Source organism: Podarcis vaucheri (genome assembly GCF_965113315.1).
Source record: "Podarcis vaucheri genome assembly, chromosome: 8".
Taxonomy (NCBI): domain Eukaryota; kingdom Metazoa; phylum Chordata; class Lepidosauria; order Squamata; family Lacertidae; genus Podarcis; species Podarcis vaucheri.
Genome location: NC_138766.1, coordinates 28,654,505 through 28,725,763, shown reverse-complemented (window position 1 = coordinate 28,725,763; position 71,259 = coordinate 28,654,505). Strand labels below are relative to the sequence as shown.

The window sequence follows — 71,259 nt, the reverse complement described above, 5'->3', positions numbered from 1 at the left end:
AAACAAACGCGAAGGGCGGCGACGCCGAGATGCCCGAAATGCAAAAGGGGCCGGTGCAGAGAGGGAGGGGCAGGAGAAGATAATTCGGGGGGCTGAAGGAGACCCCCCCCCAAAAAAATACAATGCTGGATATGAGGCGGCATAAGGTTGGCCGCTGCCCGGAATAGGGCCAGCAAGGCGCCGGCTCGCGCCTGAGGAGGAAGGACCCCCCCCCGGCCCGTTCCCATGGCGACTGCTTTCCTGTAACGCGCGCCGGGGCCCGAAGGAGGAGCGCGAAGGCCTTGCCTGGCTTCGAGGCCATGCACCACCCTATGGAGGCTGGTGGGGGAGAGCCCGCTTCTCCTTCTCCTGCTGCTGCTGCCTCGGAGACGAGCGGGAGTTTCGGGGGCTTGCCTGGGTATGGGGGGACCAAAAGGATAGTGGGGACGGGGAGGCCCCGGCGCCAAGGAAGCGGCGCGCCACTTGCCTCCCCAAGGGGAGATGCTGCGGCCTCAAGTTCGCGCTTAAAACAATCGCCTTGCTTGCTCTCCTCTCCTTCTCCCTCAGCCAGTAGGTCCTGCAGGAGGGCAAGGGAGCCTGTTTTTCTCAGCTCCATTTTTATACCCTCCAATATTTTCCCCATGAAAATAGAAATGTCCCATCCAGCATTTCTCCAATGAAAATAGGGACGTCCTATTCCATACCCTCTAATATTTCTTCAATGAAAATAGGGACATCCTATTCCATACCCTCCAACATTTCTTCAATGAAAATAGAGACATTCCCTTCAACATTTCTCCAATGAAAATAGGGACATCCAAAGGAAAAGTGGGACATTCCCAGCTCAAATCAGAAATGGGGATGGCTTCTGTAAATCTGGGACTGGCCCTGGAAAACAGGGACACTTGGAAAAGGTCTGCATTCCCCCTCCATATTGGAACGGGGTTCAAAAAACCCCATCTCTGGACGTTTCTCCCCCCAAGTGAGGGTTAAAACCAGCTTGGCATTCCCCAGCTCGCTTGGTTTTCATTTTGTTCTCGCCCATGGTGGGAACTGTGGCTAATCCCGTCTCCCTTCCATGTGTATAAATGTGACAGGAGACGTGGGGAACATGCATTGGTTGCAAAGGGATCAAGTGATGGAAAGAAAGGAAAGAAAAGTGCATTGATTAGGGTGCATGTCTGATGCAAAATTGCCTTCCTCCCACTTTCCACCTTGTTATAAACACGGCTGCATGGGTAACAAATAGCAAGGTGCAGCCAAAGCATTACGAATGGCAATGTGCATTGCTGTTTAGCACTTCTTTGCTTCTCATTTCCCCTTTCATTCTTTTCCCAGCCTAAGTAATACCTGCAAATTAATGAGCCCCTGTTGTTTCCCCTGCACTCTAGGGCTTCACACTTCTTCTTTTCCTGATTAAGGCAATGTATACACCCCAGTTTATTCTGCAACCAGTGTGCTCCCAATGCAGTTTTGAGAAGTGGTGTACGCACAAGTGTTAGCCAACATACATATCCTATTGTTTCCTGTGAAGTACAGCATTTTGATACATTCCCTCTCAAACCAGCTTTAATCTGAATTGAAGAAAAAACAATTTAGCTGCACTTTAAGCCAGTAATGAGTACACAGCCTCAGTCCCTTTTCCCACCGCTCATATACAGCATCTCTTTTCCTGATTTTGCCTAACATATCTGCTTCTTCTGATTTTTCTTCCTATTGTACACTTCATGTCTATTTTCTTCTGCTCTTCTTATCAAATCACTCCGGATCTAGGTCCTTCTAGACAACCTTATTTGCGTTGATGTCATAAGATTAAAGCACCTCTTTCCAAATAAAAGAATATTGTTTTTTCTACTCCCTCAGACAATGGGAAAGTCATTGTGCATGTGTCACCTATTGGATAGTGCCTATGAAACTGCTAGGAGTCACAGCAAAAGTCATCCTGCTCTGTCAATATGCTTTGGCTTTGTTAAATAAATGCTAATTTTTATTTTATTTTATTGCTTTATTAATTTCAGTTCCTTAATGTGTGCATTCACGGTGCCCCATGAGAGTCACTGCTCACCCATGTTTTACTTTTTTATTAGGAAACACTGTGAGCCTGACCTTGCCCTCTCCCCAAAGGAATGCTCCTATTTTTCAAACTTTTTAAAAAACAACAACAACACAATGTAATCTTATGGAGAAGGACTCTCTCCTCTGCTGTCCTGAATCACAGCACTTTGATTTGTTAAAAAAGAAAAGCAGTAATGACTTTCACCTGTTAACTGTGTTAGCTGGAGTTGGAACAAACCTTACTCTAAGAGCGGGGGGGGGGGCAGGATCCTATATGACCTTTCACCCCTCCTTACTCTGTCATCTGCTGTCACCGACTGCTCCTTTGTAGTATATCCTTCTGCCATTCCCAGTTTTCTTATACAGTACCCATAAGCCTACCCAGATGAATATTAGCTTGTTTCCTGGTTGACAGTTCACAACTATACCACAAGCATGGATGTTTCTTCTTTCCATGACACTGTAACACCATGGTGATCTTTTTTTATTTTGACTTTGGCAGTCCTAACCCTAGCACAGAATATGACTTGGTTGTGCCTTTTGTCACCATGCTTTGTCATTAGGGAGATCCTCTTTCCTGCCTAGCCCATCTTGATTTCTTTATCTTTTTGTTTCATTCCTAATCTGCATCTAGGTTGGTCAGGGGAAGCAAGAACAACAAGTCTGCTAGCTTAGTGGGAAAAGAAGACTTTATACCTGGCATTTATGGGAACAGCACCTTCTCTCGCCAGGTACACTAAACTTTTAGTCACAGAGACAGCTTTAAAACTATGTTTCTTCTGCACATCCAGTCTTGTGACCAAGTAGGTATGAATTTGTCACATTAATAATAAAATACATTCTTATCCCTATATTTAAGGTGAGTAGTTCAGTTCAGTTACAAGGAAAAGCCATACAAAAGTGGAATAAAAACAACAAAAGCCTGTCTTTGGATAGGTTCCAAGGATATGCACAAGTTTTTTAAAAAATGGGAAGTAACTAACAAAATGCTGTCCTGTAAGTATTTTTGTGCTTGCTCAAAAACTCAGAATGGCAGCGTGAGACTTAACTTAAAAAATAAATAAATCTTGCACTGATGGTAAAAAGGGTTCTAGTCAAACCAAACCAAGAGCCAAATAAACGAGGCTCAAATTACAAGTCTCAGGTGTCTCAAAGATGCAGAACTGATAATTAGAAAGGCTGACTAACCTTTTTTTTTTCATTTGTAAGAATAATTAGAATTTTCATGAACTGTATTTGCTTATTGGTTCAAAGTGGCTGCAGACATGTGGGAAGCTCTCAGAGCTCCCCATTCTCACCTCTTGGAGTGGAATATATGCTGGCTTTGACATCATATTTGTTCTTTTGTAAAGAATTATTAGATGGTGTGGGGAAGGAGGGGGTGGGGTGAATATTCCAACATTCTTACTTCGAGTCTTCTAAATGTGGAAAAGGTGCGTGGTGCTGTGCAGCTACGCTTCCTAGTGGCAACATGCAAGATATCTCATTCCATACCAGTCCTTCGTGGAACACCCAACTTACAGAGATAAGCACAGATGCAAAGCTAGACATGTGTATTATAAGGCTAGCCTCTGGAGCATATGTAAGGCTAGCCTCTTGAGCATGAGAGTAGGTATTTTCCTTTCCCTGTAACATTTCCTGCGTAGACAGTTTTATGCAGTGGACAAATTATAGTGGTGGTGGAATGAAATCCACAAGCCCCCGCAATACCAATTTTATCCAAATGATGTCACCCAGAAAAGAAGTTCTAGAAGCCTGCACCCCCCCCCTTATAATTCTCTGAATCCCACGAGTGGAAACCTTGCGGTCAGTCTTGACCTCCATTCTGATCTCAGTGGGGGAGTGACAAAATCAGCTTTCCTTTTCCAGCTTGGTGTTTGGGCTGTAAGAATTGGGTTTCGAGGGCATAAAAATTGAAAATCCCAGTGCGCTTACAGAACCTCACATATGTGTGAAAACATATGATATACAGGCATAGGCGCCGACTCCATGGGGCTTGAGGGGGCCCGAGCCCCCTCAAAAATTCGTTTGGGGGGCTCGGCCCCCCCAATAATCTCCTGCGCCCCTCCAGCAGAGCGCCATCACCGCCCCTCCCCCAGCCCAAAATGCACAGGGTCAGGCTGCATGCCTCCTGCCCTCCCTCCCGAGCAAAAGCTCCACCCAATTTCCTTCGGAGCTGATTAATAGGAACAGCACACTCTCCCCTATTCGCTCACGAGGAGGTGGCGCCACTTTATTTGCATATTCATGAGCTTATTTATTATTCATGAGCTTTCCCGGAAAACCCCCCCCCCCAATATTTTTTATAAGTCCGCGTCCCTGTATACAGGCAGCCCCTCGTATATGTGCGTTCAAAATGTGCTTGACCGTGTATATGTGCATTGCACCAAACCCGGAAGTGACCCGGAAATGTCATAAAGACACCACTGAAACGCCACTAAAAGGGCGGAATGGGGTGTTTGCAGGCTTTTTCAATGGGCTTCATTTATACACAATTTCACCAACGCGTGTGGTGCCTCGGAACGTAATGCCCACATAAAACAGGGGGCTGCCTGTACAGTGTATTGTTGTAACACTCCTCCCAATGTTTATGGTTGCATTGTTCTGAACGGCTTTTGGATCGCTTTGCCATTTCCTTCCTCCTTGCAGATAAATATTTGAGGTCAATTTGGGAGAGTCAAAGTGGTTTCAGGACTGCTCTCCTGTACTATTTCAGACACTTGGCTTATAGGCTTATGTATGTGTTTGCCTTGTACATTTATGAATGTTTATTTTATATTTGGGACCTTAGAATTCTTATAGCATTGTGTTTCTTTGTTGGAGTTTACTGGGTAATAAAACCCAGTTAGGTTCATCCATGCATATCTTAAGAAGAAGGAGCAGGATTTTGTTTGCCTGTTCTGCTAGCCTGCATAAAAATAAGCTTTATTGGGGCTTCCATCAGTGTAAACCTGTATACGATTTCACTTTAACAACAGATACAGTAACAAATGTTTATTACTGTTGTTTGGATGTAAGGATTTATATGTTTTAACCTAACTACAATTCTCGACCAGTTCCCACTCTGTTTAAAACATAAGCTTAAAATGTGATAGAGTTACAGATCACCTTAATCTCCATGAGCGGTGCAAGATTCCAGGCATGCTTTACTCACCAGGGTCTGTGTTTCCTTGGGAAAATGAGGTGTAGCGGAGACTGTAGTGTCTTTATGATACATGGTTTATTTACACATATATGCAACTTAAGTCTACCATGGAGAGATCTCCAGCATTATAATCCAATAACTTCTGCCATAGTCATTGAGCAAGATGGCGGCGCAAGCACTTGCAGCGGCTCGGCACTCCGAAGACCGGTATTCAGTGATTTGTGTTTTATTTTTATTTTTGAACTTATTGCTGCTATGTACTGTGAATACTCAGGCACAAGTAATTTATAGTCGTCAAGAGCTCTTAAGTATCGGCAGAGGGGAAGGTTGCAACCAGGAGGTCTCAACCTATAACATTCCAGCTGAGCTTATCAGAGAGCCTCCATATCTTGCACATTCTTGGGATACTCCCCTTGCTCTCCTTGCCAGAAAGAAAAGGAAACGGAGAGGGCGCAAGCAGAAGAGGGGCTGCAGGGCTGGACTACGAGTGAGGCTAGGTAAAAATCCCCACAAGCCTGCATTGCCAAGTCTCCTTGTATCAAATGTGAGATCCTTGCCTAACAAGGTAGAGGAGTTGGAACTCATTACCTCTCGGCAGAAAAGTATCCGGGACTGTTGTGTTATGGTCCTTTTAGAGACGTGGTTGGATCCCTCCTTTCCACAGGGACTCCTGCAGCTAGAGGGACGCTCAGTAATTAGAGCGGATAGAACCGCCAAATCCGGGAAGAGCAGAGGAGGAGGAATTTGCGTTTATATAAACAACAACTGGAGCTCGGACATTAAACAAATGGACACGCATTGCTCTCCTGATTTGGAGTATCTAGTGGTGAAGTGCCGCCCTTTTTACTTGCCACGTGAGTTTAATGTTGTTATAATAACAGCGGTGTATATACCTCCTGATGCAAACACTACTACAGCTATGGGCCACCTGCTAACTGCTATTAGCAGACAGCAGCGGGCCCACCCGGATGGAGCACTTGTGGTTGCTGGTGATTTCAACCGAGCCGATCTAAGGACTGTGCTCCCTAAGTTCCACCAGTATGTTGATTGTCCCACCAGGGGGGGAAATACTTTGGACCGAGTATATAGTAACATCATGCATGGATACAAGACTAAGCCCTTGCCCAATTTGGGGCAGTCAGACCACATATCTTTACTTATGATACCATCATATAGACCTCTCGTACGCAGAATTAGACCATCAACTAGAGAGATACGAGTGTGGCCAGTAGGTGCATCTGAGCAACTCCAAGACTGCTTTCGGAGCACGGAGTGGTCGCTTTTCGAGGAGGATAATGTGGACACATATGCTTCAACAGTACTGTTCTACGTTAAAAGCTGCATTGATGTTGTCACTACCACCAAACAAATACGGGTGTTCCCTAACAACAAGCCCTGGCTAAACAGGGATGTGTATCTTCTGTTAAAGGCAAGAAATGCTGCTTTTCACTCTGGTGATGCGCAGCAGTATAGAGAAGCTAGAGCCAAATTGAAAAAGGGCATTAGGAACGCCAAAGCTGTGTACTGCCGGAGGATCGAAAAACATTTTGAGAGCTCCGACCCTCGTCGAGTATGGCAAGGGTTGAGACAAATTACAGGGCAAAATACTAAAAACGAATTGGCTAGTAGCAGTGCGCACCTGGCTGATCGACTGAATCAATTTTTTAGCTGCTTTGAGGAGGGAACTGGAACTACCGTCACTACAGCATTGGCCACCAGCATATCATCAGAAACTACTATTGATAGACAACCACTTGTATTACAGACCTGTGATGTACAACGTGCCTTTCGGAGCATTAACATCAGGAACGCAGCTGGACCGGATGGAATCATGGGACGGGCTATTAGGGACTGCGCTGCAGAATTAGCCGGCGTATTTACGGACATTTTCAACCTATCCCTGTTGCAGGGTTCTGTCCCTACCTGCCTGAAGACATCGATTATAGTGCCAGTCCCTAAGCAGTCAGTGGTGGTCTCTCTCAATGATTATAGACCAATAGCCTTAACATCTGTTGTTATGAAATGTTTTGAGAGATTGGTGCTAGATTATATTAAGGCTAGTCTTCCATCCACTTTGGACCCGTTCCAGTTTGCATACAGAAGAAACAGATCTACTGATGATGCTATTTCCATCGCCGTCCATACTGTATTGAGTCATCTAGAATGACAGGGAACCTACGCAAGGCTGTTGTTTGTGGACTACAGTTCTGCCTTTAATACAATTCTGCCAGACAGGTTATTTCTTAAAATGACCAACTTGGGTATACATCAGAAGATCTGTCTGTGGGTAAGGAATTTCCTGACTGATAGGCCGCAGACAGTGAGAATGGGACCTTACTATTCTTCTACTCTAGTATTAAGCACAGGAGCCCCTCAGGGATGCGTGCTAAGTCCCTTTCTCTATTCTCTGTACACATTTGATTGCACCCCACTGTATAAGTCCAACACAATCATCAAATTTGCGGATGATACAACAGTGGTGGGGCTCATCAGTGGAAACGATGAGACTGCTTATAGGAAAGAAGTACAGGGGTTAATTCAATGGTGTAAAGAAAATAATCTTATGCTTAACACCAAAAAAACCAAAGAACTCATAATTGACTTTAGGAGAAAGAAAAGTGTATTGTTACCATTGCACATAAATGGCGAGGAAGTGGAGAGGGTTGGTAGTTTTAAATACCTGGGCATTTATATCTCGGAGGACCTCTCATGGACTGCAAATATTAATATGGTTGTGAGGAAGGTGCAGGGGAGGTTGTATTTCCTGAGAATGCTCAGGGGACTGAATCTATCCCAGCACCTACTCCTGTCCTATTATCATAGTACCGTCGAGAGTGTCTTAACCTATAGTATATTATCGTGGTATGGGAGCAGCTCTGAAACGGATAAAAAAGCTTTACAGCGAACAATTAAAATTGCCCAGAACGTTATTGGGCTCCGACTACCAACCCTGGATGAGATCTTCACGTCTCGCATCTTAAAGAAGTCACATAACATTCTGAGAGATCCCACCCACCCTGCTCACAACTTCTTTGAACTATTGCCTTCGGGCAGAAGATATAGGACAGTGAAAACACGAACCACACGCCTTCTGAATAGTTTCTATCCAAGAGCTCTGATTGCACTAAATAATGATCTCAGGGCCAGTTGCAAGGTTTAGTAAGTAGGGAGAGGAAGGAATGAGATAGGTTTTAGGTTATGTTATGCCTTTAATAGGTCATGCTATATTCTGGACTATGTATGTTTTATAGATTTATAGATTATGTCCAAATAGGATGAGAGCTCGGAGATACGTGCAAATGTATATGTGTATCCGGTCTTTGGGTGGGTGTTTGATTTTCGTTGCTGTGCATACTGTGTATATACGGACAATGACAATAAATTATCTATCTATAGCATTAGATTCAAAACAGACATCAATATCCTCCTTTTTATTTTTTACTCTCAGTCCAGCCCACTGCTTAACTCCTAACCGCCATTCTAAACTCTAACCCACTGCTCTAAACCCTTGGCTTTTATCTCCTGAGGTAGGGAGGAAGCCAATATGTGCTTTTCATACTTAGCCCCTTTGATACTTCATAATTGTTTGTTCCCCCCACTCCCGGGCTATCATCTCAAGGAAGCTTGACTGACTTAATTAGCACCTAACTCATGTCAATTTCCTAGGATTCAGGTGGGGTCTCAATTTAAGACATCTGTCTGACGTATGCTAATTACAGGCTTATCAGTGGGTCCACCCCACCTCTTAAACTACACCCTAATACACACTTGGGTCTACCTTAAATACACATGAGTCTGGCTATTTCCCTGGTTCTAACATCCCAACCTTAATTAAATTCTAGCACTATCTAGAATTCCGGATGCCTTGCACCCACAGATTCATATGCAACATATATTTCACTTTCTTCATATATGCAGTTAGTGAAACATAAGATAAATGTCATTACAGAAACCACACTTCTGTAATTTGGAATCTGATTTTTCTGCTGAAAAGAAATTTCATTCATCAGAAGAGAAGATTGCTAGAGAAGGTGAGCAAGTGCAAATATTCTAGAAGCTGAGAAATTATAAAACAACTTTTGTAAGCAAAACTCAACTCTTGGTCTTTTACAGTGTTCTTACAGGTGCGTTTTATAAGGTAAGAACAAAATAAACATCAATCCTTTAAGAATAATTTTTAAAGAAGTCTATGCTTTCTTGTCATGATTCTTATTTCAAAGGAAGTTTCGTATGCATTATTCAGGTGTGAGTCCTTGAAGGATTTTTCCAATTCCTTCACAAACAGAATTGAGGTTTTAGCTGTCTGCCATACAGCTCAATCAATGCATATTTATTGTGGGACTTTCTACTTGACATTGTAAATAGGATTGCCTCGTTAGTGAAGTTGTGTGAATACCTTGGCAGTAATACAGTAATACTGCACTTCACGTGTTTATCTAAGGCTGCTTCCATTTGGAGAACATGGCAGGGATGTTGATCATCATCATCATCATCATTTTTTTAATGCTGCCATTAAAAAAAAATCATGCTTGAAGCAGCTTTCAGCAAACAAAACAGGTAAACATCTCAGAAATCAACAATCACAGAGAATAATTTCATAATAAAATAATTTTAAAAGGCAAGCAGATATAACAGCAAAAAAACCCAACATTTTCATGCAGTAGCACTCCATTAACAACATTTCACTTCCTGACCATAGCAAAAATAACAAGGGAGCTTGACAGTTTCACCTTTGTACCAGACATTCCACCATAACATTTCTCACAGTCCATCTCTTGCAGCATGTTCTTCCAAGGCTTCCAAAGGCAGGAGATGTGGAAGCTGGAGACACCTCTCCCATGATGTTGTTTCAGCACACTCAGCAACGCAGCCACAACGGACTTCTAGCCCATTCTTCTGCTTCACACTGCAAATGCGGAATTGGAGCTGTTCACACAGGCAACAAAAGCCAACTAGCGATTTCAGCAATGGCGGTTGTGCCAAACCCCACACGACTTTGTCCCTTGTTTTTCCCAGTTTTGCATGCTGCACTTTTAATATAGCAAGAACCACAATACATACGGCAGCTTTTTGAATGCAGTGCAGTTACGATCTCAGGATTTTTCACTGGTAGATTGCGCTGTTGCAGTGACTGTCTCATGATGTTCATAAGAAATACAATCGTATAGTGCACCCTTCTTCAAGCTTGGGTCCACAGATGTTGGATTACAATTCCCATTATCCCTGACTATTAGCTAAATTGCTTACGTTTGATGGGAGCTGTAGTCCAACAACGTGTAGGAACCCAAGATTGAAGAATTCTGCTGTAGTGTATAAAGATGAAATAACTGCATCCACTGGTTGCTAAGGATGATTCAGCAAGTCAACCATGACTGCATTTCTATCATATTTTTATTGCTAGTTTTGATTATTTTATATTCATCTGAGCCTTTTAATTGTGCTTTAAATCTAAACTGTTTCATACCTTCTCTCGTGCAATTATTTCCCCATCTTTTATTGATCCTTGTTGATTTTAATAATGGTATATTGTATTATTACCATTATTTTGCTTGTTTCTTTGGAAGCTACCCAGAAAATATTTATTGATGGGCAGCTGTATAAATTCACTATGCACAGATAATCAATTAAAGCAAACATTCAAACATATATGCTGCTAACAGTCATTTAAAAACAAAACAAACCTCTGTTGGTGCAAGTGTTGATAGTTATTAGCTCTGCTTCTTTGAGACACCTGGACAACTAAATGCTGTCATCTTTGCACTCCCTATTAAGCTTTATTTTGCTTCTATTTTAGAAGTGATCATTTGGCTCAGACTCTAGCAGGGTCTATCCAAGGCCTCAGGTGGTTGAAAATATTTCAGATTAACTGAATTTGTAGCATAAATAGTGGTAAAAGACTAGATGGACATCGCAATATACAGTAGCAACATAGCTTGAAACCCGTGCTTCCTCTTTGCTGCTCGTACATGGATCCTTTCTCAAGTCTACCAAGCCAGCTTGTCTTATTCAGTTCTAGAATCACACACAAATCCTTCAGTAAACCTCTTTAGGATTTCTACAGTCCAATAGGTGGGTCTGAGGTTAGGTAAAGGTAAAGGGATCCCTGACCATTAGGTCCAGTCTTGACCGACTCTGGGGTTGCAGCGCTCATCTCGCTGTATTGGCCAAGGGAGTCGGCATACAGCTTCCGGGTCATGTGGCGAGCATGACTAAGCCACTTCTGGCAAAGCAGAGCAGCGCACGGAAACGCCGTTTACCTTCCTGCTGGAGCGGTACCTATTTATCTACTTACACTTTGACGTGCTTTCGAACTGCTAGGTTGGCAGGAATAGGGAAAGAGCAACGGGAGCTCACCCTGTTGTGGGGATTCGAACCGCCGATCTTCTGATCGGCAAGTCCTAGGTTCTGTGGTTTAACCCACAGCGCCACCCGTGTCCCGGGTCTGAGGTTAGTTTTAGGATTAAAACCCGAAGCATGATTCTTTAGAAATGATGTTCTGCCTTACAAATATTGAAGTGGATCTGCTCTTTTACAGGACCATTATAATGCTGCAATGGAACAGCTGGCAGCTCTTAGCTTGTCCAAAAATACTAGGACGTGCCAGGTAGTATTCGTTTGCCAAAAAATTTTAACAATCCAGTTTACTTACTTTTGAATTTCCGGTGTTTGTTCTGAATTGCATACCAACAGCATTTTGTTTTTAAATGTTCTGCTTATTTCAGCTCAGCCCAAATAGCTGCAGACAAGCACCATATCATTCCTGGAGCTATATACACAATCAAGGCAACAAGGCAGTGAGCAGGTACAGAAACGTATTCTTAGCTTTTTAAACAAAACAGAACAGGCCAACGTAAGCAGATAGCCACTTCTTCATTTATCAGAAGGAATTGTCAACAGCTTTAGGGTGTTTGTGCGCCAGCACTCCTGTGTTGCAATTCTTCGTTACTTTGATTTGTCTCCTGTTGTATGGTGTCTTGATGCTGCTGTTCTGTGCATGAAGAAAATGTTTTTCCTGCTTTCCTTTCCTGGAATGTGTGACTTGTTTCTTTAAAAAACCTTAAATAATTGCATAAAAAGCAGAACCAATGTCTCTGATTTGCATAATAATAATAATAATAATACCCTGCCCATCTGGCTGTGTTTCCCATATATAAAGGACTTGAGTTACTATCTGTAGGATAGTAAAGTATTTGTTGGTTCAAGGAAAAAATAGGTATAAAAGGAGAATTACCTGGATGCCAGAATCTAGTTTTGGGGCAAGAACTCTGGGGTGAGAGAACACCAAGAAGAGATTTAAAATCACAAAACATGCAGCAAAGCGGAGCATGGAAATACAGGCTGTCAGACCTTTAAAATGCCATTGTGAGTTCCAAAACTTCCCTCTTCCTTTAGCATAGAAAAAGACCACACGTTCAGTAAGTTTAAAAATAGGTATCAGCTGCAATACCATATGCTTATTATGGGGGGCCTTCCTGCAGAATGGAGGCAGAGGGTTGGACACTCCCTCTACCCCACAGAGTCCTGATCCAAATTGAACACCTCCACCACTGTCTTTTGAAAAAGACAATGGGAGCATATTGCTTGTGTACTGTGTACTGCATATGAAATATTAATGTTCCACTGGACAAGCTACTTTGGTTATATGTTATGCTTGTATTTACATGGAAACCAATAAAAATTATTTGGGGGAAAAACAATGGGAGCACTAAAACCTAATTTGTTCCCAAATGGTGCTTAAAAGTTAAAATTTGGCTTCATTTCCCCTGTGGTAATCCTCTGTGGATTTATCTCATCTCTTTTTAAAGTATCCTATGCTAGTAGCTTCTATGGCTTCCATTTGCAATGAACTCCATAGAACAGTTATGGGCTGCTTGAAGTACCTTATTGTTTGTCTAGAGCCTTCTTTTGGTCTGTCTGCTTTTGAGTGTTAATTTGCTGAAAACATTAAAGGCCTGCTTCAGGGTGCATATCAAGACACTTTGGCTTCAAATATATTTATTTCTCTATCCAGGATGAGTGATGCTATTGGCTCTATAAATTGTCCACTAGAGGGGTAATGTGATACCATTCCATATTCTCTCTTTTCCCCCTCAGAGACTTCCATAGACGTTTGGGGGAAATGCCGTCTAGCTCCAGTGATGTTCCTATAAACTTCATCCACACTAATAATCCTCTGGTACAGTCTTTTATAAAGAGATGCCACACAGTTTCTTATCTTGAAACCCAGAAAGCAGCTTTGGAGAACTGCAACAGAAATGGAGATGGGGATTTTTTTAAAAACGAAGCCATTGCTTCTGCTGCTTATCCTGCTACAGATGGTAGTAGTGATGACATGCTTTCTGTAATCAGATCGAGTTTGAAAAGAGGAAATGGCAGTGTAGAGGACAAGCCTTCAATAGAAAAAGAGATGTCTGAAAATGAGAAAAGAAATAAAGAGTTGCTGAAATATTTAAAAAACGTGAATGTTAACCTAAAACCGGATCCTATAGAAGTCAAGGAAGACGTTTCCTCTTCATCTGAGAGTGATACATTTTCATACCCTGAGTTTCTTCCCCCGCCTTACAATACCTGGGATTTACAAAAAATGTCCGCATCAAAATTTGATGAATGGAAATCATCCTTTAATCCACCTCTCGAAGAATCACTTTGCAAGCTAATTTCTCGTCTGGTGGAAATGGAGAAGTTACAACACTTGACGATATTAAAAGAAAGGACAAGAGAGACTGTTTCTCCCACTATGGCGGTTAACAACCGCATCAGTTTTTCAAAAGATGCACACCAGTTTAAGCAACTGAAGCAATCCGATAGTTCATGTCCTCAGGCAGGTTTTGATGGAGATCTTCACCATTTCGGCTGCTGCATGCAAGAAGTGGACATGCCAAAATGCACTTGCCAGCGCTGTCATAGTAAGTGGAATTCTGGAGCATCGTCCCCTGCACGTCCGTCCACAAAGCCCTGCCGAGCATCGTGCAGCAGGTGCAACAAGTGCGCCAAAGCTCCAGTAATCTTAGACTCAAGAAATGTACCCGCACGGAGAGCTCTGTCCTGCTCTGCAAGCTCACCAAAAATTCGATCCGCTGTCAAAACAACTTCAGCAAAGTTGCTTTTACCCAGTGCAGCTGTAGCTTACTCCTTACCTGACAGCGAAAGTTCAAAATGGAAGCAGCCAAGGACAAAACGAAAACCTTGTAGAAAAAATGGAGCGTTAACGAGTAAACTAAAATCCATACCTGTTATTTCAAAAGAAAAATGCTCGCCTGCTGACCAGCAATGATCTGTTGAACTAAGTCATCAGGCATTCATTAGTATTCAAGCAAAAGGAATGAGTAGTGGTGATTTGGAAAGCTGTATCCAGTTTTTAATCTGTGTTATATGAAAATATCAGATTTTATTTTTTCCGGGAGAACATTTTCATGTAAGATTTTAAAAGAAACCAATAGCAAAAAAGGATTCCTACCTTTCTATCATATAGTAATAATTGTAATCATAGTATTCTTTATCTTTTAAAAAAATTAATGTTAAGATGGTTTTTTTATATAAAAAAGTTTAAATTGAATAGGCAAATAAAGTGCAGTCCTTGTGCTATTGGTGTGATTCTAAAGTGTAAAAGATAAATGAGGAATTAAACATGCATTGATAATTGGCTTCAGAGGATTACTCTAGTTTTATATTGATAAGCTAAAACCATAACTTCCATGCTCAGAGGCAATTATACTTCTGATCAGATACTAAGGGGAAATCAACATAATTTGGTTATAGCCATCTGAAGTCATCCTAACACCATCTGGTTTACTGGTTGGAGACATAATATCATACTAGATTAAAAGACCTAGATATCTGGTCTGGATTTTTTGTGTGTACTTGTAATAAATTCGTATTTGGAAATTTGCCAGAATGGAAAGGAAACCACTGCAGATTATTTTTTTGCAACAGTATAATTTAGCCATTTAACAGGTAGTCCTGTAGGCTCCTAGTTGATGATAGATCAGAGCAGCTCTTCCCCTTTGCCTGCAGAGGGAGATCCAGAGTGGGAGATCCATCACTGGAGACCCATTGATTTTGACCACAGAACCCCCCTCTGCTGTCTACAACACAAGGGAGAACAAAAGGGGTGTGCTGGTGCAGATTGAGGGAGGCCTTGGATCTGCAGGCTCCCAAGTTACCTTGAAATACTTCCAAACTAGGAGGAAAATTCCAGTGAGAGGGAAATTGAAGGGGTGGGGTGGGGAGAGGAGCACTGTTTAGGATAGGGGGAAACGTCCTTCCTCAGCTTTTGCCTTGACTGGTGTTAAGTCAACAGGCTTTGGACACGGCAGTTCCTCTGCCAGAGATGCTTCTCCACTGTGGTAGGCATGCTCTGCGTATAGATTATTCTAGGTAAATCCACTGCGTTATAAATTGTTTAAACTGCTTTTTAAATTCCGACTTTCAAAAGGTGGTTGTGGTGACAGAAATATAGGCCGAAACACAGTATGGAATTATTGTTGACTAGGTTGTGACTTTTTGGGTGGAAAATAGATTTAGAGTTCAAAAGAAGGTAAAAGTGGAACTCTGCTCATGCAATGGTGTTTCCTAGATTTCTCCCCCACCCCCACTACAGCCCCCCTTCCCTCAAAAGCTGCTCTTGAGGGTTGATTTCTGGTGCAAACCACACATGGCAGGCACTTCCATTGACCACCACCAGGTGATTGCTCAAATATTTGGCTGTGGATATCCTTTCATGCAATAGCCTATGCTGTCTCCCAACAAGGGTCTCAGTACCAAGGGCTCAGTTTAGAATGCAGGATGGATGAGGCTTATAGTCTTGATATAAGATTCTTAAGTGCAGAACTATACCAGTGTTGAGCAACAAACATCTATGGTCAATTTGCATTACTGAAAGTACATTTTGGAGAAATCAAAGTTGCTCAGTACTGAAGGCCACAAAAAGACCCTTGGCACCTTTTATCACTTGCTTTGAATTACAGAACAGTGCTTTAAAAAAAAAGCTTCAAAATGAAAGCTGTTAAAATCTAATCTACCTGAAGATTTCCTGGGGCATGTTTCATTACCGTAATTGAAATGAGTGGAGTATATGATGTGCTCCTACTTACATGGAACTTTCTGCTGAGCACAGACTCCCAATGTCCTTGATATAAGGAGTGGCGGTGGGATCTCATTTTAGGCTCCCATGTCCCACTATGATGAAAAAGGCATAGGTTCATTTCTTCAGTGGCCAGTGAGATGTAAATTTGTCCCTCAGTTGTACCACTTCAGGCTGCAGCTTGGGCTTATAGTGACTGAAAGCTCTTTCGTACAAAAATAATTTCCTGGACCAAGCAAGCCAGATTCAGAGAGGCTAGACTAAAACCAGTCTCCTGTCCTCTACCAACTACCCCCATGCGACCTGAAAGGTTGCTAATACTTTCATTAGTAAAAGTATACATACTGCAACCTACAGCCAGGGAAACCTGTAGCTCTCCCACGGTTGTTGGATTACAACTTCCCATTGTTCCTGACCATTGAGTGTGCTGGCAGGAGCTGATTTTGGACTTCAGGCAGCTGAAGTCCAAAATATAAAAAGCCACAGGCTCCACCACTCCTGGTGTAAAAGAAAGTGATGCTATATTTGAATTGAAGTTATTCAACCACATTTTTATCAAGTATAAAATAATGAAATATTTAACTTTCAGTCTGATTACTTGCAGTTGCATTTAAAACCGAGACATTCTCTGGTTTTGTATTTGGGCATGGGGAAGCATGTTAAAATGGAACATGCAAATCCACTCTTTTCCAAGCAAATGAATTCAAACCAGATGAGTAAGATTAAAGAAAGGGAACCCTTACTTTAGCTTAAAAATGAGAAGGAACAGCATAGTATGCTTCAAGTAGTGGATGATATTTATTTAGCAAAGCATAATCACATGTTAGAGAAATATAAATACTGAATACAAAGCATGTTCGTTTCATTCATCTTTTAGGAGAGTCAATCACAAGCAAGCAGAAAACAAAAGCAATCATATGCTGCTGTTGCTCTAAAAATAAGATAATACTGACTACACGAGTTTGAAAAAAACTTGAAAGCAGTTATTATTTCACACTCTACATAGTATGTTTCGATTGAAGAATACCAGAAGTGTGATGTTCACTCAAATACAAGAGAGACTTTTAGCACTTTAAAAACTTAACAGATTTATTGTGATACAGGCTGCCGAGGACTAGAGAGACCATTATCAGATGCATTAAGTGTTATCAATTGGCACATACACAAGTAGGTCTAGGGAGAAAATGTGGGAGTTCTGAACCATTTTCTATTAATTCAGTCTGTGAAGAGGTCTATATTTTTTTGTATATTTAGATAAACTTGCAATACTGTTGTGTTCTCAAGACAGCATTTTCTCTAAACACTTCTAAACAGTAACGTGTGCTCTCCTTCTATGTAAACTGACTGGGTTGTATCTATTGTGCGACCATGAGGCATGATCACCCAATGGATATTTCTCTTCCACCCCCCCCCGCCTGTCTGTCTGTCTGTCTGCCTATCTATCTATCTATTTTCCTGTACCCGCCACAAAGCTTGCCATAATGTCAGGTAGCATCTACTGAACATTGTGGACTGTTGAATGAAGGTGCAATAGAAAGGGGGGAGGAAATAAAATAGCATACTGGCACAAGATTCCTCTTCCTGATTTTGAACCCCCACCCCACCCCTGACCTCCTGGAAAGCCTTTTGGGGGGTATAGGGGAGAAATGGGAAGGAAAATATGCATCTGTGTGTACTTACACAATACTGGATAAAAGCCCGTAAATTTTAACACTGCTTGATTGTAAAGAAAACAACCCTCAGAGCTGTAGCTTATATAGTTTTCATTTTATTAGTAATTTCAAATTAATGTGTCAAATGCATTCACAAGAAGGAATTACTTAATGGCAGCAAAATATTGACAGTTACAATAAAGAAAAGCAGAAGTGAAAGAATAACTTCTAGGTTAACCATTTTCATCAATGTTAGTTTGTGATAAAACACATTATCACAGAGATCAAGCTGTGCTTATCCACAGTCTGAACTAAAATGAATGCATCTAAAAATCTGACAATGCCCAGGCATCATGGAGTTTTCTTAGATTGGGCTTGGGGAACCTGTGGCCCTTCAGATGTTGCTGGCACTATAACTCCCATCATCCTGACCACTCAACATGCTGGTTGGCGCTTATGGGAGTTGAGAGTCCAAATCTGGAAGACCACAGGTTCCCCACCTGTCTTAGATAAACTTGCAGAGTCTTCCTGTTAACTCAGTGTTGTGGCTAGTGACAAAGCTTACTCCTTGCTTGTGTTAACAACTCACTCCAGTTGTATGGTGAATGTAGTGTGGTTTTGGGCAAATCAATCATCTGGTGTTCATTCTTTGAACCACCAGACTAATACAATAGGTAGATCATACTGACTACATGGTTAGAAGCACATCTTAGGAATGTGTCATTGCATTGTTATTTAATATTCCATAGAACTCGGCATAAGCAAACACACAAAAACTTTAATAAGCTCGTTATTCATCAAACGTCAAAAATGAATGGTAAAAAGTGTTATCTTAAACCACTGCTTCACTTTTTGATGCACAAGTTCATTACTGTTTGTCAATCTCACAAAGATATCAGCCTTCTGTATTTTCATAGTCTGATCTGCCTCCTGAGCAAACTTCATTCCATGCAAATTTTTCTCAGAAATTTTCTGCCACTTACCCTACACAGGAAGGGAAACACACGATTAGCAAAGGCAGAAATCAGTATCAGATATATCAAAGTCATTTCAAAATAACCTTGTGTGTCATAGCAACCTACACTGCAGCACAAGGATAAATAGAACTAGAAGATATTCTTAAAATACATTTCCAAACTGATGCAACGGATACAGTAAATATACTGTAAAAAGCAGTATATTTAATTCTTACTTGACTGACCTGTGGCTTAAGTATATCCTCATTTTTCAGTCTGTTTGTTTTTTAAGCTTGGTCTAGTATCCGTCAGAAAGCCACGCCACTTAAAAGTCTAAATTGAATTGCTGAGAGAAGCAAAGCTAAGTCCTATGATCTCCCACTACAATGTGAATTGAGTTATAAAAAAACTGGTCTACACCTCCAGAATCTCTGCTGGCTCTTCAGGTATACACCCACACAGCCATCCTCTGCAAAAGGTCTAACCTCTTCTTAACACTTTGAGACATCCAAAGTAAGATTGATATTTTGCAGCCAAAGAATATATAATGCATGCCCTGGGATAAATGAATGTTGCAGTATGCTGATACCTGCTTGCAAAAATTTAAAAAGTATGTCCGTCAGCTTATCACTAGGGCTCCTTTGGCAGGAAGGGTGGAATAAAAATGTAATAAATAAAATTTACCATCAAATGTGCTTGACTCTTGCCTACAGTATTATAATAAAATGTTTATTTAACCATGCCTATCTCAAGTTTATCACAACAAAATCACATCACCCAAAAGATGAAACAGACACGTTTTACATAAAAACACCACAACGGTACTATGCTAAGAACTGCCAGAATGGCAAAAGTGTAAATGAAGTCTATATATATCTCAGTGCTGTGAACAGGGGGAAAAAAACTAGACATAACTAAATGAATGTTTTTCATATCTTTTATAGAACAGAAACCTTTGTTCATGTCTTCTGGTTTCCATCATCTTCATTTGAGCGGCACCTATAACACAAAGAACAAGTAAACAAGCAACTTTGTTTTTCTTAGGAACTGTTTACAAATCCTGTTGCCATAAGGTTGGTGGTAGCTGCTACAGGAGTTGACATGACCAACTCTTTTCATTACTTGTAAACGGGGGGCAAGGAACAATGGTGGAGGCAATAGAATTTTACGGCAATCTGCGTCAGAATGCCACCTGGCGTGCAAGATAGCCTGGCGGTGTCTCCAAAGCAGTGTGCGCCACACTGCTCCGTGCAAATAACTATCAAGTAATCTACTTCTTCATTTCAGTGAGAGTGAAAGCTGCATTCTGTCTCCTGCACAAACAAGAAGTATTTTAAGTAAGCTGACAGAGAAACAGATTTGCTACTTTGAAAGTAACTTTAACAGGATAAGAAAAAGGGTAGAGGGTCAAGACAGGCAGGTTAACATCATTTGCCTCCTTTGCAGTGTGCTATTCTAAAATGGGGAGGGGGGGGATAGATCACCCCTTAGGCAAGCAGCGTGACTGATTGTACTAAATGTGCACAACTGGATGCAATTATCTGCCTAAATGGATTTTCAAAAATCCTATTTACCGAATTTCATGATTTGGGGTGTTTTTGTACACCTGTGCAACATACATGAAATACATACAAATAAGATAATACGTGGATCGGTTTTTTAATGCAAGAATCGGATTGGTAAACGTTAATCCACTGAGTTTGGTACCTTCATGTTGAACAAGGAGCTATTGTTTAAGTTGTTGCTAAATGTTTATCTACACATGCTGTCAGAAATAACCTTGTTAGGAAGGTGAAGTTGGTGTCTCAGCAAACCAGACCCCCTGGAGTTGGCGTTGAGTGGCCTGTGACTTGCTTTCCTTGTCTCTCTCAGCACCATCAAAAAGGAAAAGTAAGAAAAACAGCACAAACATTAGTTAAAACCTGATTCGAATCCAACAACCTACAGGAATAAATTTACAATGAAAGTAGATAGTATCTGTACGGTGCAGGGGGTAGTATCTAAACTGAAATGTGGATAATTAAGAATCTAATCTCTCTTTCAATGGGCCACATCTTTTATTAACTGCTTTAATTAACGGACTATCAAAAACGAAAGATTCCTCTGATGCGATTACCTGAGTCGGCAACACTGGAGACAAAATCTTTTAAAAATGGCTACCAATGCCTTGTTCACAAAAGACTTTATTATCTAATGATGCATACTGAAAACATACAGAAATCTGCATGGTCCACTTTACATGCAGCAGAACAATCTTCACTTTACAATAAGTGAATGTCAACTGTTTTATGCAAGAGACAACACTTTAAAGTCACATTTCTTAAAGAAAGCTTCATTTACAAAAGAAATAAAAGGTAAAGAAGCAATTACCGCTTTTAAAAAGCAGCTGCTTTGTTCAAGAGTGGAAGGTTTATGCCTGTATTGAAAGACAACATGATCACAAATAATGAAAACAATGAACAAATGAAAAACACCTTTAGCATTAAAGCAGTACACTTTCAAATGACATACAAGTAGCTAAAAAATCTTTATTATGGTGTTCTCTATCTGGCCATGAAATAAGGACTTTTGGAATTGGAGCTCCGCATTTGTCGTTAGGAAATGAAAACTTCTCTAAGTATTGGCTCTGTGCCATAGTGAACTGCATTTAACAAAATGTATAAAGTCTATATATATATAGCAAGTTGATTTTTTAAAAGTGAAAGTAATAAACAGTACACTGAAGGCGCTCTCTCCATCAAGTGCACACTCCCCAATTTTTTTTCCTCTGAATGTGATGATCAAACAGAAGTTGGAATTATGCCACAGTTGTAATGCCAGAAAACAAAAAAACAAGATCATTTATATAAAAACATGCAGGGAATTCCGCTACAAAGCTATTGACCCTCATTTGCCAGTTGCTCCAGTACAATTAACATCTTAAACGTCAGTGATGTTGATGGTTTAGCTTACCTTCAGTGTACTGAAAGTTGTACGCAACCTGCTTTAAAAGAGGAGACCATCCCTGCGGGCAGGCTCCAGAAGGAATAGACCCCCTTCGGCACTGACTACACCAAGGGCATGCTGCTGTGGCCTGCACGCACACACCTAGGAAAATGCAATATAAACAGCATTTATGCTGGCCATTTTTCAGAGACCAAAATGAAGCCAAATCTGCTAAAAACCAAAATCAACCACCCAGTCTTACTGATATTTTAAGAGATGCTTTGTTCCATTTAGTTAGGGTGTGAGAGAGGGAGCATATGTGTGTGTGTTTTTATATATATATATTATATATATATACGTGTTTGGGAACTGCAGCCATATACGCTAGCATTGTATTTCTGTGCAGTCTTGGCAATAAAACAGTTCTACAGTGAAAAAATCTTCACGTGAGAGACAAACAGAGTTACTCTAACATTTCTAAAAGAAATATCCGCCTTGGTGTTAATTCAAATATATCATTCTTCCTCAACTTTGCAGGGTAATTATTTATATGCTATATGTACATTTATAAATTGCTGTGAAATTGCATCAGTCTTTGTATATTAACTAGTCAAACCCTTTGAACATCTTCGCTGGATTTAAATTTTCTCCTGGATGAAGGCATGCTGTAGAGCCTGGTTGATACTAATCCGTTTAGCTGGGTCTAACATGAGGATCTGGTCCAACAAGTCCTTCAGCTGGTGAACCTTTTTGCGCTGATCTTCAGGGAGGCGTTGGCACCCAATTAAATCTGCCAGCAGGTCCTTTGTTGGATTAATGGTGCTCATGACAGTTACTTTTTCCTACAAAGATAAGGGCATCCAGCACTTAATATCTGAGGCAACAATAAAGCCATAGAAATAGTATATGGACATTCCAATTTATGGCGGTACTTTGTTATTTTAAATGGGGCATATTACATTCAACAGCTAAATGGAGTTCCTTATTTTATGGACTGCAGAAGGCTGGATCATGCTAGGTGAAAAGTGCTAGCATTTTCATGGAAATGGAGAAAAGACTAGTAACTTTAATCGCATTCTAAGTAAACATCTTTGCATGTGCCCTAGTTTAGCCGCCCTCCCAACCAGCTAAAAGCTGATTATTGCTGTGCTGTGAAAATCTCTTCTCTGAAGTCCTTCACAGCACCCAATCACTGTTCCGTGTGATCACAGCCAAGGTGAGGAGAGCCACACCTCTTAGCTATGCCTGTGAACAGCACTGTAAATGGGTGAGCACCCATCATTTGCTGCACTTACTTGAGCTTCTCTTTCCCTACTCCCCACCTTCCTCAACCACCACTAACTTAAGCCCCTCTCGTGCCAAATCAACGCTGCAGAACTGAGGCTGAAAGCAGAGCTACTCAGTGCACAGACTCAACAGTTCACCATTTAACATTAATGTACACTGCAATCATGCCATTGTCCCCTATCTTACCTTAACAAGGTAGATCTTTTAGACTAGAAAATTGGGGTTCACCTTGGGGAAATAAAGAGAATGTACCCTCCAAATAGGAGCTTTCTGTGTATTCTTTACTGCGTGGACTGTTTTCTCAAAACTAAAGAAGGATGAAAGTATTTCAACCTTCACTGCAAATCTGCAATTAGTGAATAGTTTGGGTATTCCACTGAACCAATTCAGCTGCTATTGTATAAAATCTTCATGTATTTGTTCATGTGGGATTCTCTATGCTAATAAGTTTGCTGCCAGTTTGAAGAATATGCTGTATATGGTTACTGATCTGTCCCAAGCTTGGTGTATGTCAATGAATTTTAAACCAAGCCCTTCATACAAAAAGTTGCAAAATTTATATAAGAACCATATTCACCAAATTCTAATTTAAACCTATAAAAAAGGCATGAGAAATTTCCAAACAGAACATCGCATTTTACTTAGTGTAGTTCAGACTTACCCTTTCTGTTACTTTATCTACCTCTATGTACATAAAGTTGAGATTTTGATCGAAGTGTTGATCTTTGAAGACTCCTTTTCGGATCATCTGAAAATAGATAGCAAATTGAAAGTCTTAAAAAGTCCACAAGTATAAATCAGGAAAGCAATAATCTCAAAGAGAAAGGCTTATTTCAACTATGTAGGCAAACTGAAAAATAAAGTGCACTTTATTTTACGCAGATCTCAGAAGTTTAGGGCATATGAAATCTTCAACTGATAAAAAGGTAGCATCTTAAATTAGGCCTCTACACATTTAACTCCAGAAAACTAAGACAAGCCTACATCAAAAGCCTCACGTTACTTCCAGAAAACATCAAGGGTCATTACGTTCTATTTCTTCAGATCACTGCAGAAAGAGAGAAAAATCTACAATAAAAAATGAGATGTCTTTTTCATTTGCATCAATGATAGACTGTTGTATCCCATACTATCAGCGTGTGAGTGGAATGCATTTGTGCTCACACAAGAAGACTACATCGTCCTCTCTTCCCACCTGCAGCCCTCTGCATATCCTCAAAGTCTTCTCTAGAGGGTGGCATAAAGGGAGCTGCAGCAGGGAGGAAAGAAAGGTGAAAAGCTGTTCTGCAAGCAGGAGTCCTCTCATGCAATGGTGAGTTCCAACCCACAGACTCTAGTTACTGGGAAGTTCCACTAGAATTAAGTTTTAATAGCATATTGGCCCCTTTCAGAAAGAATATCCGCAGGCTGTAAACCATAGTTTAGGGACAGGGTGAACAAGTTTGGATGTTACAAGATTCCTACAAGATCAGGGGGAAATTCTACAGTGTTATTCATCTTTACAAGCAATTTATTTCTTTACCTTGTTTGGCATCTTTCCTTTCAGGTCCATAGCAAGTTTCAACATATGATTGTTGGTTTTCCCAGGAAACAATATTTTTCCTGTGTAAAGTTCATATAATGTACAGCCTACAGACCACATATCTATACCGTAGTCATAGATTTTGCCTATAACTGAAGGAGAACAGTTGTAAAATTAAAACCATTAATCGTACAAAATGGCACACTCAAGTAAAGGTCACTCACTTTTCTAGGATCAGCCAGCCACAAAAAGAACAGAATAAATGAGTTGCAGTATCTATGATATTTCTCCCGTGCCACTCGGCTCGTAAAAATGGGTATACTATTAAAACATCATTGCCATCATATCCTTTTCTAAACTTCAAAACTTATCCATCCATCAGTGATGCTCCACACCAGCCTTAATTTCTTTCAGATCAAGAGTGTCAGATGGGAGGTGAAAAGAGATTGGGTGAAAAGGTGGGTGAAAAAGTTTGTAGAACAGATATTTTATGGTGTAGCAGTAGATAATACAGTACAATATACTACAGAAGCTTCCGTTCCCAATCTGGTCATCTGTTATGCAGAGGGAAAAGAATGTCAGAGGCAAGAGTGTGGAAGGAACAAAGAACAAAGTGTCTTAGGCAAGGAGATGGGGAGATAATATCAACCAAGTGAAAGGAAAATGGAGAAGCAGCAACTAGGGAACCTTGAAAAAGGAGGAGTGGCAAAAGACATTGGTGAAGGAGGGAGGAGGGGACCAAGTAAGGGAGAACTTGATAAACCAAAAGCCAAGCAAACTTTAGATGGAGTTTGTTCTCCTTTTCACACTAGCCTGCCACACCCATGCTAGTTGGTTGATTGATAACTATTAAAATGTAAGACCGCATCAAGAAATTTTGCCATGTATAAAATTCAATTTTTGCAGTCCTTCTTCATAAATGTGCAAGTTAAAATCAACATTAACTGCAGAATTCGAATGTAAGCAAGAATATCTCAAGAGTAGATTAACTTACTAATTTCAGGAGCACGATAAAATCGACTGACAAGATACGGTGTGATGTCATTATCTGCAACATGTGAAGCCGACCCGAAATCGCAAAGTTTTAGAATAGTTTTAGATTCGTTCACCTTAAAAAAAGCAACAAGAATTGTACTTAATGAAGAAAGTAGCAAATGACACTGATTGTGCAAACTAACTGCCAACCTTAAAGAAGTTCAGCATATGTATTTAGCACATATTAATACTGATTTTGTTTAAAAGCAGGATAGAGTTCAAAAGCAAGGTGAATCTGAACGCTGTGTGTTGGGAACCAATGGAAAGTGCTGTGATTTCATGCTCTGCTATGGGCTTCCTGGAAGCATCTGATGGGGCCGCACTAAGCAATAGGATGCCATGACTAAACAGCCCCATGGTCTGATCCAGAAACTTTATTTTGTTCTTGGCATCTTTTAAAAAACATATATGTAAAAAAAAACTGTCTGAAAGAATGTGTAACTTCTAGAGATGCCATATTTTAATAGGAATTTACTCGGCAGTTAATACTGACATCTGTTGAGAAAAATTGGAATTTTTTCACCTGATCGTCATGAAGAAGAAACATGTGAAATGAATTTGTACTTCACCTCACAGACAAAGTTTGCACTTGAATTATTTTGCCCAGCATCCAATCTATGTTTTGTGGTTGTCAACAGCAACCCATTCCAATAAAGATTCTATATAGCTAACTTCCCAGCAGCCCATACCCAAATGTTTTCAAAAACTGTTTGGTACAATGTTTGCACAGAGTGGGTTACTGTCCTTATTCCATGCATCCTTGTAACTGTATACATGACTAAACTGTTCCTTTTTATGCAAAAAAACACACCTGCTGGAACTGTCAGGGGGTTGGAGTTAAGTGTGCCTACTGATAAAAAGGCAGTTATGCCAGTGATGCATTTTCTGTGGAATGCTAATTTATCATGTAGGTGCACAAGTAGGTTATGAGAATAATTCCAAATTATACATTAAAATGCTAGCTAGCATATTACAATTAGTAATGACCGAATATTAGAATTCAAACGTTGCCAGTAAACTACTGAAACCTAAAATGACAAGTAGACTGCTCCTACAATAATAATAACAATAATATTATTATTTATATCCCGCCCATTTGGCCGGGTTTCCCCAGCCACTCTACAAGTAATGTGAAGGCTGCTTGAGAGAGTGGTTGCGGCACCAGCAAGGAATCTCTCTGTATAATAGGAGCAATCCATACGGTGAGAGAGCTCTATATGTTACAGTTGACCTAGGGAGGGTCACTCCACAGGGGTGGTTCGCCATAAAGACCAGTCCTAAGCTACGGCACATCTTTAGTTTGGAATGCAAGCTTGATTAAATTTGCTCTTATTTGTTATATTACTATACTAAATTGGGTTGGATCTTATTCATAGAAATTGCTTCTTCCCTTTGGGGGAAGACTTGTGGGACACCAGGGGAGGTAGCCATGATCAGGCAGTTGGGGAGAAATTAACCAGTCACTGATATTTTTCAGCATAAAATCCATGAGAGAGAGAGAGAATATGAATTAAATCTCATAGAAATTGACACAATGTAAACAGGGTATTGTATTTTCTTTTCCCAAAACTATCTGCAGGGTTGTAACAAAATATTACTTACTAAAATATTGTCTGGTTTGATATCAGCATGCAAGATGTTGCATCTTTTAAGAAGTTTTAATGCTAGGAACAGCTGCTGACTATATGATCGCACTGCCTTTATATGGAGGCCAACATCTTTTCCATACTTCTTCAGCACCTCTCGTAAGTTCATACTAAATTGAAAAGAGACACACAACAGATGGGGATAGTAGTAGGTGGAAGAAACATAATGTCAAACACATTAAAAATAGAAATACATAGTAATTCAATGTACAGGAAGTTTACAGAAGTCAATCTGTAATAACATTGTTTAAACAACATTAACTTTATTTATTATTTGTAAAACTATTTTTATAACACTGTATCATATAAATGTATCACAGATAACAATATAAATCTTTTTTATACCCCACCATTTCAGCCCATAAATTACTTGCAATGGACCACCGAAAAGGGTGTACTGTACTTAGCAACAGCATTTGTCTGAAAATCTATTAGCTGAACATCAGGTGGCAGATGGCGAGTTGCATCTATATAAATCATTGTGCACATGGAACAACTGAAACGTGTGCAGTGGAACTTCTCACTTCTCCTTCCTCTCCCTTGCACACCCCCAGATCTGCTCTGGAGGGATCCCCAACTCTTCAGAGCTGATTTGGGGGTTGTGAGGAAGGGAAGGAGAGAGGGGGGATGCGCCATTGCACTCGTGGAAGTTGTTCCAGGCATGCAATGATTTAGTTGCAAATAACTCTGAGAAAACTTACTTTTATTTATAAGAAGAAGAAGAGAAGAGTTTGGATTTGATATCCCGCCTTTCACTCCCCTTCAGGAGTCTCAAAGCGGCTAACATTCTCCTTTCCCTTCCTCCCCCACAACAAACACTCTGTGAGGTGAGTGGGGCTGAGAGACTTCACAGAAGTGTGACTGGCCCAAGGTCACCCAGCAGCTGCATGTGGAGGAGCGGAGACGCGAACCCGGTTTCCCAGATTACGTGACTACCGCTCTTAACCACTACACCACACTGGTGTATATAACTGAATTATAACTGAATAGAGCTATTTCTTAGTACCTTCAGAGATTGATTTTCTAACACACACACGAACAGGACAGACCCTTGATTTCCAGGACAGAAATGACCCACCCTACATGGAAAGAATGCTTCTGTTTTGGCTACAGAATTAAAATATTGTTAACGTCTTCTATCAGAAAACACTACCCCTACTTTTAAATCTCCCAATTCCATGTACACATGGAATTAAAAATAACCCATGTGTGTATAAACAATTTTTTAGCTTATGTTTCAATGACTAAATTGTCAGTTTGCATTTCTTAGTACAGGAAGTATTGATCTGATGTGTAGAGATCTTTCCTGTTCTGCTTCTTATTTCAAGAAGGTTCTCTGTGTGAAAGGTTTCTGTTGTTTGGGTTATACCTTCTGGGAAGCTGAATACAGTAAGTTTAAACTGGTTCTCATGCTGACTATTACAGTCAGGCCAGGAGGAGCCTGGGTTACTCACTTTCTCTTTCTGTCTCTTTGTTCTGTTTCTGTATGCTATAGTGTTAAGATTTAGTCTTATTATAAATACTTGTAAATTTTCTTGTAAGCGCTGCAGCTGGATTTTTATGGACTGTGCCAATCCTGAATGAATTGGATTTGTGACCATTATGCTCATTTGCCTTCAATAGCAAGTCAAGCTCTGCTGGATAAAGTACAATTGCCTCTGGTCTATTTTTGGGAACTCTGCTACGTGTTTAAGTTTTTTTCTCCCCAGAAGAAGCTGGGGTGACATAAATATTGTTCTGTGGCTTTCTAATTTTAATGCCAGGATAATTCTATAGTTTTGGAACCTCCTCTTGACACTATTCTGCTTTAATAGTCACCGTCTCTGATGGGACGAATTGCAACTTGACGTGTCAGGTCATTCTGCTTATTTTTTTTTCAAATATCCTATTCCAGAATATCCTGTTATATGCTGAGGAAGAACTACTTCTGAAATTTTCATGTAAGGTTTAGTTTAAGGAGATGAACAGGGCAATAAGATAAACAGTCTAAACGGCATTATTTTAAACCTTACCTGAGTGGTTCAAATACTAAACAAAGGTGCTGCTTGTGATAAAAATGCCGGAACAATCGCAGGCAATGGAACTTGTCATCAGGATCTGCATCATTGAGTTTTTTCAAGAATTCCAATTCTTTTAAACCAGTTTTTTGCCTGAAAATAAATCCATTTATTATAATATACATCACACAGACACCATTTAAAATGCAGAGGTTTAAATGATATAAAGAAATATATAAAGAAGCAACAGTAACAATATTACAAGGATCAATGTAATCTGAACTTAGGGGTTGCCACTACCAGAAGACATATGATGCTCTCTGGAGACTAGGCAGACAAGGCAGCCATAAGGATAAGAGCAGAAGGACCTTATCTGATATGAGAAACTTCTGGTTTGCAACTGTGACTGAATGCATGCAAGACTGAAGCTTGCAAAGATTAGGCAAGAAGATAGAGAACATCCTGTTATGGGAACTTTGGGGAAGGAGGAGGTAATATGGGCTATTATAATCCCTAGAACAGGCAGAAGCAAACTCGGCCCTTCAGATGTTTTGGGATTACAGTTCCCATCATTCCTGACAAGTGGTCCTGTTAGCTAGGGATTATGGGAGTTGTAGGCCAAAAAACATCTGGAGGGCCAAGTTTGCCTGTGCCTGCCCTAGAATATTGTTCTTCAATCTAGGTCCCCAGATGCTGTCAGACTACAACACCCACCCCCCAAGCCACCTTAGGCAATGGCCAAGGATGATGGGAGTTCTAGTCCAAGATCTGGGGACCCAATGTTGAAGAACACAGACCTAGAAAGGGATAGGGTGGAACTTGTTGATAGCCCAGAAAGTGAGTACGTAACAGAAAACTGGAAGCACAGTTGCCCTGGTATGCATCAAAGTCTGGCATCATTTCTGCCTTCCTAGGGTCTGTTTGTTCATCTACCCAACTCTTTCAGAATTAGGAAGTCCCCATGAGGCTTCTTCAGGTATCATACAAACGTACAGATATGGTGGGGAAATACACAGCACTTGAATTTTACAGACATCAAAATGTTATGGTTAATTCACTGGGACAGCTTAAATGTCTCTTCAAATCTGCTCCAGAGGGTTGGAGTAGTTTTCAAAGAACAAAGGAGGTGGCATGGGGGCTGGAGAAAGGAGTGGAGGGAGACCGTCAAGTCTCACCTCCATTTCTGTTCTGTGGACAGAAGGCTTCACTAGATCAATAAACTGTCTTCCAGCAGATGAACACCAACTCTTTACAGTTAGTCGCTCAACTACTGAAACCAGCAGCTACAAATTAGTAGTTTACAAATAACAGGATTCTATATATTTACAAAACATGCTACATAACAGTCTTCCTGAATATTGTGCAAATCTTCAATCGCTGTTCACGCATCTCTGCAAAACTTGTAGGGCCACTACTGTTTTAGTTCATTTTATCTTGAGATGTAATTTTTCTTTTACTTACATAAGCTCATTGTTCCTAATGATTTTGACAGCCACTTCTTGGTTTGCTCTTGCCATATCTCTGGCCCTCACCACATTACTGAAAACTCCTTGGCCAGTGTACCCATATACATTGTAGCGTTTATCTAGAACTTCACCTATGTTAACACCTAAGGAAAAGAAAAAAGATGTTGTTAAATGCATTTTCAGTGCCAATCTGTCAATCTATCAAGGAGGATTTACCTGTACAGAAATGCATATAGGGTGTAGTCATAATAGCAATTTCCATTAAGGGTCACTGCCTGCTTTAACATAATTCCTCTGTCTTTGTTCTGCATAGAAATGCAAATATTGTGTTTGAATGAGAAATCCTCCCAACTGAATAAGACAAAACATGTTGACAACTAGCTTGCTTCTTACCTTCTACAGTGAAGGGATGGTGGAGCCCTAGACTCACTCCTGATCTCAAGTCAGTTAGAACCAGAGTAACACCTAAATAGGTTTTCTATGAATACATAATGCTACTCCCTGACTTCTTCCCACTCAGTTTAATGATGCCATGTTTGGGAAAAGAGGAAGGATACAAAGTATTTCCTCCCAAAATACCCACGTTACAATTTATGATCCAAAGAACCATGCACCCCATTTTGATATTTTCAATGAGCAGTCAACACAGAATCCCTGAAGTACTATGAGAGTTTAAAGAACATGAGGATTCAGCAAGGTAATTCTTTAAAGGAGAACAATGGAAGATACTATGTACAGGCAAATTTGCAAATTATAACATGCCTGTTCGAATTCAATTGTCTAAGGGCAATGTGCTACTGCATACCAGCTGCAGGAAATCACAAGTGGGGAGAACGCTGTTGCACTAAAATTCTGCTTGTGGGTTTTCCCATTAGCCATCTGGCCAGCCAATGTGAGAACAGGATGCTGAGGTTTGTGGGTTTTCAGTTCAATCCAGCAGGGCATTTCTTATGTTCTTTAAAGGACATTTGTGCAAAATACCCAAACAGCATTTTAAATATGTAAAAGTAAGCGTGTGAATGGTCTCCATCTTCTGTGTGAACCACTGCCAGCAATTCCTTGTCACAGCAGGGAAGAGCTGGAAGGTTCACACTTTTTACACAAATGTGTCCTCGTCCTCCCCCAAGCAATGCAAACAGGGTGACCGGTGAAAACCAAGCTAGGGTGCCTATTGGCACCAGAGTAAAGCCAGCTTTCTGGCCAATTAGTTCCAACTTCTCAAGTTCTCTATGTCTCACCCAAATCAAGTACAAAGACATTTATTTTCAGGGATTTTGAAAAATATTAACTTGTTTTCCCACATGAGAAAACTAAAAGAGAACCCATTTTCCTGTTGATTTTTTGTAGTTGTGTATGCAATATTCTTGAAGGAGATTCAGTGAAGTGTTTGCATTCTGAGTCCAAATAAAGCTGGAACTTATTTTCCAAGCCATTATTCTGGTTTCCATTGAATGGTGAAGGTTGCTTCCAGAGAAAAACTGGGAAAATGTAAGCTAGAGTTGTGTGTGGGGTGTGTGTGTGTGTGTATACACACACACTCACACATTTTCTTTGATGTTCTAAATGTGGGAGATAGCCCTGCAACATTAAAATGTCATTCTGCTGGCCTTTAAACAGGATTCCTTTAATCTGCAGTTGTGCTCAGTTGATAATATATATGAGATGTACCAATCATACTTACGATAATACCCCTCTGCATCTGTCCAGTTATCCCTAAGATTGGGGTTTTCTTTGAAGTCTTTTCCAATGCCAGCAGCCCTAAGGCGTGCACTCTGAAATAAAGTAAATCTCATTTAGCTTTTTCCTTCATATTCACCTATGAAACTACAAGAACTGTTTTAATTTATCTATTTACTGGTTGCCCAATTACATAGTTTCCTAGGCAGCTCACGAAAAATCTTTAGAAGGCCCAATATCAAAGGGCAAAGACACTTTGTACTTCAAAGAACATACAAAACATCAATGCTAGGCATCTCTCATTAAAGCTGATGAGTGTTTATCTTACTATTTGGGCTATTTGAATTCTGCTGAGTAATTCTGGTATTATCCTTAATGCAACTGCAACAATGAAAATGGTCAAATAATCACTTTCTAGAGTTAATGGTTTAAATGATTCAGGGCAAAACCAAACACTGAATGAGGAGACCTTTATTCACACAATGGAAGTTCCCTTCCTCTCCCTCCTCTTAAATCTGCTTTGGGGGTATTAACCTCTAGGTACATAGTGGGCTGCAGCAGGGAGGAAAGGAAGATGAACTTCTGTTGTGGAGATGGAAGTCCATTCTGCTCACTCACAGACGTCATTGGATAAAACAACTGGGAATTAATCTAGTGGTCTTTTAGAAGTTTTTATATATGTTCTTTACCAAAGCAGAGCAGCACTTCGAAAAGCATTTATACAAAAATTACCTACATCAAAATATGCAGCAAACATATCATCTGATTCTGTGAACATGTCAGGAGCTGTAATTTTCTTCTGAGACGAACCTTAAAATAATTCACATTCATGAATCAATGAGAAAGAATACAAGATAGCCTTAACATTTCTACAGATCATTCCATTAATATCCTGCTTTCAGAATCTTCTGGACTGAAGAGCAACGTGCAACACAATTAAAATACAGGCAGCCCTTCGTTTATGTGTGTTCAATGTGTGTGCGGCCGTATATACGTGCAGAACCCAGAAGTGACCTGGAAACATTGTAAAGATGTCACTGAAATGTCACTAAAATGGCAGAACAGGGGTGGGGGAAGGGATTTACAGGCTTTTTCAATAGGTTTCAATTATACATGATTTCACTAATGTGTGCGGTGCCTCGGAAAGTAACCCCTGTGTAAACAGGGAGCTGTCTATAAAATTGAGGGGACTGTGCCTGCCTCCCAGAGTTCTTTGCTCTCCTGCCTCTGTCACATGAAGAGGGATACTACCCACCTCATTTGGTTCATCATCAACCGCCTTAAATTAAAACAACCCCAAATACACAACTTACAGTGCAAGCAAAAAGCAGAGTAAAACTCTATGTATCTAAAGATCTGGAATAAGGTTTTCTCCTGGGTAATACAAAGATAGCTGAAACTTAGTAGCAGATAAACCTTCAGATTTCCAAAGTTAGGGTGTCACCACAAGGAAGTCCTGTCTCTGATCACCACCTGCCTCATCTCTGATGACAGCAGGACCTAGAGAAGGACCTAAAGCAGATTGTAATACACCGGGGGGGGGGGGTGCAGAAGAAGGTGGTCCCTTAAAGTATCTAGTTGCCAAGCCACCAACATTGACAAGATAGGGTTCTTTCCCCCTGTTCCAGTCAGTAATCTAGACACAGTAACACAATTGTGCAATCTCAAAACCCCTGCGTTCGATCCAGTTTCATGACTTCTAACTAAAGTCCTATCAATTTTGATGGGTGGCGCTGTGGTCTAAGCCACTGAGCCTCTTGGGCTTGCCGATCAGAAGGTCAGTGGTTTGAATCCCTGCGACGGGGTGAGCTCCCGTTGTTTCGGCCCACCTAGCAGTTTGAAAGCACGTCAAAGTGCAAGTAGATAAATAGGTACCACTCTGGCGGGATGGTAAACGGCGTTTCCGTGCGCTGCTCTGGTTCGCCAGAAGCGGCTTAGTCATGCTGGCCACATGACCCAGAAGCTGTCTGTGGACAAACACCAGCTCCCTCGGCCTAAAGAGCAAGATGAGCGCCACAACCCCAGAGTCGCCCGCAACTGGACCTAACGGTCAGGGGTACCTTTACCTTTTACTCTAAGCATGTCTAAGTCTGGGTCCAACCACTTATATTTTATTGGGATCTGGGTATGTGTAAGAAAGCCATATTACATTGTGCTGAAAACTGCACAAAAATGTTTTTTGAATTTTGACTGTGTGTTCAGTCAGCCTGATAAAGTGAGAGGCATGCCCTTGTTTTTTGGTGACTCAGCATACCAAGTCCTGAAGCGACCCCAGGCATAATTTAACTTAGCTTTATACAAGTGAGAAAACTTGTACAATATTTCATATTCTAAAATTAAGGAGACAGGCTCTTAATCATGGCTGCCATGTCAAATGTATTTCACTTTTGATTTTAGTTGTTGCAGATCATCTTTCAGAACACATTTCACAGGAATTTGATTCTTACCATTATTTTGCTCAACAGCCATGAGGTTGTGCTTAGCCTTCACTGAAGCTTCAAAAGTGTCCACATTTTCCCGTTCATACTCTTTAACATCAGCAGCTACCCGCTCTAGAATGTCATCAGGTGAGTTTGAGCGGCTGCGAGTGCTGCTCTGAGGACTGCTTGGTTCAGATGGCATAGACATGTTGCTATCTTCAGTTAGGTACTTGTATTTCTGTAAAAAGAAATCTTCCATTACTTAAGCCACTGAAAAAATGTACATTTTGTGGGGATATAAACGCGGGTGGCGCTGTGGGTTAAACCACAGAGCCTAGGACTTGCCGATCAGAAGGTCGGCGGTTCGAATATCTGCGATGCGGTGAGCTCCTGTTGCTCAGTCCCAGCTCCTGCCAACCCAGCAGTTCGAAAGCACGGCAAAGTGCAAGAGTAGATAAATAGGTACCGCTCTGGCGGGAAGGTAAACGGTGTTTCCGTGCACTGCTCTGGTTCACCAGAAGCAGCTTAGTCATGCTGGCCACATGACCCATAAGCTGTCTGCAGACCAACGCCGGCTCCCATGACCAGTAAAGCAAGATGAGCGCCGCAATCCCAGTCGGCCACGACTGGACCTAATGGTCAGGGGTCCCTTTACCTTTTCATACCAAAGAAATATTTTTGCTTTATTCCAGCATCGTGGAAGCAGTTGTTCACTTGAGAGGCCTTTCCCACATACTTCATTTTATTGCAGACCTCTACTGCATTATGGATAGCGCAGTTGGTAGAGCATCAGACTCTTAATCTCAGGGTAATGAGTTCAAGTCTCATGTTTGGCAAAAGATTCCTGCACTGCAGGGGGTTGGACTAGATGACCCCCGTGGTCCCTTCCAACTCCACAGTTCTATTATTATTTGATACCAGATTTTTTCCTAAAGGTCTTTGAAGAGAGCAGGAAAGGCTTTCTTGGGCAGACAGACCTATTAAGGCAACACTGGATCCAACTCTTCATTTCTAAGCCAAAGGAAACATAATAGATATGTCTGTGGGTGTTTGCCCAAGGTTACTAGGGTGCTACCACATACACCAGTTAGAGCATGCCTCTTAGCATGCTGCAGAATGTGATGACTTGGCATTTATTGTGTGCCCTCTTTGTTCAATGCACTCTTTTCCCTTTGCAGTACCTAGACATGAGGGAATTTGTGGCAGCTAATTATAACAGAAAGCTGAATGGATAGTCCTTGTAACTATGGCTACTTGAATGCCTGACCACACTCTATGGAAACAGTATGAACGATCAGCTTTCACAAAATTACAGTCTGGTTTGCAGGGGTGGTAGTACAGCACTATCACATACCTGAACAATTGCTTGCCTCTGTAACCTTCTCTGCTCTATCAAAGCTTCCTCATCTTCTTCTTCAACATCAAAGTCTTCAAGGCTATTAAAAATGATGATTGACATATCCTTCAGTCCACTTATTGATGCAAGAATTTATACTCAAATACCCTGAAAGCAATACTCAAAAGACTTGGATCCTAAAATGTTAATTTAAACAACTTTACATTACAGACTGACAGAAAAAAAACCAAAGTTTTATTATAATTGACCATTATTTATAAGCTTTATAAGTATTAGATACTAGTTGTTGTAATTCATTCAAACTAATTTAATACACTATGGTTAATGGTTGTATTTTTAATTTGACCAACATTGCTCTTTGTTGTATTTATGTTCTCTTTGTAGTGTACTTGACTGCATTTGGTGCTATTGATTGGTATTAACAGTCCTAGAATAAATGTACGTAAATATTAAGATATTGGGGAAATTTTTACTATTGAGATTATTGCATAAACATTGTACCAGTCCCTTTTCATATATGAGCCACAGATTAACCAATCTATTTGCCTTTATTATAATTATGGATGGCAAGTAAGTATAATGACAGGCGTATATTCACATATACTTCTTTTTAAGTCTTCATTTTTGTGGAGATTAAGGATGTGCATTTTTACTTCACTGTGCCCAAGTATCGTCTGGCCAAAAACAAATACAAACTATATGGTTGAGACTAGAAATACATATTTGTATTGGATCCTATCCAACAGTGTGACTTGGCAAGGCCTCCATCAGCAGAACAAGGAAGGAAACCATTTTTTTGGCTCATTTCCCATCACCACTGCAACCCCCCCCCCCAGCAACACTCTAAAATGCTCTAGTGCAGATTTAGGGAGACTGTAAGGAACTATGGGGTGAGAAGTTGCTGAAAATGGGCCTTATTATCAACTGGGTAGCACTGTTGGATATAACCTACAAAACTGATTGCTTATAACTAAAGGTTCCTGTAGCAGAGCCTCAGTCAATATGAGATCAAATATTAATCAACTGGCAATCATTCCCAAGGTATCCTAACATCTGACACTGGAGCCCTATCAAACTGAACAGAATGACAGAAGAGTAGTAACATGTTCACCAGCTATGGGTCAGCATTTAGCCAATAAGTTAAAATAACAAGAAGAATGTGGTACATTGGGTAGAGGATCAGCTAGCTATAGCATTGAACTCACTATTAATATTCAAGATTGCCCTCCATGTTGAAAATACTTCTGATTTAAGAAAAAGAAGACATTTCATCTATCTACACACAGACAAATTTGGTAGAAGATCACAATACGAAACATTAAAATTCAGTTCTTACTTTTCATCTGATGAGGATTCTTGCTCAACCTTCATCCCTTCAGAAAGGCTTCCTTTAAATTTGTCTTCTATTTTGCTCCTACTCCTCCGCCTATGGCCACCCCGTGACCTAGATCTCCTCCTAAGACGAGATCGACTCCGTCGACCCCTATCCCTGAAAATGTGGAATTAAAAGAAAAAAGAATGTGACAAAGTATCTCTTATATTTATATACTTGCTTGAAGCATTTTAAGGTTCAAATCTGTTCCATTCAAAAGAAAAGAAAAAAAAATACTTCGGATGAGGCAAGGTTTGTTCTTCACTTCCTCTCATGTTTAGATATTAATAAACCATGCATGTTGGGTTTGGAATTCAAAGTTAGGCCAGCACTGGTTTCCTCTCTGGTCAGCAGAGGGAGCAGGGTGGCCACAACTTGAGTAGCATGCTCCTGGATGAAGCATAGGAGTGTTAGGGAATTGGCAAAATGTATAGGGCTGTGTCCTACAGAGTTGCCCCATTAGTGCAAGGACCTCTGCTTTTGCAATCAGACTTCCTCTTCCCTCGAGCCCCCACTCAAATATGTTCTGGGGGTTCCCTTACCTCTCCCAAACAGAGGAAGTACCATTAAGAAGGCATAGGTCCTTGTGCTAACGGAACAACTTTGTTGATTACAACCCATAATAGTGGTGGTAGGGCATTTTTTAAAAAAGAACCATTCTTGGTTAATGTACAAGATTAATTTCTACTTATTTTTACAGTATAGTAGAATATATACCTTCTCCGAGGAGATCTACTCCTCCTTCTTGGGGACCGGCTACGTCGAAGAACTGAGCGAGATCTTCGTCGAATAGGAGACCTGGATCTTCTTCTGGATGGGGACCACCTAGGTGGGCTGACATCTTTTGATCGCTCACGTCTAGAGAGGATATCATCCCTAGTTCGTGTTCTTGAAGTTAGAAGAAATATTGTAAAAATATATACAAAAATAGGGCTGATTCCCTTTAAAAAACCATTTTTAAACTCACTGTAAAGTTGTCTTTATAGCATTTCATAGACTGAACTGAATAGAAATATATATAAGCAAGAATGACATAAAATGTCCCCTATAATTAAAGCATATATAGACATACTATAGCAAAACTGCTGAAATGTTAGCAAATCAAGTTTCATATTCACACCAAATCCTCATGTGATGCTTTTATTGCCTGCAAAAGTCTGCCTTTCCAAACATACCTATGCTAGTTATTTGTAGCTTGAAAAAGACCTCTTCCAAGTTACAAAGTGTTCTCTGCTTTGATGTTTCCACTTCCCAAGAAACATTATCAGTGACGACTGACAAGTCTAGCTCAGCGTACTGTTTTATTATTAAACACTTAAAACCTCAAAAGTTACTATGCTATTATTTTTGATATTTTGTTAAATAAATCAAAGGTCTTCCACAAATTTCGATAACACATACCAGGCGAAACTGGATCCAGCTGACTGAGTAGACCCAGAATTGGCCCACCCTCCATGGACCACTTTGACTGGTGGGCAGAACCACCTACTTGTCAGTTATGTGACATCATATGGCACCAGGTCATTCAAGTTTATTTGCCACAGCTGGAAAGGAAGAATTGGGAGCTCACTTATAGTGTTCTCCCATTTCTTCCTTTGCAAATTGGCATCTCAGTTTCACCAGTTCAGCACCTCTATTGTGTTAGGAGATGGACAGGTGGGCACATTAAAAAAAAATTAAAACCACTTGATTCTTAATTTTCTTCATTAAAATTACCTTGGAGAAGAAAAACGCCTCCTTTCCGATTCTCTTCTTTTTCTTTCTACAGATCTACTCTTTGCTCTCCTAGGAGACAGATTTCGAGAGGGCGATTTACTCTGCTTAGATCTGCGATCATTAAGGAGAGGTGATCTGCTGCGTCTTGGCTTATCTCGTGGTTTCGGAGACAAACTTCTTCCTTTAGGGCTGCGGCCAGGTCTTCTACCAGGAGACCTGTTTTCTTTCCCTGATGATGCATCTTTAGAAGGAGATTTGGTGGGCTTCTTATCTTTTTCAGCCTCCAATCTCCTGGATTTTCGATCTTTAGACCTTGATCGTCTATCTTTGGATTTGCTTCTTTGTTCTACTGGAGATTTTGATTTTTTGCCACGATCTCTGTTTTTACTTTCATTAACAGCTGGAGATTTTTTATGATCTCTAGACTTCATCTTATCTTCTGCTTTAGTCTTATCTTCTGGAGACTTTGACTTCCTATTTTTCTCCTGAGAGCGCCTTCTAAGAGTTGGAGACTTTGACTTTCCTACTTGGTCTTGAGACTTTATTTTTTTAGATGGGCTTTTTGATTTTCTCCTCTCTTTTGATTTACTTCTTGTTGCTTTCTCTTTTATTCCATCAACTCCTGACTTGCTTTTCTTTTTATCAGATCTGTGCCGAGTCCGTTCTTTTGATCTGCTCTTACTCCGTTTCTTTGAACTTGTTTTATTGTCTACAATTTCGGGTTTCCCTTTAACATTTGATGACTTAGTTGCAGATCTAGTCCCATTTCTCACCTTATCATTGATTTCTCCCTCCTCTTCAGAACCTGACTCATAACCTTGCAATATTAATCCCATCCCAGACTGAACTTTTCCTTCCATTAGCTCATTTTCAAGTTCAGCTTTAAGCAATGCTCTTTGTTTCTCTAAGTCTTCTAAAGGAGCTAAGAAATCAATTTTAGTTCTTTTTGCTGGACCATCTTCTCTATCAGAGGCATCAGTAATCTCCTTTCGTTTATGTTTCTTATGTTTGTGCCTATGTTTATGTTTTTTGTCCTTATCTTCTTCTGAAGAATGTTTATGTTTCTTATGTTTACCTCGGTGTTTGTGCTTCTTTTTTTTATGCCGGCTGTGTTTAATTTGTGGTTGCTCTCCTTCTGAAATATCCCCATTTTCTTCATTTGCACTTCTCTCAGAAATATCTGCATCATCAATTCTGTAAATATATTTAAATAGAATAAATCAGAGATCAAATGAAATATTATGGTTTGCAGCCAGAGATCTGACCAAATTTTCTGAGATCTTTCCTTTCCCCCTCAGTCCTGTGACACAGCTTACCCCACATAGGGCAGTCTCCCAATCCTTAGGAAAGTCTTTGGAGGGGGAGAATTTAGGGGGGCAGCTAGGCCCCATAACTGTTTAGAGAACTCTTAACCTGCATTCAAGCAAAATATATCAGAAGCATGTCTGTACCTGTAACCATCAAGGATCCCCCCTACAAGTAAATTGTAATTATCCAATAACAACACAGTGCAGAAAAATAAGATGGCAAAATCACTCCCTGGCAGGTTCTTTTTTTACTTCTACTTGTGAATTAGATCAACAACACAATTACACTTAAGATGTCAGTCAAAGTATATTTTTATACATTGATCCATTATTGCCCCATTTATTTTCAGATTTACTTTGGGGCACAATTAGTTTAAACAACCATGTTCATCATCCTTGCTAAAGAAAGGACATTTTTTAAAATAACTTGAAAACATTTATTATAGCTATTCTTCTGTGGTTCCTGTTAAGCTAACTTATGATGAACCAATCGAGATAATATTTTTATTCAAACAAATAGAGCATAAGGGACCAAGCACAAAACATGTTCAATTGAACAACTAAGGATTAGAATTAGAATTTAGATGAAATTAAGAATATAAGAACTAAATATAATTAAATAACAAGCATCACTAAAATTCAGACATACTGTTCATACATAAGGTGCTCAAATACCAATGTATAAATATTATACCATGGTTCGCCAACTCAGTGCCCATGACGGCCTTCATTGGCACACCAGGCATGGGCCCCAGACTCAATTTCATTTTTAAAAAAGCAAGCCCCCTCTAGCCCTCCTAGGAAGAAAGTTAGGAAGAAAAATGCACAGGTACCCTTATAGGCAATTTCTGTGAAATGAGCTAGCCTAGCTGCTCCTACCTGTTAAGTGTTTTTAGCCAATAAGTAAAATTAGAGGTATGCCTATGATTGCTAAGTAGTTGTTTGGACACCAGGCTACAGGAATCCCTGGGGTCCTAAAGAGCACCTGCTTTCCCCTCCCCTTCCATGCATTTTCCAGCTTTATATTTTTCTTGTCCCTGGAAGATGTCATTCACCCTTCCTTTCTGCCTCACAACCAGGATGCATCTTGCCTGTGGTAGGTTTGTATTAGATCTGGGAGTTATTTCCTGCAAATACTACTGTATAAGCATGGGTGTGTGTTACAGAATTCTCCCTCCCTTCCAAAGGCAAATGTTAAAAATTTGCAAAAGAGGGGGAGACATGTCTTCTTGTGTTCAGAGGATAAAGACTAGGCACTAAGATTCCCCTGTAATGTTAACTGACTGTACAATGCTAAAAGTCTATTCAAAACTACGTCTCTTTGTTTCTAATGGGGGTTACTCCCAGATAAGCGGGTACAGGATGACAACCTAGGCTTTGATTTACAGTTGGAATGGGTGAAATCAGATTATTGTGCCTTTTAACAGCTGTATCTCCACAATCAAGACCAGCAGGACATAGCTGATTTCCCATGGTAGGAGTGAAGTTCTTGGTGTGGGGGAGCTGCAATAACTGTTCTCTAATTTTTTGTTGTGCCATGCCCTCCCAGCAGCCATGTTGCATTATGCTATGCCCTCTCTATGGCAACCATTTTGTGTCCTGCACCCACAGCACTCTCTCAAAATTTGAAATGTGGCCATTGATCCAAAAAGGCCTTTGAACTAGGTATCAGACTAAATTGCTTCAGAATTTTACAGATCAAATTAGCATATTGACTTTCCTTAGAACACAACACAAAATGAGATACATGTGGGGTTATCGCCAACGCCAGTCATAACTAATTTGAGTATCTTAAGTCCGCTGACTTCAGTGGGTCTACTCTGAGTATGACTAGTTGGATATAATCCATTGTCTCCAAAATATAAAGCCAGAACTGTGAGTAAAACACACTGTCATGAATGTAATATCCCTGAGCATGATACCAAGCATAGATCCAGGAATCTGTTGCCTACCTACCATTCACGAGGAACAAAAGATGAAAATATCTGTGTGAACTTATGGATTGTGCAATTATTATGTGCCTTATGGCCAATAAGTGTATTTAAACAAAATGAAAATTAGAGTATTGTCTTCCCCTTGTTATTTTTCTTATTTTAAGATGTAGGAAATAACTGTGTGTCGATCACTTTGGAAAACAGTCTAGCGACTTCTATTACTTCAGTGATTTTTAGACAACTGGGAGGAAAGCCAGCACAGTACTGTGGCATAAAGGTAGTTTAATACATCACCATTTTCACTACTGTACCTTTCAATACGGTGTATTTATGCCCTCAACCTAACTGAAGTTGTAGACAGTGACTAAAGAGTCCCCCTCCCATGGACTGCTGACATAAATGGGCAATCTGACCTTGTCCATATGCTTTTCAATTGCGAAAACAGTGAAGAAAAAGAAAACAAGTTCTAGCAAGAAAAACAAGTTTTATTAAAACCTTCTCAAAGAATTTGTGTTTCATCCTGTAACTGGTGTTGATTTTTACCAAATTATCTGCAGCATGAAGCAACCTCTGACGCATGAAAGTTGTAGTGAAAACTAGCAAAAATTGCACTGATTAGGAGCCCCAGTGCTTGTTCTGGCTGAAGCAGAAACAGTGGGGAGAGGGTAACATGCCCCTTTACTGCATTAGCTGCCAAGCTGACACAGCAAAGAGGCCCAGATTGAGCCTGTTGCTATCATGCGATGGCAGCAGTGTCCACACTGGATCCAGCAGATCCTGTGCCGGTCCCATTTGCTGGAGGTAGGAAGTGGGCTGCTGGGTGCCACTGACAGTACTCTCCACCAGTCCACTGTTTGGGTGGGCACACCCTGACTGTGGGACTTTCCTGCTGGAAGTCAGCAGACACCATCCCATCTAAATGCACAGATCTGGATTGCCATGTTAGCTTAATAAGTGGAACTACAGTATTTCAAATTCTACATGGGTCATCCAACCACAAAATGTTTACAGCTAATAACTAACCAGCAAGTCACCCTTGATTGGAAATTGAGTTTTAGAAGTTTATTGTGTGTGTATGATTTGTTTAGGGATTGCCTCATAAAAAGGAAGTTACTAATCTAATAACCCATGGATACCATAGCTGTTAAAAAAAAAAAAGTGTATTCTGGTGAACAGCCAGAAATTGTGCTTTCAACAGCTCACAACATGAGCTTATTGCCCAAATTTCTTGCATACTGATCCTATTCATGTTCACTAATCAATTAGTCCCTGCAAGTTTGATTACATTTACTTTGAAATTGATGAGCACAAAATGCCCATCAGATTTTCCCCAAAGACATCTGAGAAATGCTAGACTACATAAAAGTTAGGTGGCAGAGCTTTGGTAAAGCCTGATTTCTACATGCACACCTATGTAAAAAATGCATGATCAAGCCGATATCCCACCAAAGTTCATACTTTAGTTTGTACTTTGGTATGTGACTATCTATACTGTTATGTCCCTAAACTTACATAAACAGGACAATACATTGTAATCTTTCATAACTCTGGCAATTCCATCCTCATGAAATATGGGATGCAAGGTTCTTTATTACAGAAATACAAATACGTCTTTAAAATAATTCATTTTTTATGCCAGTCTTTTGATTTTAACTGGCTTGGCTCCTGACCATAGCTTTAGACTACAAGCATTGTAACAGCTGTTAATCCAGAAATGTCACTGGAGTGGGAGCAGCTTTAACAAATGCAATGTAAACGTCATGTGGTTTATAAGTTAAACACTAGCACTTATTTGCCTGTAAGGAGTTACTAAGACACAAAAAGCCAAGTGTGCATGTGTGATAGATCCATATGGCATTTAGACTATGCCACAACTTTATTTATAAGCAATTGTATCACTCAGATTGCATCGGAAGAAATGGGTAGACCTCTATTTGAGATGAAGCACACCGGAGAAACAAAGTCAGTGATGTGGAAATTAAAAACCAGTAAAATACCAAAGAAATCTGTTAGTGAAATACTTAGCAGCACTGGTGGCAAAGGAAAAACAGAGTAGCATGTCTATGAGCAACCACCCTGATATCTTTGGATGAAAGGCGGTATACAAATTCAATGAATCAATCAATCCAACAACAACAATCCCACTAGGGCTAGCAACTTTGCCCAGGCTCGTCAGACATTTCCCCAGCCACGTCGGTAAGTCCAAAATGGAACAGAGTTAACTCTCAAAATAAGCATGAGCAGGAATCTCTCTCTCCCCCTCCCATAATCTCGCAAGTTCACTTGTGCGGAGAAAAGAAAAAATCCCGAAAACTACCTTTAAAAAAAAATTTGGTGCTGCTCTCGCCTTTGCGCACGTTCTTTCTTTTTAAACAAAGAAAGCGTAATGCGAGAGGCTACTTGCCAACCGCCCCGTCCCCCGCCGCAGGAGAGGCTTAACGGCATTTAATTTCCAGCAAACCTTTCGGGGGTTCCTCCCTCAGGGAAGGAAAGCTCGCGCGGCGGCTGAGCCTTGAGGGCCCGGCGCTGGGACTCCCTTCCGGGTGGGGGCGACAACTCTAGCGAGACCCAAAGGTAGGCCTTCGGGGCCCGAGCAGGCGCTGGGAAAGGGCCGGGTGGCGGCGAGGGAAAAGCCGGCTTCGTGCTTCCCCGCTCGAGGTTAAGGGCGGGCTCCGAGGAAGCTCGTCCCGCTCCGGCCTCAGACGCCAGGCCCCGGCCAGGGCCTCCTCGCGACCGTTATAACGGCTCAACAGCGCGTTCTCCCTCACTCCTTCCCTCGCCCACCCGACTTTCTCCCTCACAGCTACCGGAACTAAACCGCGTGCTTTAATATTAGATATCTATATCTATATCTTATGGTTCTTCTTCATCTTCTTACCCGCGCCCCCGCAGCCCCGACTCCACTATCGTCGCCGCGGCCATTTTGAACTTCCGAACTCCTCGACTTCCACCGCCGCCGCCGCCGAAAGCTGAAGCGATTGAGACGTCGCGCATGCGTGCCGGCAGCGTAAGCCGAGCCGAAATAGTAATAATAAAAAAACAAACCCCGCACACCTCGCTGGTCGCTTCGGCAGAAACCGGAAATGAGGTAATAGTCACGAGACCGGAAGTTGGTAAACGCAACTTCCAGCAGCTTGTGAGGAGCAGGGAGTTTTGCTCGCGGGAGATGTAGCTCCATACTTCCGGTTCCCATTTGCCAGTAGCTTATGCGCGAAGCGCGTCGTTACCATAGAGATCGGAGGGCGAAGCGGGTTCCAGTTCCGCTGGACAGCCCCGCATATGGCGGCGTCCAAATGGGAACAGAAAGTGAGGGGTGTAACTCTTTCCCGTTTCTATGGTTCTCGAGTCTGAGCGTGGGCGGATGGGAGAGGAAGAATGGAATGTTCTGCTTTTAGGGAGCGTCTCTAAAAAGTCAGCCGCCGGGCGCCGGAGTAGAACACCCTTGATTTGTTGATGCATATAGGCCTTCCCAGGGATGCTTGAGAAAAGGCAGTGGTGCAAACGAAGACTGCTCTCCTTAAGCCAGCTACTTGAGAGTCGGTTGCATTTAGCTTACTTATACTCAGAGTAGATTCTTTTTGACATGAATGCGCCTGAGTGGCATAGGTCCCTGAATTTCAGTGTTAGCCATCAACTTCAGTAAATCTACTCCGAGTACAGATGAGTTGACGACTACTTCTGGGTGGACAGAGAGTGCGGGGATGCGGTCATTAGGGCCCGATCCTATGCTGTTATCTCATGTGATGAAGTCCCCGCACGGGACCAAGGAAACCTTGAACGTTGCAAGATGCACACTTATTTCCAATATATATATGCCATCCTATAAGCGTGTTCTCAAGGCACCCTGCAACAAAGAATTAAAATGAATGTATGATATGTAATAAAACATTAAAAGCGGTGTGAAAAATCTTGATAAAAATGAGTTTAAACCAGAACAGATTAAGAGAGCTGGAAAAATTGCCTGGTGCCAAATCGGCATCAGGGTGCAGGTGCCTGGGCAATTCTCTAGGGGGAAGCGCTGCTACTGGAGATAATAAATCTCTCGGGTGCCCGGGTCTCAAGCCATGAAAGGACCGACTCGAAAAGTGGAAAGGCGTTTCTTTGAATCCCTCGACCTCCCACCCTGGGCTCCATTGTCAACATTTTCACCTGCACATTATTATTACCTAATCCATATTTTACATCTTTCCATGTTATCTATTGTAATCGTTGCATTACAAGTGTTATTAAAATCCTGCTAATGTTTTCACCTGCTTACAGTGGTCTCCTAAATAAATTGTAAATTTCTCCCCCATTCTTTCTTGAAGTTGTTGTCTTCTTGGTTCCTGAGCTTTCCGGTCAGTTTTGCCATTTCGGTATATATTCCATCAGTTGAACAAAGAAATCCCTACATATGGTTATGTATTTGGTAATGTGATAACTTTTTACAATAAAAACTATTGCAAAAAAAGGAAAAGAAAAGTGGAAAGGTGTAGTAGCTTTCAAGTGTAACAGGGATGAAGGAAACCATCCCGCAGTCCTGCTCCGAGGCCATTTGCACATGCTCCCTTAGCGCTTTGGTAGGAGGGATCTTGGGTATCTGCAAGGCAGCCTTGGCTTGGGAAGTTGGTGAGAGAAGCAGGGAAGGGCTTGGAGGAGCGGAAGCAGATCGGGACCAAGGGAAGCCATCCTGGTTTAGCTCCCCTGCGGAGGGGAGCAGAGGGGGAGGTCCTGCCTGTCTCCCCTCGCCTAAGCTTGCGTGCGCAAGGTTTTCCGTCGCGTGGTGGCGGCGGGTGATTTCGCAGGGGCGCAAGGACCCGAAGTTCTCGCTGATGGATCTGCGCAAAACTTTTACCCGTGGGTAGCAAAGGTAGATTCCTTTGATGGCCGACCCTGAGCATGAAAACCGGAGGAGGGGATTTGCTGGGCTCCTTCCTGGAAGACAAAAGCACAGCCGCTCCGTAATACAGTATATTCCCTTTTGCGCGCGCGTTAAACCTCGTACTTTGCGCATACTTCCCTCTTCGGTTTATAAATCGTTGCTTCTGCCCCCTAGTAAAGAGGAGTCGGTGCATATTTACCTCGCTTTCTTTCACTCTATGATTTGCTCCCCCAGTACCGTGCACTTGAATCTAGAGGGGATTCGACCCGTATTACGTTAAATGAGTGCAGCATCTTCGATGTGCTCTGCATTTTCCAACCGCTTTTAAGAAGCGTTGCAAAAAAAATGGTTGGCCTAAATAGTACGAGGTCCCTGTGTAGGTTTGTGTTAACTTGGTGTTTGGAGTTAAAGATGCAGTGTAATTGTAGCTGTGGTTTTGCTGGGTTTGTTTGTGAGCATTCACTTAAGATCCGTGCTATGTAGAGCTTAATGTCTTTCCCGAAGTTAGCGCTTCCGTTACAGGAAACACTCATTTTTCAAGCAATAAGCTGCAGGAAAAGGCAGTTAATACAGGAAGAGCTTTGCTGGATCAGACCAAAGGCCCATCTAGTCAAGTGTCCTCTATTTGCCCAGTAGCCACGGGTGTCAGTTCTTGCATGGCCTCTCACAATTGGTGTCACTGCTATGTACATGGAGTGGCAAAGTGGCAGGGAGGCCACCACTGCCCAGGCAGCCCAGTGAAGTCAACTTACACCAACATCCTCTCTCCCTTGGCTCTTTCCCTCTTTGTAAGCCACAGTGATGGCAATGATGGGAGGCTAGGGAATTGCTCCTGGGAGCCAACCAGCTTCCTTTGGAAAGCCCAAATCAGAGCATGAGCGCAACAACTGTTCCCCACTTGGGCTCACCAGCAATTGCTATTCAGAGACATGCCACCTCTGGTACACAGCCACTGTGGTCGGTCGCTAATGAAAGCCTTGGCCTCCATGAATTTGTTGAACCACCTTTTGAAACCATCCCAGTCAATGGCGACCGCTGCTTTGTTTTCACTGTGTGTTGTGTGAACACATTACCCTTGGGCTGCAGGACTAAACAAACGCATCTTTAAGCACCAGATTTTGAAATTCTGTTTGGAATTTCATTCCATAGGAACATTAGGACTTGTGAGTCAAGTAGGGATGGGTGATATCTGGTTTTGCAACATCACAATATATCTATATATCACAATGTTTGAAATGAGTGGCTGGGGAGGCCCAGCCAGATGGGCGGGGTATAAATAATAAATTATCATTATTATTATTATTATAAATCAGGATGGAGCTATGTAGAGGCATTGGCTGGCTTCACGGTTTCCCCCACATTGTTATTTTTTGCATAGCGCGCACACACACCATGACTTGTGATACATTGCCAGGTCAAAAATTATGAAACCAATATCACAATATGGACTTTGAACTGGTTTTGGATGATCACCGGTAGATCACCCAGTCCTAAAGTAAATATCTTCAAGATGAGGGTTGTGTTGGCGGGAGGAAAGAAAAATGACCCAGGACAAAAATAAAATAAAATAAAATATGGCTACTTGCTACAGTGGTTATATTCTGCCTCCATGGTCATTATGGTCAAGACAAAAATAAAATGTGGCTACTTGCTACAGTGGCTATATTCTGCCTCCATGGTCATTATGGTCAAGACAAAAATAAAATGTGGCTACTTGCTACTGTGGCTATATTCTGCCTCCATGGTCTGAGGTATTATGCTTCTGAATACCAGTTGCTGGAAACTGCAGGACAAAATATTGCTGTTGTGCTCACATCCAGCTTATGGGCTTCCCATGGGTATGTGGATGGTCCCTGTGAAAACGGGGCTGGAGTAGATGAGCTGTTGGTCTGATCCCGTTGGGCTGTTCTTCTGTTCTAATAAAAGCAGAATTTCTTTTCATGTTTCTTTGTACTGATCACAGTTTTGATCACTGCTCTGCTTGTTTTGAACTCCCAGGAGTCCGGGGCAAATTCACCAATGATTGAAAAACAAAAAAACAACAAGACAATAACTAATAAGACCGAAAGACAGTTTGTAAGTAGACTTTCAATTTTTGAATGTGTTGGGTCTTTCCCCACCATTCATATTTTAACTTGACATGTTATTAACATCATGCACATTCATCATAGTCTTTCAAACACACTGTATTTTCTATAAAAAAATTAATCCACAGTTTGCAAACTGCAATAGAGTAATGGATAATTCAGTGTACCGTATTTTTCGCTCTATAACACGCAGATTTTTTCTCCTAAAAAGGAAGGGGAAATGTCTGTGCGTGTTATGGAGCGAATGTGTGGTCCCTGGAGCCAAAAAATCGGGCAAAAATCAAACCGTGCTTCAGGGAGAAGGGAAGCCTTGAAAAGAGGAAGTGGGTGCTTTCCTGCATTCTGCCTCCGGGTCTTACTGCCCACCCTCTTCTGTTTCGTTGCTGTGTTTGCTGAAACGGAACAAAGAGCAGGGAAAGCCCCTCCCCTCCAGGCAAGAAGAGGGGAAAGCAGAGTGTCGTTCCTTCCTCTCTGTGCTCCGCTCCTTCCTCTCTGTGCTCCGGTGCTGCTGAAAACATGCAGGTGGGAGGGAGAGAGAGAGAGAGAGAGAGAGAGAGCGAGAGAGAGAGAGCAGAATGTCGTTCTTTCCTCTCTGTGCTCCGGTGCTGCTGAAAACATGCAGGTGGGAGAGAGAGAGAGAGAGAGAGAGCGCGAGCTGGCTGGCTTGGGTGGGTGCGTGGGGGAAACTTTTGCCTTCCTTTCCTCCCTCCCGTTATACCCCACTCCTGCATTCTTAGCCCTTCTGTGTTTTTCCTTCCCTCCCCACTTAAAATGTGGTTAAAAAGCATGGATCCACATGGATCCTCAGGATTTTTGCACTGGGTCACCCCAAATTCACCATCAGAGCACATAGCATGTCCATAGCTACAGCCTGCCCCCCAAAAATCATGCACCCACTGTTGCCTGGGGCTGCAATGGTGCAAAAATGTGGTTAAAAAGCATGGATCCACATGGATCTTTGCATTGGGTCACCCCCAAATTCACCACCAGAGAACATAGCATGTCCATGGCTACAGCCTGCCCCCCCAAATCACGCACCCACTGTTGTCTGGGGCTGCAATGGTGCAAAAACGTGGTTACAAAGCATGGATCCACATGGATCCTCAGGATCTTTGCATTGCGTCAGCTCAAATTCACCATCAGATCACATGTCTGTGGCCACAGCATGAAGCACAAAAATGATACATCCAATGTTTCATTCAGAATGTTTTTTCCCTTGTTTTCCTCCTCTAAAAACAATGTGCGTGTTATGGTCAGGTGCGTGTTATAGAGCGAAAAATACGGTAAGTTTATTTAATGGGGGGACAGGGTTTTAACTGGGGTGTGTGTGTTTTAAATTGTTTTAAAATGTTATATGTTAATTTGGATTTTTGTATTTGTGGAGTGGGAGATGGTTTAGGGGCTTTGGTTGGGGAATGTACTTTTTATTAGTTTGTATACATTAGCATTGCTAATTACTTTAATTGTGTACTTTGTGCTTTTATATTATAACTTTGTGTTGTGAACCACCCTGAGACCTACGGGTAAGGGGCGGCATACAAATTTATTTTAAGAATAGGAATAGCAATAATAAGAGCAATAATTTAATGTAAAGCATAAAAATGTCTTTTGACATATTATTGGCTAAGGATTGGGGGGGGGTGGAAGTACCCCACTACTCTAGAGGGGTGGATAGCTCAGTTGGTTAGAGCATGGTGCTGATACAGTGGTACCTTGGGTTAAGAACTTAATTCGTTCTGGAGGTCTGTTCTTAACCTGAAACTGTTCTTAACCTGAAGCACCACTTTAGCTAATGGGGCCTCCTGCTGCTGCCATGCCGCCGCTGCACAATTTCTGTTCTCATCCTGAAGCAAAGTTCTTAACCCGAGGTAATATTTCTGGGTTAGCAGAGTCTGTAACCTGAAGCGTCTGTAACCTGAAGTGTCTGTAACCAGAGGTACCACTGTAATGCCAATTGCTGCATATTCCGGCGTTGCAGGGAGTTAGACATGGTCTCTTGCAACTCTACAATTCTGTGTGGTATTGCATGCCATGCTTTACCTAGGAAGGGATGGGTAACATTCCCATTTGACTACTGGATATGGTAGTTTGGCTGCACAGTGAGAAGGATAGTTCAGTGGTAGAGTGCATGTTTTTGGGGTGGAAAGTGACTTGCATCCCCTTGAGACTCAACATCACCCAGTCTGCCATCCCCCCCCCCTCTGTAAAATTACATTCACATTCACCCGGTGCTATACCAGCTGCACTGGCTGCCGGTGGAGTACAGGATCAGGTTTAAGGTGCTGGTTTTAACCTTTAAAGCCCTATACGGCCTAGGACCCTCGTACCTACGGGACCGCATCTCCTGGTATGTCCCACAGAGGAACTTATGGTCTTCAAACAAAAACATCTTGGAGGTCCTGGGCCACAGGGAGGTTAGGCTGGCCTTAACCAGAGCCAGGGCTTTTTCGGCTGTGGCTCCGCCCTAGTGGAATGCTCTGTCACAAGAGACTGGGGCCCTGCGGGACTTGACATCTTTCCGCAGGGCCTGCAAGACAGATCTGTTCCACCAGGCCTTTGGCCAAGGCACAGCCTGACTCCCTCCTTCGGCAATCTTCACAGAACTCCAGCCCAATGGTTGCCATCAATTTGATTTGAATTAATTTTATAATGAAATGATTTTAGAATGTTGTATTATTTTATTGTTGCTAGCCGCCCTGAGCTCGGCTTCGGCTGGGGAGGGCGGGATATAAATGCATTTTATTATTATTTTATTATTATTATTTTTATAGGTTGTTAATTTCAACACCATGAGCCGCCGTGGAAACAACTGGGCCTACACCGAGGTCATTGACCTCCTGGATATATGGGGAGAGCAGAAGATCCAGAAGCTGCTTCAGAGCAGCTACAGAAATATGGACACCTTCCAAGTCATTGCAAGCGAGATGGCCAAGCGGGGACACGAACGCACTGCCCAGGAGTGCCGGACCAAGACTAAAACAATGCGGAGGGATTACAAAAAGGCCAAGGACAACCCCTCCTCGCTGGGCGGGCGCATGACGTGCCCTTTCTATGAGCAGCTCGATAGGATATTGGCCGGCGATTCTGGCTTCCAGCCCCCAAGGAGGCTACCGCACGCTGCTCTGCCGGAGGAGTCGTCAGGGGATACCAATTCCCCGTGTCCCCTGGCGGAAGGAGCCGTGCCCGTGGTGCCAGAGGACTATAGCGAGAGTCCGGATCAGTTTTCCCCATGCACGCAGATCGCCGTGGAGATCTCCGACTCCGCCACGCCCAGTCCCATGTTCTACATGACGAGGGCGGCCTCCGCGAAGCCTGCAAGCATGTCTTGGCCGCTAGCAAGTAAGATCTCTGCTTTGTGCCCGGGAGAAACTTGTAGCAATGATAATAATTTTATTCTTTATACGCCACCCAGGCTGACTGACTGGGTTGCCCCAGCCACTCTGGGCAGCTCCCAACAAAATAATAAAAACGCAGTACAGTGGTACCTCGGGTTAAGTACTTAATTTGTTCTGGAGGTCTGTTCTTAACCTGAAACTGTTCTTAACCTGAAGCACCACTTTAGCTAATAGGGCCTCCTGCTGCCGCCGCACCGCCAGAGCCCGATTTCTGTTCTCATCCTGAAGCAAAGTTCTTAACCTGAAGCACTATTTCTGGGTTAGCGGAGTGTGTAACCTGAAGCGTATGTAACCTGAGGTACCACTGTAAAACGTCAAGCCTTAAAAACTTCCCTGAACAGATGTTGCCTTCAGGTGTTGCACCTTGAGAGATTCTGTGCATTGGTCCGCCTGCGCTGCGGCTGTGTTTGTTTATTATGTTTTCTTACAGTTATGCCCTGTCTTCCTTCCATCATGGAACCCAAGGGGCAGGTGGTGCTCAAACCGTCTCCCATCCAAGCACTGAGCAGACAAGCTTGGTTTCAGCAATGGGGTGGAGGAGAGGGCCATCCATGGCTCCAACCCATGATGTCTATGGTCAACCTCCAAAGTTGGAGGCAGCAATGTTTCTGAATAGTAGGCCGTTCTTATGTGGCCTCCTGTTCCTTCAGGCCATTCCCTGGGAGTATGCTGCTGCTGCTTCTAGTTCAGGACAGTGCTTGTGTACTTATGCTATTCTAAGCTTCTCATAGGTATTTGGTTGTCTAATGTGAGAACGAAATCCTGGACCAGGTAGGCCTTTGGTCTGATCTAGGACTGGGCGATATATTGATACACCATCCAAAACCGGTTTGAAGTCCACATCATGATATTGGTTTCATCATTTTTGACCTGGCAATATATTGCGAATCATGATGTGGGTGTGTGTACTATGCAAAAATCACAATGTGGGAAAAACCGTGAAGCCAGCCAATGCCTCCATCCTGATTTCAGGCATTGTGATATACAGTGGTACCTCAGTTTTCGAACATCTCTGTTAACAAACATTTCGGTTTTCGAACACCGTGAACCCGGAAGTAAATGCTTCTATTTTTGAATGCGCCTCGGAAGTCAAACATGAAACGCTGCTTCCGTGTTGAGTTTTCTGTTTTGAGGCTTCTGTTTTGAGTTTTTGGTTTTCGAACGTTTCGGAACTGAAACCGTCTTCCGGAATGGATTACGTTTGAAAACCAAGGTACCACTGTATATTGCGATGTTTAGCTGGCGATATATCAAAATATTGAAAACCAGATATTGCCCAGCCCTAGCCTGACCCAGCAGGACTCTTCATATGTATAAAACATATTAATTCACAAATCTTTTTTCGTTCCCGCTAGAAGCTGATCATCCGGCTCCATCCCTCTCCTCTATGTTCCCCAGTAACCCTGGCAGCTCATCAACCAAAGGTTCAAGAATGGGTAAATATGAAATGATAACATGACGAGATAAAAAAAAAAAAACAGTTTAAAATGAGTATATAAAAAAACCCCCAAAGTGTTTCTGTTCGGTATTATAGGGACAGAAATCCCCCTACCCATGTTAAAGTTGTTTATATATTTAGCAACAGCAGGATTCTATATGTCCCAACCAAGGAAGAATGGATAAGTAGGATAATAGACTATGCAGAACTGGCAAAATTAAGAGAATCTAATTATGAGTGTTTTATATAAGAATGGATGCCTTTTTCAGACTATTTCAAGAAATATTATAGTATGATGAACTTGCAAGCAAGATTTGAGCTATGAGCAACAGAGGTAATTAGATTATAATATTATGGTTATGATTTAATAGAAGATCGGGTACAGCAGAAGGGGAGAAACAACAACTCCATGGAAAAATAAGAGAAAAGATGAAATTGTGTTTTGATTGTATACGTTAAAAATGTCGAAACTTAATAAAACATAACTGTGGGGTGGGGAATGGCTAAATACATCACTGAACTCATTTTGTTAGTACGGTATTTAACCTACCCAGAGTCCTTTTGTATCACATTGCAATGTGCACTCTCCTTTTTAATATATGGCTGTGTGTTTGTGTTTGTGTGTGCCTGTCTATCTCCAGATGCAACGGTGGCCCCTTCGTCGGCTCTGCTGCCCAACTGCCCGACTCTGTCTCCCGAAGGGCGGCTAACCAGAGTCCGAAAGCGCCAAAGAAAAACCAGGAACGACTTGGTCATGGAATTGTCACGAATAGCAGATAGGAGGGTACAGACCGCAACTGACAGAATCCTGTCTTCCTTGAACCGGTATGCCACCGCAGACCTTCAGGACCGAGAGAGGGACCGGGCAGACACGGCGCAAATCATTGCCATCATGCATCGCCAGACAGAACTGCTGGAATCGCTGGTGCAGATGCAGTCTGTCGAGCAGACGCCGGTGTCCCCTGCACCCTCGTGGCACCCTCGGCCACGCTCCGCCATCTCTCCCCCCTCCCGTTCGGGTGTCCCCAGGAGGACACTGGTGCCCCGGGTGAACCACAGGCGGAGACCACAGAAGTACAGCCCTTAACTGTACTGCTGAGGAAGAGGGTTTCCTAGTTAAAGTTGCTGGGTGCTACTGGAACAATATATCGAGAGCCTACACTCAAAGGCATTTGTATTAACGGCTGAAGTTTCTAATGCTTAGAATAGGACATAAACAGTGAGGCATAATATATGCTACTGATGCCTCAGTCGTGTACCCATTCTCCTGAAAATGAGCCCCCTTGAACTCAGTGGGACTTACTTTTGAGTAGTTATGCATAGCGTTGTACTCTTAAGTGTTTGGGTTTAGATGCTCTGGAAGACTGTTTTGTAGCATATGTTCCAAAGACACCAAGATTAATTATCTGGTTCCTTATTGGCCCTGTGGGTTAGACACTTAGGTGCTAAAAAACTTAATGGGTCCTCACCTAATTGTGTTGATGGCCAATGCCACCCCCCCTCCACATCTTCCTTTTTTAAAATTTTGTATTCCATGAAACGTCATTTAAGTTTTAAACTCTTTGCCCCCTGTTTTAATTAAAAACACCCTGTTATCATCTTGGAGGTGGCATAAACATGCAATGGTTGGGGTGAGATCAACAGTGGTTCTTCCAGTGGTGCAACAATAAAGCTTGCTAGCACATTTGCAAAGCTAAGCAGGGTCTGTCTTGGTTTCAAATCGGATGGGAGACCATGTGTTGAGATTCTTGCATTGCAGAGGGTTGGACTTGATGACCCTCAGGATCCCTTCCAATTCTACAATTCTGTGCTTCCCTCTTCTACTTGGTTTCTTTGTCCTCTTTTGATAGGTGGGTCCAGCTTTCTTCTATGCAAACAGGATGGGCATATACTATGGACATAATACATGAATTTGTGTATCATGTAGGGTGGGAACATAATATAAATTAATATCAAACATTTATTTAATGCTAACCATAAGCTAGTTGAAGTATAGACCAGAACAATAATGCAGTCCTTAAACATAGGGTTTTGGACACCTCAACTTGCCATGGCTAAGGCTTGGTCCTTTTCTGCTCCCTTTCTCCTAAATCATAGCTTTTGTAATATTCAGAACATTTCCCTTCCGGGCTGAAAGCATGACATCTGCTGCACAGCTATGGCCTGGCCTCCGTGGTCCATCTGTAGTGTGGGGAGGTGAGGCATGTCTTGATGTCACTGGTAGATACAGGCTTTGAAAACCATGGAGCAGACCTGGACCTCGGATGTTTATGTTGGGTAGGTGAGATGGGTGTTGCAAGGAGAAGTTACAGATGGATTTAAAAACGGGTCTGAGAAGCTGGAAGGTGAAGCTGAGATGGATTTAAAAACAGGGCTAAGAAGCTGGAAGGACTTCATCAGCGGAAGGGAGGGCGAGGCGTGCATTCGACCTGGAGGACAGCAGGACACAGAAGATGCCATGCAGGCTGATTTCAGTGAGCTTGCATAGGTGAATGAGGATAAAAACGAGATACATGGGAATTGGAGGTGGAGAGTGTTAAACGCAGGGCTATTTTTCTAGGTGCCGGAACTTAACATCTCCCTTCTTCTCTTATAATGCCAATGGTGCCCACATGAGAGGTGGGAGACTTTCCGGCTGAAAAAATGCCATGGTGTAATAACTAAAAGCTAAGTGTTGGTTGTCGAGATCAGTAGGGATTCAGTACAACAACTTAAGGGGAGGGTGATGTGATCAGAGGAAGGGAAGCAAGAATGCTGTTTGGTTGCTTCTGGACAACATCTCTGCTCGGTGGTGGCACTGCAAAGGAAGTAAGGGAGCAAAGTATCTCACAGGAGAGGTACCATCTAGTGAGAGTAGGGGTGGCTCTCTTAATCCCCCCCGGCTTTTGTTTTTGTAACCTGTGCCAGTTCCACTGGCCTGTTGGACTAGCAGCAATAAATGGGGATTGGCGCAACTTCCATCTTGGTTGCTGACACTCAGCGCATCGCATGAGCATGCCTGCTGCTCTATAATTGCTGCAGGAAGTAACAGTGTAAGACAAAGATGCATGGCTTAGTGGCATGCAGCGAATACAGAGAAGGCTTATAGATACCCAAAGTAATGACCTTCAGGATCTATAGGAAATGATACAGTTGGAACATGGATGCTACAGTGCATGAGTGTCTTTAAAACTTACTTCCAGGGATCTTTCAGTGAGAAAAAATAAAACAGTGGGCAGTTTTTACCGGAAGAAAACTTCCTCACTGCTGTTTATCTCTGCCACCATTTGCAGACACCGAAGATTATTGGGTATGTGCTAGGGCAGAGCTTTCCAAAATTTTCATGTTGGTGGTACACCTTTTAGACATACATCATTTCACGACACAGTAATTCAATTTTACTAGCAAACCGGAGGTTAAACTAACCCCTTTCCAACCCCAGGAGGAGAACAGGGAGCATTCGTGCGACACACCTACACACTACAGTCAACATACTAACGTGTCGCGACACACAGTTTGGAAAACTTTGTGCTAGGGAATATCATTGGATCACATGGGGCAGCGGAGATATCCTGCAGGGCTGACTTTTGCCCTATTTGGGGCTGCTTAAGCCCAACAGCAAGGGACGCGGGTGGCGCTGTGGGCTAAAGCCTCAGCGCCTAGGGCTTGCCGATCGAAAGGTCGGCGGTTCGAATCCCCGCGGCGGGGTGCGCTCCCGCTGCTCGGTCCCAGCGCCTGCCAACCTAGCAGTTCGAAAGCACCCCCGGGGGCAAGTAGATAAATAGGTACCGCTTACCAGCGGGAAGGTAAACGGCGTTCCGTGTGCGGCTCTGGCTCGCCAGAGCAGCGTTGTCACGCTGGCCACGTGACCCGGAAGTGTCTCCGGACAGCGCTGGCCCCCGGCCTATAGATGTGAGATGGGCGCACAAACCCCAGAGTCTGTCAAGACTGGCCCGTTCGGGCAGGGGTACCTTTACCTTTACCTTTAAGCCCAACAGCAGGTGTGAGGAAACTTTGGCCCTCCAGATGTTTCTGAACTTCAACTCCCATGGTCCCTGGCCTTTGTCCATGATTGCTAGGGCTGATGGGAGTTGTAGTTCAGCAACATCTGGTGGGCCGAATGTTCCCCACTTCTGCCGTACAGCAGATACATAAAGGCACGCAATACCTATAACTCATTGAAAGAGTGGCAACCCAGTTGAGAGTGGTAGCCAGTTTTGACTTGTTGGATAGAATTAACAGATGAATCAGTGGGCTTAAGCAGTTGTGGAGAGGCCATACCACAGACCCTTGGAGAATGGGGAGCAAATTATTTTTGTCCACAAAAAAGCATTTGATGAGAATTGTGCTTACCATGGATTTGACAGGTGTGCTAGGTCCCTTGTTTCAGCAAGATGGCAGGCAAGGGTTGCGTTGAGAAATACAAGGGATATCCTAGGTTAGAATGGTATTTTAGCTTTCTTTTGTAATGGCAAACGTCTTTGCTTGCTTGTATTATAAACCCTGCTTCATAAAAACTTTGTTTCAAATCAAATTTGCCTCCCTCTCTCTTTCTGCATGATGTGTTATCAGTAGGCTGCATGCTCATTGGATGTGGTTTAAGTAGGGTTAAGTACACCGACCTGCTTCAGGCAAGGGATGCAAGGCAAAACAAGGGAGGGATAATGGTGAGGGACGCGGGTGGCACTGTGGGTTAAACCACAGAGCCTAGGACTTGCGAATCAGAAGGTCGGTGGTTCGAATCCCCGCGACGGGGTGAGCTCCTGTTGCTCGGTTCCAGCTCCTGCCAACCTAGCAGTTCGAAAGCATGTCAAAGTGCAAGTACGAATGCCTCGCAAGACGAAAAACTCGCTAGACGAAAGGGTTTTTGCGGTTTTTGAGCTGCTTCGCAAGACAAATTTCTCTATGGGCTTGCTTCGCAAGACGAAAACGTCTTGGGTTTTTTGCAAGTTTGTTTCCTTTTTCTTAACACTGTTAATACAGTTGCGACTTGACTTCGAGGAGCAACTCATAGAACGCGGTGTGGTAGCCTTTTTTGAGGTTTTTTTGTGATTTTTGAAGCTTTCCCAAAACTTTCCCGACACCGTGCTTCGCAAGACGAAAAATTCGCTAGACGAAAAAACTCGCGGAACGAATTAATTTCGTCTTGCGAGGCACCACTGTAGATAAATAGGTACCGCTCTGGCGGGAAGGTAAACGGCGTTTCCGTGCGCTGCTCTGGTTCGGCAGAAGCGGCTTAGTCATGCTGGCCACATGACTGTAAGCCAGCTCCCTCGGCCAATAAAGTGAGATGAGTGCCGCAACCCCAGAGTCGGTCACGACTGGACCTAATGGTCAGGGGTCCCTTTACCTTTAATGGTAGGGAAGACAACCCAACTTGGGTGCAGGCAGCTAGAAAGGAAGGGAGCACTGCCTGAAGAGCTGTTGGGGGCACACACGGGATCTACAACCACACTGGTGTGATGAGTCTGCTTGGGTACAGAACTCTGCCCAGAGGAGGCCAAACAGAGCGAAACTAATCTGTTGCCTCATACCTGACCAGTATGCTTCCGAGCACAGCTCAAAGTGTTGGTGCTGACCTGTAAAGCCCTAAATGGCCTCGACCCAGTATACCCAGTCTCCACCCCCATCATTCAGCCCAGACACCGAGGGCCTTCTGGCAGTTCCCACACTGCAAGAAGTGAGGTTATAGGGAACCAGGCAGAGGGCCTTGGTAGCAGCACCTGTCATATGTCAAGGAAATAAACAACTATCTGACTTTTAGAAGATATCTGAAGGCAGCCCTCCCATCAGCTGTCAAGGAAAAAAATAGCTATTTGACTTTTAGAAGAAATCTGAAGGCAGCCCTCCCTTTCAGATGTCAAGGAAATAAACAGCTATCTGACTTTTAGAAGAAATCTGAAGGCAGCCTTGTTTTGGGAAGTTTTTAATGTTTGATGTTTTATCATGTTTTTAATACTCTGTTGGGAGCTGCCCAGAGTGGCTGGGGAAACCCAATCAGATGGGTGGGGTATGAATTACTATTATTATTACCTCAGGTGGTTAACACAATTCAGAAACATTCAGTCATATTTACTTTTTGCACTGGGGAGTTAAGTGTAGTGGTGGAAGGGCAGGCACAAAGGTTTCAAGTTTAGATGATAAACCGTCTTTGCCAAGCATTTGTCCCCATTCATTTGCAGAGACAGGACAACTCATCCTGATTTCCTTTCAGGCTGTTTATATGTTTTCCTGTCAGTCGGTCATCTCACACTTGGGGGCCCTACTCCCGGCAGCATCCCTCAGCAGATGGGTTGTCAGACCCTCTAGGTTTGTCTCCCCTCTGTGTAGCTAAATTCATGGAGACTCGTTAAGTTGTGGCCTGATTAACCCCAACATGTTAACAAGCATTCGAAAGGGCGTGTGATTTACCAGGGACAGGTACCAGAAAACAGAGGCAGTTGGGACACTTAAGCAGCGAGTGTTAGTGCAGAAGTGGGGTTCTGTTGTGGGGTGCATTTTGGGGGGTGGGGGTGTCTCTGTGTGTGCCTGCAAGCTAGAACAGTGGTACCTCGGGTTAAGAACTTAATTTGTTCTGGAGGTCCGTTCTTAACCTGAAACTGTTCTTAACGTGAAGCACTACTTTAGCTAATGGGGCCTCCTGCTGCCGGAGCACGATTTCTGTTCTCATCCTGAAGCAAAGTTCTTAACCCAAGGTAATATTTCTGGGTTAGCAGAGTCTGTAACCTGAAGCGTATGTAACCTGAGGCACCACTGTACTACACTGTACCATTGGGCCAGAGGCACTGGGCCAGAGGCAAAAATAGGCAGAGCACTCTGTCACCTGCCCTCTTCTGTGCCACTGCCTTCTATTGCTAACTCTCCTGTTTGTTCCCCCATTTCCCCCCTCCCTTGCCACTAGCCCGAAAGGTCGAAGGTTACACTTTGCCCAACCCCTGGATGAAAAGCTTTGTGGATGAAAGACTGCATGGGAGTGCATCTGAGCACCTCTGATGTTCCTGAAGGAAAGACGGAATATCTGCTCAAGTCGCCTTGCCAACGTTATTTTGCAGTTTTCTTAACCATCTTAGCCCCATCGCTAGCCTCAAAGCAGCAACTTGAGATTCAAGGTTCTGCAAAGGAAACATTTCATGCTTACGCTCAGATAACTCCAACACAGTTTTGATCGTGCTTTGCTGCTTTAAAGGACCCACAAACAAACAAAATCAGAACAGCATATAATTATCTGAAGCAGAGATTTTCAACCAGTGTGCCGTGGCACCCAGGGGAGCCTTGAATGATGGTCAAGGGTGCCGTGAGCAACACTGGCCTCTGTTCCTCTTTCCTTCCCTCCCTTCTCTTATGCTCTCTCGCATCTCTGCCTTCCCCAAGAGAGGAGGCTGAGGGAGCACTCCATACGGGTGTTCAAAAAGGGGTGAGTGGCTGCCAGCTTGGCAGGCAAGGGGTAACATAACTGGGCTCCTGAGCCCACAGAGGTGCCGCAGAAAGAAGGTAGTTGGTCAAGGGAACCATGGACTCAAAAAGGTTGAAAACCTCTGCTCTAAAGTCTGGAAGAGTTTTTGGTAACATTCACTGATTTCCACTCTCCCCGTATTCCAGAAGGGGGCAGCAAAAGGCAAGTGCCTCTCATCTTTATTTAATCCACTTCCCAGTACTGGATTCACGTACAGTGGCACCTTGGGTTACAGACGCTTCAGGTTACAGACTCCGCTAACCCAGAAATAGTACCTCGGGTTAAGAACTTTGCTTCAGGATGAGAACAGAAATCGTGCGGTGGCAGCGTGGCGGCAGCAGGAGGCCCCATTAGCTAAAGTGGTACCTCAAGTTTAGAACAGTTTCAGGTTAAGAACGGACCTCCAGAACGAATTCAGTTCTTAACCCAAGGTACCACTGTATAAGATAAACAAGCTATAGCTTAGGGCCCCCACTCTCTTGTGGCCCCCCAAAAATTTAAAGGGGGAAAAAACCCTGGATGCACATTTCCAAAATAGAAGATAAAAAACAAAATAAAACCTACATACAGCAACAGTGTTTTGTGTTGTGTAGGCTCCTATGATGTAGGTAATAGGCTCCGCCTGCTAGCCTGCTGCCTAAAATATCACTGGTTTGCTCATTTCTATATCAATTGCTTTGATAGGATACATATTTTGTTATGTGCAAATGGCTTTAGATACCTATTAGGTCCATAAATTACCATATAGCATATATTCAACACAAAAACAGCGACAATTTGTTGTTGACAAAGGACAGCTGGACATATAAAGGGACTCATTAACTATCACTTCAGTTATGAACACATAGAGCTACCTTATACTGAACATAGCTGATGGTCTGTCTAGATCAGGGGTCCGCAAACTTTTTCTGCAGGGGCTGGTCCACTGTCCCTCAGACCTTGTGGGGGGCAGGACTATACTTTTTTTGGGGGGGGGATGATGCAAGAGCACCACGAGCCCTGGTGGCTGCTTACCTGTGTCTTGTGAGCGGCAGGGGCTGGCAGCGGCGGCGGAGGGATGATGAGTGGCGTGCGAAAGGGCTCCAGAGAGGGGCTGCTTAAAATGGCGGCAGCTCGAGCGCTGCTGCTGCTGGCACCAACAAAGCCCAGTCCTCTTCCTCCTCTAGGCAGGGCAGGGAGAGGCCAGGAGGAGGGAGGGAGAGGGAGGAAGAGGGGGAAAACACGTGCACTGGGAATCCACACAGCGATTCCCGGACTGTCCGCAGGCTGGATCCAGAAGGCAATTGTGTCAGGAAAAAGCAGCAATGCAAAAGCCAGCTGCAGGTGGCTGGAATGCAAAACAGAATGTTGATGTCTGCAACTGTACTAGTGGAGAAAGGGGGCAGTCCATTCTCCGTACTGAGCACCGGATGTTAGCTCAGAGTGTCATCTGACCTGTGCTGGAAGTACAGGGGCGGAGCAGAGACTCTACTGCCGGAGTCTGGTGGGTACAGACAGGTTTCTCTGTACTGCTGAACGACAGGAATAAAAGACATGTAAAAAGGACTCCTGTTTGTCTTTCTTCCCCTCCCTGGGGGAGTGCAGGGAGGGAGAGAAGGAGGAGGGTGTGTTCTCCTCACGCTTGAGGAGGATCGCCGATTTACGACCTTGCCTGCCGGGAGACGCAGACGGAAGGTCAACAAGGATCCCAGCCGAATGCCTGGAGTGAGGCCGGTGTACCTCTGACCGCGGCTGGAATCCTGACAAATTGGGCCTGATCTGGCCTGCGGACCTTAGTTTGCCTACCCATGGTCCAGCTGCCTACACAAACTGGCAGCAACCATTCAGGTTTCCCTAGAGGTTTTCCCCCAGCTCTGCTTAGAGATGCTGGGGATTAAATCTGGGGTCTTCTTTGTGTGATGTGCCATGGAGCTCCGGTCCTTCCCTTGCAAAGGTGATGATTGCTTTAGAGTGATATAATGAGTGGGTGGCGCTGTGGTCTAAACCATAGAGCCCTAGGGCTTGCCGATCAGAAGGTCGGCGGTTCGAATCCCTGTGACGGGGTGAGCTCCCGTTGCTCGGTCCCAGCTTCTGCCCACCTAGCAGTTCGAAAGCATGTCAAGTGCAAGTAGATAAATAGATACAGCTCCGGTGGGAAGGTAAACGGTGTTTCCGTGCACTACTCTGGTTCGCCAGAACCTTAGTCATGCTGGCCACATGAACTGGAAGCTGTACACCGGCTCCCTTGGCCAGTAAAGCAAGATGAGCGCTGCAACCCCAGAGTCGTCTGCAACTGGACCTAATGGTCATGGGTCCCTTTACCTTTACCTAATGAGATCAAAATGAAGAACGTTTGCATAGTTTTCTATGTGTCATGTTCAAAACAAATGCTGTGTAGGATGCAACAAACACAAATTTTACATAATCTTTACAATTTGGAGGGAAGCAATCAAGCTGAGCTCTAGCATCTACATCCAAAATAAACTTACCCTTAGTCCTAAAGAACTTCAGTAATTTTTTCTGGAGGCCACGAATGTCTGGGACCACCACTTATTATTACTTCAACTATCACGAGAAACTGCAGGAGTTTTTGTGGAATAATCTGTTACATCAAACATATTACAGAAGAAATCAATTTAAAGTGGATATTGAAGAGTGATCAGGAAAAATCAGTGATATTTGCCCTGAAATTTTGTGTAGCTATCTCAGAGCTATAAGGGGGGTGGGGGTGGGGAATGTCTCACCATCAAAGCTAAAACCCTCACTTGGCCCAAGAGATTACCTTTTCCTCACCTAACAGTACAATATTATCACCTGTTCTGGTGCAGTGCTAAATGATCTCTGCTTTCCAAATAACTGAATTACCGTCCCACTGAAGACATTGAAAACACATTGGCTTGTAGGGAGATATAAGACCCAACCCCCCCTTGCTGTCCTCAATAGCTTCAACTCAATTAATATTCCTGCAACAAGGAAGGAAACTCACACAAGAGTCCCCACTTCCAGTAGTTTTCAAGGGCTCTCTTAATCCAGATTCCTTTAGCAATAAAAGAAGATGCCAGGTTGCTACATAATTTTCAGCACACATGTTAAGCACATCAGGTTACTCAAGTGTTTTTAAGAGAGCCCTTTTAATCAGTTTAAAGCCTCTTTTAGCGCTGCAGAGATTTGGAAAACCATTGTTCCACACTCTTAAATAATACGTTCCGATACAGGAAATGTCTAGCTAAGAATCAGAAGGCCTCATTCAGTGGGAGCTATTATGCGCGTTTAACTTGTGTGCATTCAGCTTTACACGTGTGGCAATTTTAAAAATAAATAAATGAAAAGGGGGAGGAAAGGGGGGTGGGTTTCCAGGGGAAATGACTTTGGAAATCCCACCCGCCACTGAACCCAACGTGTTTTGACTGTGCATAATTCAAGCAAGATTCCCAGCACATAACCCCAGCAAAAGATGTGGGCTTGCTGTAATGATCTCTGATCTAAAGACTGCCAAAGCAGGTTTCAAGGTTGGCTGAGCTACGAGGGAGGCCTGAGTAGGCGAATTGGAGTTTTCTGCACGTGCACCGAGAGCCGCTGTCACACCACACTAGACTTTGCTGCTAAATTCTTCATGGGGTGCTATCAGCGGTAAAGCAAATTCGGCTGCTTGACACATCCGTCCAAAGCTGGTATTTCCTTAACTACACAAAGTAGACTTTTGATTGCAATTGCAGTAGTCAGAGCAGTGACAAGGTCTCCTTTCTGTTCAGCGAACAAGTGCTCATTTACTGCACTTGCGTTGCTGCAGGAGTTGCGAAAGGTATTGTGGAAGCCATCATCTACAATTTCTTCCCCCGGCAATTCTTTCCGGCTCTAAGCATTCTTTCCAGCATTGTAAGTATTCTTCCCTAAAAACCCCTGCGGTTCTGAGAATCCATTATTTTTATTTGTTAATCTATAGCAGTGCATTATAGTGATTAGTGAGCTGGAGATAAACAAGAGAGACCCAGGTTTGCATCGGCCATGGAGCTAACTGGGTGACCTTGGCACAATGTCTGTCTTTTGGCCTTGCCTACCTCACAGAGCTGTTGTGAGAGGAAAATGGGAGAGGGGAGAACCACGCATCCCGAGTTGCTTGGAGGATAAAAAGGAACAACCTGACTCCCACCCTGTTTGTAGAAAGAAAGGCTTGTTACTGATTTGTGTGTTCAAACCCAGAGAGCTCCCCCCCTAAATAAATTCACAAATTACTCAAATTTTAGTTTTGGTTTTTGGCAGAATTTATTGATTACAGAAGGTGAGTGGTTGCATAGGCTCTGGTTCGACTAGCTCCCTGCACCCTTGCAAGCAGCACTGACCCAGGGCACCAGCATAGGTCAGCCAAGGGTGAACACCTGGGAAGGTGAAAAGCCAGGTACAGACTCTGTTTACCACCCAGATACCGCCCTGGACACAGGTACAGGCACAACCACCTCTCAGGGGTTGACCAAACCAGCTGAGTCCCTGGATTCCTTTAACGGAATACACTTCACATAGGGATGGCGAGACCATTCTCCTGTAGCACCCTGCTTGTGGTTAACGCTTAGCTGGAATGAAATATTCAACGCAGCAACAGAGAAATTAAAAAAATAATTTATTTGTCAGACAAATAAATAAGAGGCACAGTGGTATATAGTTACCAAGCTCTGGCCTGGCCTCCTGCCATTATGGCCAGCACTTATATTCCCTTAATCCAGCCCCCCTTTGCTCCTCCTGTGGCTGCCTCTGTTCAATCAGCCTGGTTGGATTTCCTATTGGCTGATTGCTATAATTAATTCTAAAAGATACACCCATATCCTCCTGTCCTTATATGGAACACAAAGAGCTATATATTGTTACATCTATAAATGACAAATAAGTAGTAATATATCTTACATGTGTCTCAACAAGGAATCTTAATTACCAGCTCACCTCTTGCCTTCCTTGCCCTCCAAAACAGATGGTTAATAATTTAAAATTTTATCTTGAACAGATGTCAGAGACCTTGGGTTCATATTCTCATGCATCATCAATGAAATATCTCCTTTTGGAGGTCTTCAAACAAAGGTCCGACAACCATTTGTCATGCGGGCTCGTTTTGGCGTCTCTTGTCTGACAAGAGGCTGGGCTCAATGGCCCCTGTGGTCTATTCGAACCCTAGGACTCTATGATTCTATGAAATAAGAATCTAACATCTAAATTTGTTACTTTCTAAATCCTTTGCATAGTTACATTTAAGACAATATATTTAATACATAACATAGGTAGCCTTTTTAGAAGGATAAACTTCCTCAAAGTAAAAAGGAAGAAACAGTTTACAGCCTCAAAATAAAATAGGAGAAAAAGCCTCTTCCCCTTTTCACACTCTCCCCCCCTTCTCTAGCCAGCCATGTGCTCTTGGCCTTTTGTCCTGTGGCTCAAGTTTAACGGTTTTATTATGTTTGGTCTCTGCCCTTTTTTACACTCTCAGTCTGTAATTCCAGCTTTTACGACTTTGAGAATTGTTTTCTACTATCAATCAAAAGGGGCCCTTGTCTAGGAGAATAAACATTACCAAGGTTGTAAACTGCTGGCTTGAAACTTTTGAAAATCTAAGCTCTCTCTTTAATATACAAGTCCTGATCAAACATTAATAAAATGCAGGCTTATTCAGATGCCACATTCCCCCCTTTCAAGCTCAAGGACCTTGCCACCAAGAGTCCTTGATAGCTTGAACTTCATCATATTCCTGAGTTAAAGCTCTGTATAGGGCCATGATATGAGGTAGAGTTTCATTCGAAATTATCTTGCTAATTGTACTTCTAAAACATGAAATGATACATGGCATCATACATAAAACCATCACTACTACTATCAAGAAAAACAAGCAAGTATCCCTTTTAGGTAACAAATTGATGAGCCATCCCATATCCCATCCTTCCCATGTTTGTACTGGGACATGTGCTATACTTTCCTTCTTTGTGGCCAACACACGGATTGCCTCACCATTATCAGAAATGTTAAAGCAACAGGCATTCCCTGTCAAGTTCAAGACTCCACATAGGGCTCCCTGCTTGGCAAGTACATAATCCATTCCCATTTACAGCTGCAAAATGACGGCTCTACTTTCATCCAGCTGTTATGCAATAAGTCTGAAACTCTGGGCCGTGATATTGGTTACAAGTTCTACTACTGCTTGCAATCGAATCATTCTGTTTAGATTATAAATAGGATCCCGTGCCCCTTGTATGGGCTCACCAGGATTCCAGGAGGCAGGATCATAATAGGCTATAATGCGCTCTGGTGGCCAATCATCAGTACCGCTCCAACTTTGGGTACTTCCTCCTGCTATATGAGAAATATCAGCGTTTCTTCGTGTTCGCTTTGCTGAACTAGTGGGCATAATCCACACTGGTGGTAAAACCCCCATCCCAGGAAACAAGTCCCACTCCATTTGGAAGGGAGTTTCTTGTATGCCCATTCTCCACATATCCACCACAACCATCGGGTCTGAGGGTTTTGGTATGTGGAGTGCATAAGGCAAAGTATCAAAAGGGGTATAGAGTTCACAGTGCAGTATGTTAGATTGCCTTTTTCTGTCACAGTTATGTTTCATACCACTTTCCATGCATGAATAAAAGAAGGTGCACAGGGCAAGGCATTCCGAGTTCGATAGGTAGTACCGTGTGCCCAGGTATTCTTAATATTATCCCAAGTATAGCGACAATGAGAAGAGCCTATCATGGTAGAATCAGCTGCATCTGATGATTTATGTACACAGAATTCCCCTTGTACAGGTATAACTCGTAATGGTTTAGTTGAGTTCCATCCGGGGAAATTCTGTACTTCTGTGTGGTGTGGCATTTCGCTTACCCTACCAATGGCATTTAATGGTATTAGTACTAAGGGCATACCTCCCTCTGAATCATCTGGCCCAAGAGAGCAAACAAGGCAATTGGTCCTATTTGCAACATTGGCTACCATTTCAGCTAAACCTACCCACATATTGTGGTCATAGCGGAATCCATATTTAGCAAATTTGGTCAGATTCAAGGACCCTTCCCCTTCCCAAGGGATCAGGATTAATAATAAAATCATGTTGATGTCTAGCATATGCATTCCTTTCACAAAAGATTACCTTATTGTGATAGCAAATAAATATCAGTCCCAATATAATTCCCCCAGTGACAGAAATGGGGAACCACCAAGACCAAAACATATATCCCAAGGATCCCCAATGTGTAATATCTCTGATAATTGTTCCACAAGGGGGCAGTCAATCAATTGTATAAGAGAATCTTTCCGCTCACAGTCTCTGGTTCAGACGCTCCTCAAGCTTCAGGCGTGCGCAGGTCAGCCAGCTTCCAGTGTTGTGGCTGCAGCAGGCCGGTCGTCTAATGTCGCCCGTGACCCAGCCCGTTCCCCGTAGGGCTAGATACAGGGGTTTTTTGGAGAAAGTCAGTTTTAAAGGATTAGAGGGGTCACCTTTGCATGTCCAACTGCCTTCGGACTTCTTCAAACGGGAGTGATGAATCCAGGGGGGTCACCTCAGCTACCTTCACCGCTGTTGGAGTAGAGAGCAAGACGGTGTAAGGTCCACGCCACTTTAGGTGCAAATGGATCACGTTTCCACTCTTTCACCCATATGCTATGCCAGCCTGGAGCTGATGAATCGGCACGGCAATGCTGCACGGCGTGCGCTCGAGGGCCCACCTGTTAAGATAAAAACAAACAAACAAACACGGGAGAGAGACAAAAACACGGGAGAGAGATTGCACTTGTCCCTGTGTCGCATGGTCTCCTATTTGTTTGAGGTCAGTTGGAATATCCTGAACAAAGGAGGGCGGCCTCCCATACAGGAGCTCAAAAGGTGACAACTTAAGTCTTTTTGTGGGTGTGCACCGAACACGAAACAGTGTTATGGGTAACACGTCTACCCTCCTGAGACTTTAGACATATTAGTGGGCTTCTGGCATGCCCTGCAGATACCTTGCACAAGCATCTGGCAGTAAGTGGTAAGCCTGGCCAGGTGAATTGCATTGTTTAGATCCCAATTAGGATCTTCCAAGGGAAAGTTGTCCTGGAGATGACGGTCAATATTATAAATATTTCCCACTCTGGCCTGCTCACGCAAATATATCTGTGCCTTTTCAATTATGTCTCTCCTTTCCTCAGTGGTGAAGAGAGTATTCAGGAGCTGGCGACAATCTGTCCAAGTAGGACTATGAGTATTTACTATTGAAGTCACCAAGTCCATCATAGCCCGAGGTTTTTCTGCGAAAGGTGGGGTGTTTTCCAATTCATCAGAACCGTAGTTGTGAATGGAATGTACTGGAGGATCGAAGTTCAAGGTGGCCGTGTTCCGAGTTGCCCATTAACCAGCACAGGCTCCTCAAGTGCATCAAATACTCTTCTAAGAGGGGCTACGACGTGTCCTTTCTCTTCGCTTTGCTCTAGGGGCCTCAAATCATAGGGGATGGTATTTGTCCCAAGGCGTTCTTTTAGCAGCTTTATACGCCTGGCTGTATTGCTTGCTGACCGATTAAGGTCTCCCTGTAACTTCTGTAATAATTCTCTAGGACTTGGATGTACAGGGGTTTGGGGTAGGCAATCAGTTATTCCACTAAAAGAGACTGTAGATGGAGTTCTACTGGGACTCACAGGTGGAATAACCACTTCTGCTTGGGCTTTATTATAGGACTCCAATGCCTCCTGAAGATATTTATCATAATCTATCAAGGAATCAAGTTCTGTGACTCCACCCCCATTATTCATTCCACTTTCTTGCCTTGGGGTTACAACTGGTGGAGGGTTTGAATTAGGCTCCCTTCGATGTGGAGCATAGGGTGGAGATGGAAACACCTCTTCCTCTGGTCCCTCAAAAATGGGTTTGAGTTTATTTGGCAAGATTCCTTTCCTAGCTTCGGCTTTTACAGCCAATAATTTGCATCGTTGGACTTTGCATTCCCTTATCCATGGAGGATTTTTATTTAATGTGCTCAGCCAAGAATCTATATATGAAAATTGTTCTGGGCACCCTCCAGTTTCTTTGGCGATGTTAGGCCAAAGTTTGCTTACTAAATTTATATCAAAGGTTCCTTGAGATGGCCATCCAGTATTTTGTTTTGGCCATTCTAGTTCACATAACGTTCTCAGGCGCTCTGGCATCATTTTGACTCCATATGCCCCTGAGAAGGCTTTCTTAAAATTATTCAACATACATTCAAAAGGTGTATTTCCCCCCTTTGAACCCCCAACTCCCATTGTATGGCCCTGTGAAGTATCCACTCAGTCACTCACACACACACCTTACTGGGAAACGAAGTAGTACTCACTTCCACACTTAGGTCAGCTACACATTGTACTTTCTCACACATGCAATGCGCCAGATACTTCAACCATACTCTACCTCCCAATCTTCCCTTTTCCCTACACCAGATCACCATCTGATGTACCCAGCCACCTAGCGTACTCAGTTCCCCTTTACTGAGACGCAGAAGTTTGATCAGGACTTCTCTTCCTCCCAATTAATTGGAGGGCCAAAACCCTTTAGTGCA

The 71,259-nt window shown here is 42.7% G+C and overlaps 3 protein-coding genes across 9 annotated transcripts in view; 2 read left to right on the top strand and 1 right to left on the bottom strand.

Moving 5' to 3' along the window:
- FAM217A (family with sequence similarity 217 member A) overlaps positions 1–14,824 on the top strand; it is a 16,661-nt gene extending 1,837 nt beyond the window's left edge. The window contains exons 1-7 of one of the 4 annotated variants that reach the window (XM_082234436.1): positions 1–397; positions 2,669–2,765; positions 9,129–9,213; positions 9,295–9,317; positions 11,715–11,783; positions 11,902–11,981; positions 13,274–14,824. The exon at positions 1–397 is cut by the window's left edge and continues 798 nt beyond it. In XM_082234436.1, the coding sequence (XP_082090562.1) occupies positions 300–397; positions 2,669–2,765; positions 9,129–9,213; positions 9,295–9,317; positions 11,715–11,783; positions 11,902–11,981; positions 13,274–14,453 (1,632 nt within the window). In that variant the 5' untranslated portion in view covers positions 1–299 and the 3' untranslated portion in view covers positions 14,454–14,824. The remainder of the gene's footprint in view (positions 398–2,668; positions 2,766–9,128; positions 9,214–9,294; positions 9,318–11,714; positions 11,784–11,901; positions 11,982–13,273) is intronic. The other 3 variants (XM_082234434.1, XM_082234437.1, XM_082234435.1) reach the window with 3 other exon arrangements.
- A 2,212-nt stretch (positions 14,825–17,036) lies between these two features.
- PRP4K (pre-mRNA processing factor kinase PRP4K) lies at positions 17,037–45,604 on the bottom strand. Of its 3 annotated transcripts, none has more exons than XM_082236065.1 (18): positions 45,410–45,604; positions 39,291–40,484; positions 38,292–38,462; positions 37,539–37,691; positions 36,200–36,281; positions 34,873–35,083; positions 33,162–33,235; positions 32,430–32,520; positions 30,744–30,891; positions 29,298–29,435; positions 27,242–27,395; positions 25,599–25,713; positions 24,605–24,756; positions 23,744–23,830; positions 21,823–22,637; positions 20,650–21,286; positions 19,824–19,869; positions 17,037–18,898 (listed from the first exon to the last, which is right to left on the bottom strand). In XM_082236065.1, exons 1-15 carry the CDS (start codon positions 45,523–45,525, stop codon positions 22,434–22,436), a joined length of 3,090 nt encoding a protein of 1,029 aa, XP_082092191.1. In that variant the 5' UTR covers positions 45,526–45,604; the 3' UTR covers positions 17,037–18,898; positions 19,824–19,869; positions 20,650–21,286; positions 21,823–22,433. The 3 variants fall into 3 exon arrangements, with proteins under 3 accessions (XP_082092191.1, XP_082092192.1, XP_082092190.1); XM_082236066.1 differs by having other exon boundaries at positions 20,650–21,957; positions 22,412–22,637; XM_082236064.1 differs by having other exon boundaries at positions 20,650–22,637.
- Positions 45,605–47,116: 1,512 nt separating this feature from the next.
- On the top strand, positions 47,117–57,909 carry LOC309538719 (uncharacterized protein). 2 transcript variants are annotated; one of them, XM_082234589.1, is made up of 6 exons: positions 47,117–47,380; positions 49,391–49,468; positions 52,251–52,818; positions 54,230–54,310; positions 54,954–56,657; positions 56,695–57,909. In XM_082234589.1, the coding sequence occupies exons 2-5, from the start codon at positions 49,412–49,414 to the stop codon at positions 55,397–55,399; spliced, it is 1,152 nt and encodes a 383-aa protein (XP_082090715.1). In that variant the 5' UTR covers positions 47,117–47,380; positions 49,391–49,411; the 3' UTR covers positions 55,400–56,657; positions 56,695–57,909. The 2 variants fall into 2 exon arrangements, with proteins under 2 accessions (XP_082090715.1, XP_082090716.1); XM_082234590.1 differs by lacking the exon at positions 49,391–49,468.
- The last annotated feature ends 13,350 nt before the right edge of the window (positions 57,910–71,259 follow it).

Bases quoted from the DNA above. Each gene is read 5' to 3' on its own strand.
- PRP4K (XM_082236064.1), bottom strand. From the start codon at position 45,525: ATGCGCGACGTCTCAATCGCTTCAGCTTTCGGCGGCGGCGGCGGTGGA. The intron at 30,892-32,429 runs GTAAGTATGATT...TCTTTTCCTTAG, and splicing joins AGATGCAGAGGGGTATTATC to GTGTTAACATAGGTGAAGTT. The intron at 23,831-24,604 runs GTAAAGAAATAA...ATCTATTTTCAG, and splicing joins AAGGAAAGATGCCAAACAAG to ATGATCCGAAAAGGAGTCTT.
- LOC309538719 (XM_082234589.1), top strand. From the start codon at position 49,412: ATGATTGAAAAACAAAAAAACAACAAGACAATAACTAATAAGACCGAA. The intron at 52,819-54,229 runs GTAAGATCTCTG...CGTTCCCGCTAG, and splicing joins CATGTCTTGGCCGCTAGCAA to AAGCTGATCATCCGGCTCCA. The intron at 54,311-54,953 runs GTAAATATGAAA...GTCTATCTCCAG, and splicing joins AACCAAAGGTTCAAGAATGG to ATGCAACGGTGGCCCCTTCG.